The sequence below is a fragment of the Callospermophilus lateralis genome, chromosome 6 (assembly GCF_048772815.1).
Source record: "Callospermophilus lateralis isolate mCalLat2 chromosome 6, mCalLat2.hap1, whole genome shotgun sequence".
NCBI lineage: Eukaryota > Metazoa > Chordata > Mammalia > Rodentia > Sciuridae > Callospermophilus > Callospermophilus lateralis.
The window spans coordinates 66017673-66089761 of NC_135310.1; positions in this window are offsets into that span (position 1 = coordinate 66017673).

Genomic DNA, 72089 nt, shown 5'->3' on the forward strand with positions numbered 1-72089 from the left:
TTTCTTTCTTAACTAAACTTAACCATTGTTGTCAACCCCACCGAATTTAGTACTGAATGCTGTATTTTTGACACAAATTTCATTGGTGATACAAAGTTATTTTAATATTTATACAAATTTACTTGAATTTATGGAGATGTACTTGCTCAGATAGCTATTATGTAGTATATATATATATATATATATAACAATATGTTAATAAATATATCATATATCATGAGTACATATATATTCACATCTATATTTGGAAATACATAACAACATGTGAATATAGATTCTGAATTGTTCAGTTGATACAAAGTTATGTCTCTTATGGTAAAATGCTATAATTATTCTTTATGTCCAAGTAAAATATTCCATTTTGTATATATACCAAATTTTCTTTATCCATTCATTTGTTTAATGTCACCTAGTTTGGATTCATAGTTTGGCTATTATGAATTGAGCTTCTATAGACATTGATGTGGTGGTATTTGCTGATAAATGGATGGAACTGGAAATATCATGCTAAGTGAAATAAGCCAATTCTGAAAAAGCAAAGGTCAAATGTTGTTTCTGATATGTGGGTAGAGAAGTATAGAAGTTTATTGGATTAGACAAAGGCGAATGAAGGGAATGGAGAGGGATGGGGATAGGAAAGACAATAGAATGAATCAGACATAACTTTCCTAGGCACACATGTGAACATACCACCAGGGAAACTTCACATCATGTTCAACCACTAAAATGGGATCAAGATTGTAATGGGTTGCACTTCATGTATGTATAATATGTCAAAATACACCCTACTGTCATTTGTATCTGAAAGCATTAACAACAAAGAAAAAAATTAAAAGAAAAAGATAGGTCACTTGTATTTTTTCTTTCAATTATTTCCCCCAAGGACCATGTAAACAATTCAGTAGAGAACTATCTAGCCTAACATCAATTTTCTTTGCATTGCTTTATTGATTTTTCCATAAAATGAAGCCTTGTGTTCCTTCTAGAACACTCCCAAAATTACTTTCATTTAAGGGCATGGAAATATTATGGACCCCATAATATTTCACTAAGAATGTGAAATATAACACTTTTCAAGAAAAACTGCAATATGCATGATTATCAAACTATAATTATTTTAATGTTTTGCTTACATTTCTACTATATGGCTTACATTTTCTGAAAGCAACATACTTTATTAAAAGAATGGTTAATTGAATGAAGACATTGACAAATTTCTAGAGACATATGACCTAGCCAAATTTAACGAGGATGACATAGAAAATTTAAACAGCTCAGTCTCAAGCAATGAAATTGAAGATGCCACCAAAAGCCTACCAACAAAGCAATTGCATGCATTTCTTTTTGTCTACCTACTACCATATATAGAGACTTTTAAAATGAAAACAAACTGCAGCATCTTATGCATATTGCTTTGAAAATTGTTTTATATCATTTTAATTTTTATTAATATACTTATGCTATCTTCTGACACAATAAATAACTACTGCATACTTTACTATTTGAATGTGCCAACATTTATTTAAATAATAACTTATTATTAGATATCATATCTGTATCCAATTTTTTTCTTACTATTGTAAACAATTCAATGGGCATCCTTATATCTTGCCATATCTTGAAAATTTACTTATTATAAATATGAGAAACATAGTTGTTAAATCTGTAGTACATTAAATACTTTTAGTAAGTTCCTGTGTAGACAGTTTATAAACAATTTATTTAACTATCAAGTATGCACAAGAATTACTCCACCTGTCTTTAATGACAAAAGTAAATTTTTGCTATGTGGTTTTAATTCTGTATAAGAAAATAAACACTAAAAAATTAAAATTGTGATGCTGAAAAACATATCACTAGAAGGCAAAGGAAGAAAACATTTTTATGATGAATGATAGAGTATTCATTAAAAGAATATAATCTCAGAAATTAAAGAGTTAGTACATGCAAATAATTTCTCATGCAAAATTTGGATGAGAAAAGAACACTTGTATAAAAAATTTTGATTCTATAATTTAAATTTTGTTACATTTTTCTTTGAATCCTGGATTCTTTTAATAAAAGACAAACCTATATTGATAGGCATTTAAGGCTCAGCTGCATTTCTCACATACATTAACTATTTCAGTTTGACTGTTAGCTGAAGGGCACCCTTATGCTTATTGATTTATCTTTACTAGATTAAAAAGCAAGCAAGTTTTCTTAAACACTGGATTTTTAATACTGGGACTTAAAAAAATACTAAAATCAAGATAATATATATATATATATATATATATATATATATATAATATTATATATATATTCATCACCCCTAAAGTTTTTTGCAGGGCCCCGTGATGTCTTTGTTTCATCCCATTTGACAATACCCCCCGATTTCCATTCCAGATAACAACTTATCTGCTCTCACTTCAGATTATTTTGTATTTACTAGAGTTGTATGTACATGGAATTAGGTAGTCTTTTTGCTCTGACTTCTTTTACTTGGCATAATTATTTCCAGATTCAACCACATTATTTCCCGTATCAACATCTCCAATAAATTTATCCACAAACATGAACTCCACTGGCATTGAAATTATTTCTAAATATGCTCTTAAGCTTTGGTTTCAGAGGCAGTTAAATATTAGAAATCATTCTGGATTTGCATTTAAGATTTGTTTCTTCAGAACCATAGGGTTTAGGATAAATTATTCCCAGCCAACAAGTAAAGATCTTTCCAAGAACTCTGCCCAGTCATGAATTTTTCCTGTCTGGCTGATGGTAATAGACACTGTTGCAGGCTCTATGAGAGTGCCAGGCATCATTTCTTCTTGTCCTTCTAGGTGTCATTCCCCAGGGCTAGGTCATGTTCTTCCCACGAGTGCACTGATCTGACTTCTTGCGGAGGACCCTGGGTGGATATTCAGTTTTCTCAGTGCACTTGTCTCCTTTCCTGTACTCTGTCCGATGAACTCTAACAACCTTGGTCACACTAGACTCTCAATTCCATCTGCTCATTCCAGGGAGCTGGACAGGCTCTGTAGCTATTCCCTCTTGCTTGTGCCGTCATCCAGAAACTCCTTCAGGGCACTAAGCTGGGGAAATTTACCAGGCTTACTAAGAAATACCTAAGGAATCAATGAAGTTCACTGATGGTTTTCTAGTGGCTTAACCACTGTTTCAAATATATTTTTACAGTTTTTGAATATTTCAATTAGGAGGATAATTCTGATCTCTGTGACTTCATATCTACCAGGTAAAATTTACACTAATTTTTAAAAACATTTATTTATTTGGGGTTTTAAATTTCCTCCTAGGTCCTATTGTCAGCTTTTCATCACTGTGACCAAAATACCTGACAAGAACAATTTACAGGAGGAAAAATTTATTTGGGGCTCACAATTTCAGAGGTTTAGTCTTTGGTTGGCTGATTATATTTCTCTAGAGAGAAAATTATGGTGGAAGGGTATGGTAAAGGGAAGCTACTCAGTTCATGGCAGCTGGGAAGGGGAGAGAGAGAGAGGGGGAAGAAGGAGGGTGAGGTGGCAGGGACTGAAACATCTGGGCCATACCCCATGACCTACTTCCTCCAACTAGGTCCCACCTCCCAGTTGTCCATTCAACTCTCAGTGGATTGCTCTAGCAGGTAGTCATTGTCCTAATCCTTTCTTAAAAGCCCCACCTCTGTACCTTGCTATATTGGGGACCATGCTTTCAACACATGAGATTTTGATTATATTGGAGATCCAAACATAAACGACACATGCATTTTCACAGTATATGGCTATCTTTGTGTCACTCCCTGCTCCACTTCTCAAACATGTTACTGTTTCCTGTGTCACTCCTAAAATGACCCTTATCACTCATAAAATTAAATATAAACATCAATGCAGCTTTTTTTTCTATTTTAGTTTGATCCAAGGATATAATGAATGTAGAAGAATGGGCAGAGTACATAGTCTTCATCCATTCATCCATGACAGTATTAACATTACTCTCAAGCAATATTTTAATAATAATTTTGCAGTTGTAGGTTATATTCCCTGAAAACATATTGAAATTCAGCTAATCTGTGTGGCAGATGAAAGAATATAATCATCAAAAGTGTAAAAGAACTCTAACCATGTCACAGGCCTAATATTTGGCCATCTCACTTATATTTAGAGTAAAAAAGAGTTTTAGTCTAGTATGTTTAATAAAAAAATAAACTTTCACTGAGCATTTATAAAATGAATTTAGATTTTTGCACAATGTTTATATATATATTTATAGATCCATACCCTATCTCCAAACATAAGTATTACTGTACATTCACAAACCTCTGGAAATATCACTTCCCTTAAAAATTTTCAAAAGAGAATACTTAGAGTAACAAAGGTCTTGCTGGAGGTCTGCTAACTATTACATTAGAGAATATTAGAGTATTAAGCAATGAAGAAACAATTTATATGTATTAAGCTGTTCAGGGAACATTTCAGAGAAAAAAAGCAAATTCTGATACTCTATAAATTTTAATAGATAAGGAATCTAAAAATATTGCTTCCACAAAAGGAAAATTACTAAAATTATAATTATTTAATTATTACTCTATTATTCTTGGAGTTGGGTTTCAATAAACCCTATTTACATCTTTACTTTTTGCATTTATTAGTACATTATAGTTACATATAATATTGGAGTTAATTTTTACCTAATCATACAAACATGGAAAACAATTTGTTCCATTTTAGTTCCTGGGACTTCTCTTTTTCCTTCCCTCCTTCATCCCTCTGTTCCTCTTCCTTTACTCTATTAGTCTTCCTTCTATTTATTTACAGCATTTTAAAAAAAATAGTGCTTTATAGGCATGCATAAATGTGAAATACACTGTGGTGTATTCATATACACACAGAGCATAATTTGAGCAATTTCATTCTACCATTCCTCTCCTTTCTCATTCCTCCTCCCTTACCTTCAATTCCTTTCCTATACTCCACTTATCTTCCTCCTATTTTCATGGGATCTCTTCCTCTTTTTTTCCCCTGTGTTTTGGTAGAACTTTTGCATATGAGAGAAAACTTCCAGTCCTTGATTTTCTGAGTCTGGATCACTTCACTTAGCCTGATGTTCTCCAGTTCCATCCGTTTACCAGCAAATGCCATAATTTAATTCTTTTTTTGTGTGTCTGAGTTAAACTCCATTGTGTATGTATACCATATCTTCTTAATCCATTCATCTGTTGATAGGCATCTGGGCTGGTTCCCTAAATTGCTACTGTGAATCACACTGCTATAAATATTGATATGCCTGTTATCACTATAGTATGCTGATTTTAGTCCTTTAGAATAAATACTGAAGAGTGGGATAGGTGAGTTATATAGTGATTCCATTCCTAGTCTTTTGAGGAATTTCCATATTGCTTTCCAGAGTGGTTGTACTTCAAAAGTCAACTCAAAGTAAATCAAAGACTTAGAAATTAGACCAGAAACTTTGCAACTGATACAAGAAAACATAGGTATAACACTTTGACATATTGGCAGAGGCACTGTCTTCCTCAACAAGACTCCTAAAGCACAAGAAATAAAAGAAAAAAATATCATTAAGTGGGGTGGCATCAAATTAAAACACTTCTGCATAGCAAAGGAAACAAGAGTATGAAGAGAGAACATAAAGAATGGAAGATCTTTGCCAGTTGCTCCATTGATGGGAAATTAATATCTGGAATGTATAAAGAATTTAAAATCTTAGCACCAAAAAACAATTAATAAATGGGCAAAAGAACTAAATAGACACTTCTCAAATGACCAACAAATATATGAAAATATGTTTACCATTTCTAGTGATCAGGAAAATCCAAATCAAAACAACATTGAGATTTCATCTCACTCCAGTCAGAAGGGCAATCATCAAGACTACAAATAATAAAAAATATTGGCAATGATACAGGGGAACAGTATACTCATACTTGTTCCTAAGTATATCTTAATGGATACTTCTACTTTTTTGTTTTGTTTCATTTGTTTGTCCTAGGGATTGAACCCAGGGGTACAACACCTCTGAGATACTCTCCAGCCATTTTTATTTATTTTGAGACAGGGTCTCACTAAGGTGCCCAGGCTGCCAACCAATTTATGATTTCTCTGCCTCAGCTTCCCAAGTTGCTGGGAATCCAGGTGTGTACCAATACACTCAGCATTATCCCTACTTCTTCTTATGGAATTACAAAGTTGTTCAGGACTTCTTATGACTTAGCATATGATGGTAGTTAAAACCCCAAAGCCATATCTTTTAATATGTCTACATTGATAAACTCTATTTAATCAGTACCACTAAAAATTACCATTAGCATGTATGTCAGCCAGATACTTTCACAGTAATTCTGCATAACAAATCAGCCCTAAACCCCTTAATATCTTAAAATAGCAATCATAATCCACGTTCATCAATCTGAAAATTGGCTGGTGGCCAAATTATCTGGGCTGGGTTTGATTGAGCTTCATATTAAGCTTCAGGCTAAGTTTAGGACTGTTGTACTGGTCTCCATTTCTCCTTTTTAGCATTCTCTCACTAATTGGCAAAAAGAGTGCAGTCATGATGATATCAATTCAGTGGTGAACTCGTCATATCTTTATCAAAAGAAAGGGTTTTTTTTCTAGTAATAATGTGATGTGTAGTCTTCCAAGAGTTTAGGGATGTTTACATAATTTTATCTGAGAATTTTCTATGTACTTTACTTCATCTGTGACCATATCCTTGCACGTCTCCTAAGATCATAAATAAAGCAAATGTGACTTGTTTTCTTTTTTTCCTTTTTTAAAGTCAAAATCATTGATGAATTTTAATGTATTGTAAAATTTTGTCTTCTGAGAACAAGCTATCATTGTATCTCTCATGTCCATAGCCAGTTGCCTCCCAAGCTGAATCAAACACAAAGATTTTAAAACTAAAAAAAGAAATTAAACTTTATGATGTATAGGAAAATTGACCTCAGAATATCTTATTCTCAGATATATTCCAGGAATGAAAAATACAGAAAAAATATTTTCCAATTGGATGGAAAAAGCACTAATAAATACTGGTTTGAGGTTTTGGTGGCTTTTAAACATCTGACGAAATTCACCAAGTAATCTGTCTTTAGTTTTATATAGTGCTATAAATTTTCTAATGCTTATAAACAAGAACACAAATGTAATTGCATTTCTACTCCCTTATTCTTCTTTAGCCATATCATTAATAAACATCTCTTGTTATAAGTATCAAAATCAGAATTGGACTGTTATTCAGATAAGCTTCTTGTGAATCCATCGTCTACTATTAAAGTTGAAACAAATTCTTTATGAAAACTGCATTCAATATTGTGGATAATTTTAGGGTCTTATACATACATGTTTATTTTAGTGTATTTTACCCAAAATAAAGAATGAGAAATAAAAATTTCACTAACTTGCACAAAAAGAAAGTTTTCTACCCTCCAGCTTCAGAAGGTACATTTGATTATTGTTAGGGGATTTTTTTTTGGTACCCATACATGAAAGCAGACCTATTTACTTCCATAATTATGGCTGTAACTTTAAGTTAATCAAAACTTTCTTAAAATTTATAATAACCCCAGAGTCTGTAATGACATAGGAATTATGAAGAGGTCTTGGGCAGAAAACAAGGAGTCCCAGTTTTACATGGCAAGGATCTCTTCTGCTCCAGTCATCTCTTTGTCTTATTTGAATCCCCAATTCCCTACCATTGTTAGGATTTGCCTGTAAAATTGTTAAAACTCCTACAAAGGGTGACTTTTGAAAACATTTAAAAATTGTTAGGGTCTATCATTCCCTATTGATTATTTCCCTCTGTGTTTTGCCTCTTGCTGAAGGAAAACCATCTAAATTACCACACTGAAATATTTTCACTGTGACTGGAAGGACTGACTTGTTCTACATAATGTCAAATGCTTTCTATTCAATGAGTTAGCAACACAATAATGTAGGTAAAATATTAGAGACTTGGGGTTCCTTCTTTTTGAAATTGCTACATTTCCCAAAAGACCTCAACTTAAAATTAGGATTTTATGTGGCTACTGGGCACATTCCTATTGGATATAACAGCCACAAATGCCCACATTTGTCTGATTGTAGTAATGTCTAACCACTTAAGACTTACACACACATCCAAGCCTTCATGTCATACAACACACAGATATTTATTGAATATTTACTATGTTTCAGGCACTGGGGCTCCAGATGAAAAATTCAAATTAGAAAAAGAAATAATTCTCTAGTTTTAAAAGGACAAATGAGGAAAAGAAATAAAGGAACAGAATGAAATAGTCTAATGCATTCTGACTCACACACATATAAGTTACAAAGATTCTTCTTGCTTCAAAATAGCTGTGACCCTGGTGGCACCTGTCTCATGCCCAGTGCCCAGCACACTTGACTCTCCCATGTTAAGTGCCTCCTCTCTGGCCTGTCACAGCATAAAGCACTCAGCCTGGCAACCCCTGCAGCCACGTGTTAAACTGCAGCACAGACCAAGTTGCTGAGACATGGAGTAAAGAAAGTGGACAGTTCTCAAGCACACCAGCTGAGCTGCTGTAGACTCATGTAGACTAGTGCAGTGCTCATGAGTCCTTTTCTGTGCTGCTGGCCTGAAAAGGATTGAGGCAATCAGCATGACACTGCTAAAATATCACTGCCTGAAACTGCAATCATTTCACATTCTTGGGACACATATCTTACAAAGGCACACTATTTAAATGGAAACCCTAACAATTAATTCTTCTTAAAAAAAGCAGAAGTAGGAAAACATGTAGCTAATCTTACATGTGATTTTTAAAGTTTATAGAGCTTTTTTTTTATCCCTGCTGATTAAAAAACATATAGAGATATCTGCAATGCGACCCCATAGAATAAGTGTCAATTAAAAAAGGAATATTAACACAAATCTTGACATTATCTTTAGGTAGGAGGGAAAAATTAAGCACTTCATTCAAATATTCAAAGGTGAAATGATTTCAACTCATAGGTCACTTGGAAAAGCTTGCTTAGAGACCTGAGAAAGGTGTTTAATATAACATTTGGACATCGAAGCACTTTCTCAAGAATAAATCACTAATAAGAATCCTTCCTCTCATCACATGGGATTACTTCTCACAAATCAGTGCAATGCTTTCAATACTTTATGCTTTGATTTTTCAAAAGTATTAATAATAAGTATCATTCACTTCTGACTGATATCTTGCTTAGTCTTAAAAATGAATCAAACTTAAGGTATTATTGATATATTAAAGACAAGTTAATCATGATGGTATGATTTAAAGCTGTGGACTGGAAGTAACAACCTTTCCTTAATGATTTCTGAAAAAAAAGCATCTCCTGGCTTGTGGCTGTGCTTGAGACTTTTATATAAAGTCAAGTTAAAAACTGCAATATATTTCTCCAAAGCATCTGCAGTCCAAGTGTATGTCACAGATACTCAGGAAGAATTTGAACCATTTTCAAAATGTTACAGAAAATTTACAGAATGGCAATTATTAAGATGAAACATTCTGAAGATTGCTTTTCCCCCCATCATCTGAATTTCTGAGTGGTCTGGTGTCACGCATAATTAGCCAAAAGAAAAAAAAATCAGAGAATGCAAGTTTACATCCATGCATACTGAACACATGTACTTTATCAAGAAAGTAAATAATAAAGCTTGTGGATTTCTTGAAGTCCTAAAATCAATCAAGGGAAAAGAAATGATGATTTGTGATTTGAATGTTTTATTAGCATTTCTACTTTTTACAAAAATGGCATTCTAGCATTGAGTGCTAACACTGTCTTACATAATGCATAATGTCATCGTAATTAAAATGTACTTATTAGTTATCAATTTGCATATAATGCTACAGTGGGCACTGGATAAGAACTACTCAGGCAGAGATTCTACCCTCTTGGTGTTTAAAACTAGAACTGATGAATTGATGACACTAGCTTGAATAAATAAATCTCAGTTATGCCACAATAACTGAAAAGTAGATGCTAGAATATTATTAAAATTAATTTAAAGATAAATTACAGATGGGAGGGTTTTGAAATGTTCCAGTGAGGAAAGGTATCAGCTCTCCTATGATCATTACACAAAGACATCCAGGAAAAAAAAATGAAGCTTCCAAAGAGAGTGGATTGGAGCAAAATGGCAAAGTGAAGGTCTCTGTGATGACAGTTACAGGATTTCCTAGATGATGCTGGAAAGTGGGAGTAGAAAGAAGGACATCTGATAACTATGCCTGGGTTACAAGAAGGTTGTATACAGAACTGACCCAAATAGCTAGAGTAACTTGAGAACTCAGAGTCAAAAATAGAGATCTTTCAGTGTCCCTAGGCCAAGGAGAATGCAGTTTCACTATGGGTTTTGAAACAAGAAACTGAACTAAAATAATATGAATTTTGTGTCCAATATTCAGGGCTTCCATTTGAAAGTAAAAAACACAAATTAGATTTAGCTAGGCTAGAAAAGCAGAAAACATTTGTTTACCTGGTTCATTGGTAGATTATTTATTTCTCTATTATTTGCCTCTCCTAAACATTTATTTTAGATAGTGAATGGATAAATATTGCACCCAGAATGAACAGGGTACTTTTCACAGACACAAACTGAACTATCTCACTATGATTTGCCTCCTCCTTATCAATAAGTTCAGCTTGCAGTGCACTTTTTTTGTGAACTGACATTTGTAATTTGAAAAATGAACCCTTTTCTGTTTTATACAGTTTCTTAAGAGAAAAAATAAAAAGAAGGCAAAAGAAATAAGAAAGATCAAATCACCTATTAGATACCAAGGAAAGCAAATAATTTTTCTTGGAATATTATAGAGCTATAACTCCCTTTCTGTCTCTAGTTTTCTGATAAGTACATTCATAAACATAGAACAAATGGAAAACCCAGTTGATTTGGCTCTCCCGAGTTTCAGGGCCACTTGTTATAAAGGACTTTAACTGTCTACTAGTGTCTCAAGATAAGAGAGATATCAAACCCTAAAGTAGTAATCGGTTTGGATTTATAAAACAAAACAACAAAGTAGCAACAAGAAAAAAAAAATAATTCTGATAACATAAATTTATTTGCATTCAATTTATGTGCATTTAAAATTGTTCATTTAGGAGGCTTACTACATGAGTTCATAAATAAAAATGTTAATCACAGTTGAGAAACACTCGTTACTTAAAGATACTTTTATATTTTATTAGGAAAAGTAAGGGATTGAACATAGACCCAGGTGTGCTTGTTGTTTGTTTAAATAAACGATGAAATTCAAAGCGGCGATGGCTTATGTGCCCAAGGCATATAAGCAAGGTGTGTACTGATGTGCTGGGCAGCAGTAGCAGCAAGACTACTGTGAACACTGAAGTCAGGAAATATTTGTGCTGCCTCTTCCAATTTCCCTTTTCTTTTAGTCTTTGATGGATATATAATAATTATATTTTTTAAGAATGCCAGTGGTAACGGAAGTGCTCCTCCTAATGCAGAGGCTGTAAAGCTATCAGAAGAGCTTTAAGCAAATGTTATCTGTTTTACAGAAGAAATCAATTACCCACAGATTGCTTAAACCAGTGACAGGCATGGTAAGGAATAAAATGTGTTAAGTAGAAAAGTTACAGCCATCAACATGTAAGGAATTACATGATATATGAAAGCAATCACTTGTTCAATTTACCTTCAAAACTAAAACAAGTTCTCTATATTGGAAATAAACATGAACTTCCCTCTGAAAAGGGAACAATTTCCAACTCAATGGAAAAAGTACTGTATAAATTTTAACCAGCAATAGTGCTATTAGGAGAACACAACCAGTTTTTCAGAGATAAAGTATGTGAACTATTTAACATACTTATTTCAAAGTAGGCATTAGTTTGTCTTCCTCTTCCTGCAATTCAGCATTACATAATTTTCCAGATAGGCTTGGAAGAAAAGGAGTCTGCCAGAAAATGCTCCACACATTATAGCGTACCTTATATTTACATAAAACTTCACAAGATTTTACTCAATTAAATAAATTTGTTGTATATTTAAGTTCTAAAATTTATTATGCTCTGCTGATGACACATGTTTTATCTATAATATCAAGAAAAGATATAAAAATGAACCTTCTTTTCTCTGGCTTGAAGAACAAAAATAAATGTTTTGAAGAAGCACTGATTGGTCTTATGAAGGACATTATGTTGCAAAATGCTGATCAAAGCTAGTAATTACTCAGGTGGAGTTGGCAACTTGCTTGTGAAACAAGGTCACCATTTTTAGTTTTTTCTCCTTTCAGACCTTTAGGAATTTTTGAATTGTATAATTGAAATTTTAAAACAAATTAATTCAAATCACATGTAACATAAAAAGTGATTTCTTAATATTGCAAAACAGGAATCATTTTACCAGATGTGCTGTTAGAGACATCACAACATAACCATCATGTTTCCATGAGCTTCACTGTGTGCACTGACATCCACAAAAAGAGATACCTGCCTAATGAAGAACTTATGTTTTTCTCTTTACTTCATTCTTTTTTTTTTAACTGAGAAGTGTTTAGAAGAACTTGCTCACATGATCTTTTAATAGAATCAGGAGTAATATACCAGCTGGTGCATATCATTCTTTTATGATGTTCTTAGGGAGAGTTCTATACTGATTTAATTTCTTGAGAATAAAATACGTATATTCAGATTTCATGCAAGTCAATTGTCCTTAATGGACAAGTGTTAATGATAAATTTAAAGTACTACATTTTAAGAACGTTTGTAAGTTAAAAAATTTAAGAAGAGTCATACTAGTCATTTTTTATCCACCCGAACACAGAAAACAATATTGTGAAAATTCCCAAATGAAAGGCATCACTGCTAATGCTTCTTCCTCTGCAAAATTATCAGGTTGATATAATGGTGATGTCCTACTGATTATTCACCACAGACCTTCCTGCAGGATAATGCATTCTTAAAATATGAACTTGAAGCTAAAATATTAAATATGCATTTCCTCCTTCTATAGGACATTGAAATGCCACATGCTGTTGGTGAGAATGACCCATAAGTGTTGGATGTTTCTCCCCCTCGCTCTTCTTTTCCAGAAACAGTTAGTGTGGCGTGCAGTGAACCAAATCAACAATGTGATTCAAACTGTCTCTATAGCTTCTTGGCAAAAAGAAAGGATAAACTATAAAAACTCCCCTCCTACAGCTTTCAGCTCTTGCTTCCCACACTTTAGCATCTTCTGTCACCTCTGGCGCTGTTACTGACCCATGCTAAGCTAAACTGAAGGATGATAAGTTTGCTGCCTTTGCCCTTGTCCTGAGGGGCTGCACATTATCCTATCAAGTCTCAGTAGCCATTTCTGTGGGATATTTGTCACCCCACGAAGGCCTTTGGAACAAATGAAATGGGCAGCGAATTACAAAAATGTCATTCTCTAAAGGAAATGGATGAAGGCTTTTGTTCTCTAGTAATAAATAGATGCCATAGGCTTATAACACTATTTTTATATTAAATTTGACAGGGTTACTATTTCCAGTTCATTAAGGGAACAGCTTGAAAACTATTTCCTCCTGTACTTTTAAAAATAACAGTTTCCCTCTTTTCTTCCTGGTAATAAATATAAACAATACCTGGCAAGAGATCCTGGAAATCCTGAATCATGATTAATTTCAAGTTACCTTTGCTAATGTTTGTTTTTGAAAATGTAAAAAAGTCATTTCAGGGAGGGATTTTTGAGATATATGAATGGATTATGTAAGAGGTACTTATAAATGGATTTTAAAAGTCTGATTTATACTATTCCTCCTTTCTTTATAAATCACAAATGTATTACTTCCTTTCTTCACTTTTCTCACACATTATAGTTTTACAGGGCTCAATGATAAATATGCCATGGACAAAGGTCAAACAAAGGATAATAACTCAATTCCTTAAATGAAAGCTTCAAAGTAAATCCTCTGTGTTTAGCAGCAGTATACAGGGGTCAAGATGACAATGTCCCAGACTAGAGAATAAAATGTGTGTTAATACCTTTGTGCCTCAGTACATTTGTTAAATGGGTATACTTGGATTGACATACTTAGATTTTCTTTGAAGTGAAACATGAACACGATACATAATACATGATAATAAATTAAACAGTACTACATATTTTTAATTTTGGATTGGGTTGGGTTGGGCATTTTCATGGTAGTTAACAACTTCAAATATAATAGACATATTTCTTCAGCAGGTTCACCTATTCAAAGATTTTGAAATTGAGCTACTTTTTACTTACTAATCTTATTTTTGTTTTATAAAATTTGTGAGATAAGGTAGTAAAATTAATTCATGGGAGTTTGTGATAGTTAATTTGAACTATTAGCATATTGATAGACTATTAATAGTGGTGATTACTCTGTGAAAATTATTTAGTAATGAAACAAATTATCTAACCTCAGAATTTCTGATTTTGTTTAAAATTGTAGCTATTGGCTTGACGCACCAAGTTGCAAATCTTAAGTTTAGTCACGCATTCTTATATTTTGACAAAGTTGATTAGTAAAATAGCAAAAACTGACCAAATCAATTACATTTTTCAGTGAGGTTAAAAATCCTCATTTCTAAGAGGCAAATTACTTTTTAGAAAATCAAACTCTGAATTTTCAGTGAATATATGATATAACTTATCTTTTATACATATGTATATATTATATGTGTGTGCATTATTCTTTGCTTCTCAACATGAGAACATATGCTTGTCTTTGTGAACTCCTTGATCATATGAGCATTGATAAGGGGCACTAATAAGGGCCAAGATTCTACAAAGAATATCTGAGCATTATATCCCAAATTTATCAATTTAACACATGCACTAAGGCTTAAATTTACTAATGTATATTTTAATCTGTAGTCAGATCACTGTCATTTTGACTATTGTATATTGCTGTGAGCCACCTAGTACTCATCCTTTAGTGTCTTTTTTTTTTTTCTGGTGAGTTAGGTTCTACTGTTTGCTAATAAAAACTCTATACCCTTAAACATTTAAATTCCATGGAGAAGCAACAAATCACATTAGAAGAAAACTACACAAATAATATAGATTTTGAAGAACAAACTTTTCTCAAATAATAAAGCTTAAAGAAGAAAAAACAGCTTTTGTCTTCACAAATGGAATACTGTCTATAATATTCTCCATGATTGTATCAAAAATATAAGTTAAGTACAAATGTAGAGGATAAAAAGAAATACATTAACAGAAAAATTACTAGAACATAATAGTAGGTTACTAAAAGAGTATGAATAATTTTCTTTGTTGTTGATTTTTAAAAATTAAGCAAACTTTATCCTATTTTATTACATTTTGTTCTATACTATCCATAGGAAATAAAGTGCAAACTATTGGCAATAATTTTATCATCTAACTACTTATTGTTTATAACTAGGCTTGTGTCTTTATATGACTTTTCAATTAAAGGCATTCCTCAAAGTTTCCCAGTTTTTTATTATTATTAAACATAATCATTTTTAAAAATTAATTTTTCTTTCCTTGATTTGTATGCTTTATCAACAGGTCTAAAACAGAGTATTTCTCCCAAATTCTTTCTCTAGGTTTTCTCATTGCTACTCTCTAGGAGGCAGTAAATAGATGCCCAGAGCACAGAGCACAGAGCACATCAGTGGTATTACGAGAAAGTTCACAGGAAAGAATGCTATAATTCCTATTAAGGGGGTGGGGGGAAGAGGACAATAAGGAAAAAGAAATAAGTTCCCCCACCTACTGGTGAAACTGAAGATTGTTCAGCCACATTTGAGCCAAGGGCTTCAGAGTAAGAAAATCAAATATAAAGGCAAATAGACCATCAGCAACTTGGCAATGTATGGCTCCTTTAAAAGAAGGGGACTAGAGGCTGCTGCAAAGATATGGTGGCCTAAGAGAGACACTTTCTATATTCACAGTTCATTTTAGATGACCAGCTAATGGACACTCAGAAAAAAAAAACAAAAAAACAGGATTTAGTTGAAGTGGGGAAGGGATGGAAACATTTCAGTATATTTTAAGAGTTCTTTGATAATTTATTAAACAAATGGTATTATTGTGAACTAAATTGTTACTCTGAGGCAAGAGTGCCTTTCTTTATATGTCCATATTTTTGGAAGAGAGGGCAGAAAAAGTTACAGTATGGCAACTTAGAAACACAAAATAAACCATCATGGAAATTTACCCAAAACTGCCAGGCCATGTATTTCAGGGGCAATTTTGTTGTGCTTAAACATTTAATTTGATTAAATCTAGTCAGTGATTCTTCAATATGAGAGAGGGAGAAATATGTGAAAAGCATATTAAAAAATACAGGAAAATGTCATTTAGAATGGGAATAATCTAAATTTTCTAGAATAATCAAGTGGGAATTAACAGATGAGAAGAATCATAGGTATAAGAAAACTTTCTTTAACAGAAAGGGTGTTGAAACATTTGATAGAAAAGGGTTTGAATAATTTCCTTTTATGTTGATCTTTCAAAATAGAATAAAGTCTATCCTATTTGGTCAATTCTCTTCAACCTTATTATACACACTTCTGTCCCCAATTCCTAAGTAGTCAGTTGGCTATCCCTCTTTTTTTTTTCCTCTTATATTTCCTTTTATTTTGTTTATTTATTTTTATGTGGTTCTGAGGATCAAACCCAGTGCCTCACCCATGCGAGGCAAGTACTCTACCGCTGAGCCACAACCTCAAGTCCTTGACTAACCCTCTTATTTTTGACTCTTTAGTATTTTTAGCAGCCATACATAATTTTAAATTTCTGTTGTTTTTTTCTTATCTTGAGCCTTCATATTCATTCTCCGCATTCTTTTTCTCTAAACCTCTTCTGTAGGTTGGTACCCAAAACCTAAACCAAAACAGCTCAGAATCAAGGTTATCTTTGACTCTCTTGACATGTTATACACTATTGTAAGTGAATCCTCATAAATCACTCCCATGCAATAAGCCCAGAAGCAGTAGAACATGGGAATCATACTGCTGCATCTCTTGTGATCTTTATGAACTTGGCCAGAGTGCTTACATTCTCTAAGACTTGAGTTCCTTATTCAGAAATACAGGGCTAATAATAGCACCTCCTTCAAACATCTGATATTTTGAAAGCACTTAAATTTTTTGCAAAGGTTTTTCCAAGCTATTTGTCATAGTTCCCTTCCAAGATAGAGACTTTTGGTGGGTGTATTTCTTAACAACATCTAAATAATATGAAGTGTAAAATATGCTATGCTTTGAATTTGCTGACATTTAGAACACACATTCAAAAATATTTAAAACACTATTATATTTCCAAAATATTTATATGTTTAATATGTATTCATGAAAACATCATATACACTAATTTTATCATTCATATGTATATGTTATGTGTATAAATTGCTACTAAATGTAAGTGGTTTAAAGTCATGCATATTTAAATGCTTCTAGGTGATTTTTCTCCCTATAATTTGTTTTCTAAAAAATGAGACTGGGCTAGGGCTGTAGCCTCATTGTGGAAGCCTTGCCTAGCATATGTACAACCTTCAGACACACACAAACACACACAGACACACACACACACACACTCTCTCTCTCTCTCTCTCTCCGCGCACACACACACACACTCTCTCTCTCTCTCTCTCTCTCTCTCTCTCTCTCTCTCTCTCTCGTGCGCGCACACACACACACACACACACACACACAAACACACATACAAAAGAAAAAAAATGTGACCAATAGGTGTGTATGGACACTGGGACTAGCTTTAAGGAATTCATTCAAGAGTTAGTGAAATACTCTGAACCTAGCTACTTTAAATGCCTTTTTAAAGTAGTAGCATTGATATAATTTCTGTTAAGAACATAATACCTACCACATTTACACTTTCCTGGGGACTAATCATGAAAGATGATTTTTTTATCACCATTTTAATTTTCAGATGACAACATGAAAGTGGAATCACAAACTTGTGCTGTTAACATCTAGTAAAATGAAATGTAATTTAAATCCATAATGCATAATTTTTAAAGGGAAGTAAATTACTGCTTTTATATGGCTTGGTTTGTATTGATAAAAAATTGACACAGAGGACTTTTTAAAGTTTACTTTCCAAATTCAACTTTGAACTGCCTCACAGCAATCATCACTGGATAAAAATTGCTGTGCAAAATCAGCCATAAACTATGTATTATATATACATTTAATATAAAAAGAATTCTACAAATCATAATATATTAATTAGCTACATGATAGAACAAGCTACAATTAGATTACTTATTGTACCAATTTAATTTTCACAGTGGCAGCTAATTTAAAGGAAGGATTTTCTTTTCAAGCTTGTTTTTTAGAAATTGTTGTGTAAAAAATATTAGTCTGGGTTTTAAAGCAATCTTTTTTCCTTCCCTTCCTCCCTTGCTTTTGGAGAGAAATTTGTGATAGTTTGTCTTTTAGTAGCTAGAGATAGAAATGCATATTTTTAAAATATTAATTATAAACTAGAAGATTAAAAATAGTGGAACAAAAATATGAATCTGAGTTTTCAAGACTAGCATCAGATATTTACCTCGTTATGCTATTTTCAGGATCCTTTTGGAACCCATGGGAGTTCTATGCATTAGGGTAAGAAAGAATACAGCCTACAGGTTCTGGGATGTACTCAGAACACAGAAATAGAAATGGAACCCCACTTATTACAGGTTTATATTAGTTTCTGTACTCATCTACTCATCTACTCAAAAGAAGATAATTTCCCTTTAGAACAGAGAGAGTGCAAAGACATAAAGATTATTGGTCCAGGGCTGAGGATGTGGCTCAAGCGGTGGCGCGCTCGCCTGGCATACGTGCGGCCCGGGTTCGATCCTCAGCACCACATACAAACAAAGATGTTGTGTCTGCCGAAAAGTGAAAAATAAATATTGAATAATTCTCTCTCTCTCTCTCTCTCTCTCTCTCTCTCACTATCCCTCTCACTCTTTAAAAAAAAAAAAAAAAAAGATTATTGGTCCAAATAATAAAGTGGGCCTTAACAAAACTTCAGAAAGAAAACATGGAAAAATATTTACATGGTTATTATTTTAGACTGATGTAAAAATGACCATGAAGAGACTCACTGGAAATGACTCAGTTGTGTTAATGCTGGTAGATTCTATAACCAATAACTCTGTCTGATGTCAAGCAATTCAGTGTTCACCTCATCATCAGACTGTGTCAGAACATTCAAAGCCCTAGAACTCAATAGATTTGACAACAAAATAGAAATTTGAGGAATGCTCACTTTCTCTTTGTTAGAACAATTTTCATTCAGAGGAAGAAATGGCTTTTTTAATGAACTTAGAAAAATAAAGACAGAGAACATATGACTTTTTACATGACACATAGTAATATTTTGCCTGTCTTCTATTACTCATACGAGTTACTGATCTTTCAGATTTACACATTTCTCCATTTATGTAGGGAATTAAGAATGTATAAAAGTCTTTCCCCATCTCTGTTAGATTTAACAATGTTTGGGATTCCAAGAGATAGATATCTGATTATTCCTCAAAAGCAATTTGTCAGAAGGAATTGTGTCCTCAAATATCATTGTAGCTTTTAGAATTCTCCTTCGCTCTTCTATCAGTAGATCTTTGGTTAGTTTATTGCAGCTCTTTGATTAGTTTATTGGGAAGAAGCTTGCTATTCTTACTTAGTCTACTCTGTTTCCATGTTTTCCCAACCACAGTCATTTGGGAGACAGGAATAAGGAGTGGGAAGGGAGCTCTAATTTTATTGCTAAACTAACATGAAAGTTCAAAGAAGAAATTTACAAGTCTCTCATACTAAGAACACAGAGATTAAGTATACTCATCAAGTTTTTGCTTTGTTTAGTTTGCTTGTTTATTTGTCTGGTTTTTGTTTCATTTTGGATCCCAGCTAGTCAACATTATTTTTTTTTTAGGTTGGAGGTAATTTTTTAAATCAACTCATTTAGGATATTAATTATTATGAGCATATTTTTTTAAGATTTGTTTACCCATAAGCCAGATTACAGAAAATGCAAGTAGAATAAGAATAAATGTGAATTTTTCTTATTAACAGTAAAACAACTTAATAAGAAACTCCCAAAGTGAAGGAGTTCGCCTTTCTACACCCTAAAGGATGAGCAGCTAGCTTTTCTACCCAGTAACGAGCTACTTTTGACCCTACTGAAATCATTCCAGGACCCTGCTAGTGTCTACTCATTCACAAAGACTTTCCCCACCCCCACGCCATTCCCATCCAATGGCTGGCTGCCTGATCTGCATGCAGTATTGTCCTCCAGCATGAACAATTTACAATGGGCACTTTATTTCTGCAATTTAGAGAGAGAGAGAGAGAGAGAGAGAGAGAGAGAGAGAGAGAGAGAGAGAGAAAGAGAGGAACTACTGATGCAAAATATATTTTTCCCCCTTTCTAATGGATAAGTAATAACGAGGAGATTTCTGAAAAGCTGTCCAGGGTGCCTGTCAGTGCTGGCAAAATTTCTGACCCAGAGAAATATATTCACAAGCAGCTCCTGTGATTATGAGTTACAGGCCCCTTTGGAGAAAGCTGCTCAGAGAAGCACCAGAGAAACTGTAAAACTAGTCTAAATATTTGGCACATAGAATTCACTATCCATTCATACATACAGTTTTGCACAGGAGAAAATATATAAAATTATGTTTTGAGTTAAATTTAAAACAACATATATGAAATATATGGTTACAAGAACTCTACAATGAAATGCTATTTCAGTAGATGCCAAAGGGCTGGAAATCAGTAAATGGATGTAAATTAGATCAGGCTTTGGCACCTTGCAAATCCATATTCCCATCAGCCCCAATCCTTGTGCTCCAATTTAACTTGATTCTGAAGATCCTCTTTGTGGTCTGATTTGGAACCTATTTCCTCTCTTTTGAGAGGAGAACAATAAGGGAGGAGGGAAGGAATATGTGAAGAAAGGTAACAATAATTCACTTGAATTAAGGGATCATTTTGCTTCATGTTTCCTTTCAGTCCTTCCTGCCCTTGCATAGGTCTTGGCAATGGTTGCTGTTTCATTGCCAATTTAGTGAAGGCAGTGGGCATAGTGCTAGAGTGGAGAGCAGTAGTATAATATTTCCAAATGAGAACTGTTTGTCAAACACCAGAAATCAACAGAGAAAATTAGGAAAATAAGGCTCTCTGCAATTATTATTTTTCTACAAGTAGTTAAAACAACTGTGATAACTCACACCTGGGCTTTGCTTCACAAGAGATTTCTCTTAGCAAGGATGGTTCAGCAGCAAGAGCCTCTAGCTGATTCCCTGGGGAAAACTCTGGAACTTGGGCGTAACTTTACCTGGGCAGTCTTTCAGAGTGCTGTTCACTTTGCAGAATATGAAAAACATGTCTCTGATAAGCAAGGAGATGTGCATTTAGCAAGGTATATAGGATCTCTATAAGATTATACACACTTAAATGAAAATCATTAATGCCATGTTTATATAATTTCCACATACACAATAAGTTTCTTGAATCAATTAAAGTCGCAATTTGGTGTTCTGTAGAAGAAACATCTGGTTGGGTGAATGTGGTTTCATTTATGAATCAGAAGTTTGGGCACTGTACAGACACAATCAGAGATAATTTTATGACATTATCTGAGCTTATTTGTGCTTCATTTTAAAACACAGGCAAATATCCAATTATGATTGTGGACTGATAGTGACATAGTAATAACTTTGTCCAGTGAGAAAATCATGTAAATAGTAATGGGATAAATCACATAAAAACTAATTTGTGTCATATTTACAGTCTGCTGAGTACATCTATATGTATAACGTCATTTGATTCTCATAATAATCATGTGAAATAGACAAGGAGAAATTTTCATTTTTATAGTTGAGGAAACTGAGGCCAAGAGAAATGTATAAAACTCCAACTTCAACTAAGGTCATCTGATTGCAATTCTAGGCTCATTTCCACTCATTGTGGATAGGAGTTATGCTAACCTGAAGGAAAAGTACTTTGATGACTAGTTGGACTTATTACTCTTGGTCCAGAGGTAAGAAAGTGAAAGAATAAAAAAATCTATCCTCAAAGTTTAAGCTCTTCTGTAGAAGAATTACAATATGTGTTTGTGAGAATAGATGAATACAATATGCATACATATAAATGTACACTTTGCCATTTTTGGGTGTGGCCATGCTGCACAGACTGGATCAGTATTCAGATGTGGTTGAAAACTCCCTGATAACTCTAGCTTTGGTCACTTTAGACATAGTCTACATCACAATAGTGAAGTTAGTTGCCATCATCCTCTCATTATCTTTTGAGAAAATGCATAATAGAAAGGAGAAAGAAGCAGGAACAGTATTGAGTATCACCAGTCATTTCCAATATGTCCTGGAAAAGAGATGACCTTGAATGACTATCACATCTGAAACTAGAATTTCAATTCCCAGTTTATACTGGAAAAACAGGGTAAATTATTTCAATGTATTTATTAAGATAACCTTTTCATTAGTAAAAGTTCTATAAATATATGAAGCATGCAATGTGTAATAGTACTCTGAATGTACTGTGAAATTCAGACTGAGTGGAAATTTAGTTTATTACTGGCTAATAACTTTTTTTTTTCTCTAGCAGTTCAATTCAGGAAATCAAGAAAATAAAGACTTAACATGTATGTGCCTAGCAGCATGTAAAAACAAGCAGTACTGCCCATAACAGAAGTATGGAGATGATAGCAAAGAATACAGATGCCACAAAACATGGTTAGTTTCATAGGCTTGGTTCTTAATTCCTGCCATTTTTTTATGCTTTAAGAATATAACAAAGACAAAGTGAACAGACAGAGATTAATGCAAGAAAAGTGGCTCTTTCCCAAACATTCCGCCTTTTTATCCTGCTGTCTAGAAAACGAATTGAGGTTTCAGAAACTAGCAGTGGTTTTGCATTTTTCTTCATTAGGAAGTGTATTTGTAAAACAAGCCCCAAATTTTTGCCATTCATGATTCCTGGCCATGGGGTAAGATTCTTCCGTGGCATAATCTTCAATGTATGTAAGCCAGAGGATCATTTCTTATCCTGAGCACAGGACGTGGCTAAGACGCAGCTGAAACCACCCCTCCCACTCTCTCCACTTCAACAACAGCAGCTCATTATCAGAAGCACGTTGCAAAGGGCGGTGCAGGCACAAAAATCAATCTGATTGCCTGTATAGCTCTGCAAAATCATTCCAAGGGAGAAGAAAAAAAAAAATGTCGGAGAGTAAGGAGAAAAGGGCTGGGAGGGTGGAAAAGAGCAGGAATGAGGACATAAAGCCTCGCAGGTCCATAAGGACTAAGGTTTAATGGCTGAGTGCTTGTTTTGAACTGTGACCTGAGGTTTGGCTGGGCACTAACAGTGGCATGCCTCATCAGCCACTGTCATAGCCACCCCAGGGTATACCTCCAGCAGGGAGCCAGCTCCGTATCCTGAATTCTCAACTACCAGCTACCCACTGCCTCCTCCGCACGCACTGCTGAGACCCTGCCGAGAAATCAGCATGCAACCCAAGGAAGCATCCTTTCCTCTGGAATAAAAATTAATATTACTTGTCATATTTCATGTCTGAGCTCTTTTCATGCTTTATCCTCTGGTAATGAGGGCTAAATTACCAATATTAGTAGATTTTCATGGCTAGCACAGAAAGAGCTGTTACCAGAATAAATGTTTGCCTTGCTTCTGTTGGACACAGGCTTTGCTAATGCAGCTTTGCTAATTATTTCTAAATAGGCAATAATCTGCATCCCCTAGTGCTGGATAGTGGATTGGCCACGTACCTGCTATTTCCCTTATTTACATGTTTTACAACTTTATCAACTACACTAATTACACTCTGAGCACTGTTTAAAATTTTCTGTTAATAGAGATACAATGATGCACCAGAGGATGTGTATTTATGCCATAATTGCGCCTCTGTTCCTACGATGCAGTCTCCAATTAGCTGTCTACGGTGGCACAAGCAGCTGCCTGATATTCTAAAGCAGTGAAACATCTGCACGGCGGATGATACGCTCACATGGATTTTTTTTTAAGCCTAGAAATTTACACCCAAGGGAGTGCAGACAAATAGGAGCCTGTCATGTGTAGGGATGATTAGAAATCCTCACCATGGCAACATTGGAGCAGCCATGTCACAGAGTGAGGGGACACATGTCTAGATGAAGGCGCTAAAAACATTTGCCATTTTTTTTAGCTTCAGTCTTCCAAACTTCCCTCCCTCCCCCTTTCTTTTTTTCATATTCTTCCCTTTGCATCTAAAGCCAACCAAAACAGCAGGTGAAAAGGCCAAAGTCTGCAGCCATGCAAGGCATATGACACACGGGATTCAGTGTTAGGAAAAACAGTGAGCAATCAGAAATGCTAGACCCAGGAAATGTGCAGGGCCAGGAATGAGTGAATGTGTGTGTGTGTGTGTGTGTGTGTGTGTGTGTGTGTGTGTATGTGTGTTTGCTGGAAAAATATTCTAATAATTATTACTTTTAGTGGTGGGTTGCATTAAGAGCAAGAGGCAAGATAGAAAATAAATACTAGACAGCATAAAACAGTTGAGGTACCTTAGTCAAAAGATGACACCTAATTTAAAATTTCCTTTTAACCCTCATTAACAGTTACAATTTCTGCATGAACAGTTGGCTAGCACACATTAGTGAGAGTAGCAAAGGCACACAAATGTCTTCTAGTCTGATATTGAATATATTTCTTAATGGCTGCTTCTTTGATAAGCCTGCTTATATGAGGACACTGCATGGATGTGTTTAGCCACATCTAAAAAGGAGTGTAAAACCCTATAAAGAAATATTTGGGAAATACAAAAAAACACATTATTATGTTTCCTAGGACTGTATTGATTTGTATATTTTATCAGTTATACTTTTTTAGAAATAACATTGCTCCTTGCCTAGATTTGACCACCCAGGTTTCAAAGATGAATCTTATAGTTTTATATGTTTTGCTTTACATGTTGCCTTAATTTCTAGATTAAAATACTCAAGTTTAAGTTATTAATTTAAAATTATTCTTCCAAATAATTATTTTATCATATAATCAAGACAACACTTCACAATTAATAACAAAGACATATTTAAAAGTATTTAATTAGCAGAGAGCTAAGAGGTTAAGGGAGCCACTAGTAGTGAAATAATTAGAGAGAAAATGCTTTAATATAGAGTCATTATAGGTAGGAGCAAAAATGTAACATATGTGCTAAATTATAAGAGTACCGCAAACAACGTGAATTGCATGAAGGGTCAAACCTAATCAGTTAAAATCAATTCGTGTTCTGTGTCTACAGTCCCATTGGTAATATGCTAGGCTGTTCTTACCTGTGTAACGTAGCATCACTTTGGACTGCTACCTCAGAACTTCTTAGATGTCATGGTAAAGTCCAGATTGTTCTATCATCACTGAACTTCTCTTGGGAATAAATACCAAAAGTATACATTTTTTAAAACTTTATTTCTTTCAATCCTTTGAGAAATGCTGTAGTTAAAAGAAATATTTAAGAACGTGTTGAATATGTATATATTCATATATGTCTATACACATACATACATAAAGACTGGCAATTTTTTCAAAATAGTTCCATAAAACTATATACCTATAATATACAATCTCAAAATTGGATTTGGGTGTTTTAGAAATAGGGATGTGTAATTCCTCAATACATTTAAAATCACTTCATGCAATTCTAGTAACAATTTTAAGAAAGGATCATTTTGAGTTAAAGGACTACATTAGCCTTATTTAGATTAATGGTAGATAATCCTAAATTCACTTATTCTAATTTCCCAACACCCTATACCATTTGGTACATGAAGATCAATATTTCCGTCAGCCCCCTCAGGCTCCTGGCTTTTATCAGACCATGTACTAAGGCACCTTATAGTGTTTACCAATGAAATCATATGATGTTATGCTAACAGTGAAAAATGCTTTCCCTCTATTTAACACTTCAGTAGCACGATAATTAGTTATTTATTCAGTTCCAAAAGAGAAACTGAGACTTGTCTTTTGCTTCTGTATCCTGCAAATAAATTCTGAGTGCAGTTGGATAGTGGCTACATAAACAATTCTTGTCATGACTCTGGTCTGTGGGTCTCATCGTTCCTCAGCATACCATATTTTGTACAAGCCTTATATTAGAGAAGTATGATACTGAAGATCTACCATCCACCACATCTGTCAGCATAAGGACAGAGTTTATCTGATAAACAAGTCATTTTTGGAAACTGCAGATGCTCCCACTGTGAAGTATTAAATGTGGCCCCGCTTAGATACATAGAATGGGGTTCCGGTCGACTGAACGCAGGCTGATAAGCTCTGCACAGCTCAGAATGCTGTTTGCCCACATACTAATGTTAAACAAAAGAACCGCAGACTGCAGAGAAAGGATGCGGGTCAGACCAGTAAATTGCTTAAACCCTTAGGCAGCCTTCTGAAAAGAAAAGGCATGAAAGAAGCTGATATGAGCTTTTATGCAGAATTGTTCTGTTTATTATCCCTGTTAAGGAAATGAAGGCAAGTGTCTTGTTAAACTATATATTCCCACTAAGACAAGAGGACTGACTCTCTCTAAACAAGATGCAATATGTCACTGGTCATCACTTGATAAACCACACATCTCTTCTATATTATTTCTAGATTATGAATACAATAAAAAAGAAAATAATAAAGCTGTACACATCAAAACCATAAAGGCTGTTACATTGTGTCCTACTATTACACTACCTGATTTGTCACTGGGCATTCCAGGCTAATAACAATCTGTCATGGAAGAAATCCATTTTGTATAAAAATTTCACTATCTTCCATTAAAACTTTGTTAGTTTTCAATTGTGATGACTCTATTTCAAATGAATTGCTGATACAGCTTAACAATAAAGTGAGAATAAAATATATCATTGTGGCAACATGTAAACTTACCCTGAATAGGGAAGGGATATAATTTATTAGTAAAATTCTCCAGAGGATAACATGACAGTCAGTATTGAATCTCCCCATGTAAGTTAGAGGTTGGAGCTGGGAGAAAGGAGGAGAAGATTCTTGAGTTTGCTGGACTTTCAGTACTTTCCCTCAGGTCTAACCCTCAAGAAAAAAAAAAAAAAAAACATCTTGTTTGAAAGCAGATTTTTCTTGCACTCAATCCAGTCTCCTCTCTTTTTTCTTCCCCTCCTGCAGAGACACTCCCATTTGATTCATGTACTGGGACAAAGGAAATGAGGGAAGATCCCAAGGCTTAAGGAAAATCTGATGAGAGAACCCTAACAGATAAGCAATCCATTTCTTCCAAATCACAAAGCAAGAAAAGATTTAACAATCAAAGCTCTACATACAGGTAGAAGACATAAAACTACAAGATGTAAAGATAGAATAAAGAAAAACACACACAGGCAATTGTGCCAACAATAAAAAATTAAAAATTACCCTTTGCTTAAATCCAGTATAACATGTCACTGAGTACTACTTTGACATTTCCCTGCGGCTTTTCTCAACAGGCAACAAATGAAAACAATCTTGAAACTGTTCTGCTAAAGGCTCAGTGTAGGAGGCATATCCATACTTTGTCATCAGATAATCTTACAATCACGGTCAGCCTTTAAAGCATTTACACCAACAAGAGCAACAGGTTTGTAATAGAAAATACTCAACTCGGATCCCAAATGTTTGCAAAACAAACAACGAAATTTTAAAAAATGTAAGACACAGTCACACACACTGGTGAAAGTCTTCCATATTATAATCAAATTTTAGAGAAAATAATGTTTAATAGTTTTATCCTTAATGAGAAATAAGAAGCCGATACTAAAATAGTAAGAAAGAGAGCCCCAAGCAGCAAAGGGGAGTAGAAGACAGGCAAGCCTACCCAATCAAATGGCACTGCTGACTGTGCGGAACACTAGAGAGCTCAGCTAAGAACAGATACCAAAGAAAGGAGAGGTATACAGAGGCTTAAGTAAATTGTTTCTAGATTTAAAAACAAACAACCCCCCCAAAAAACCAAAAAACAAAGATTCTGATTCTGTGACATTGCAACTCTAGTGAATGGTCCGTGGAGGGAGCTGTTGACACAAGTTCTTGGGTGGAGAAAAAAAAATGACACCATTACATCCACCAGAAAAGGAGGATAGGGAAGAAAACTTAACTAAATCACACATTTAAAATGATTTGGCAGAAAGAACATTCCTTTAAGCTACAAATCTGCTTTCTCAGGAAGTCACCTACATATATCCCTCCCAGGCACTTCTACAAACCCCCTCTGGGTGTGGATCGGAGTCCAGATCACAGCTTCTGTCTGTCCAGGTCAGAGGCAGACATTCTTACACAAATAAACCCACCTAGCCAAAAAGGAAAGTGCTGATAAAGGCTAAGAGCAAGCTAGTTAATGCAATGCTAGCAATATTGTGTGGTAAATATTTACTATGGTCAATGCATTAGACAAATAGATTGGAGGGATGCTCTCATCAGAAAGGCTACTTTCAGATCCCTCTGAAAGGACAAGATATGCAGATGTTTTTTGCATAATGTCTGATTCCAGAATACATAATGGACACATCACTTTAAATACTTTCGATTTCACACATTTTCCTGTGTAGAAGTTTTGCAGAGTAAGCCCTTCTTTTTCTTCTTTTTCCTTGGCAATTGGCATTGACAGCCTTCAGATGATGAAAGTGGAAGATTATATCTGCAGGCTCAAGATTCTATCTGCTCAAGATTTATTCCCAAAGATACTCACCCACCTAATCTGAAAGGTCCTTGCAGAGCACAGGATTCACTGCTGTAGCAAAGAGCAGGGCTGAGGCAGAGCTGGATACTGAGGTAGTGCCCTCAGCCACCTTCTGTTTCCACAGTTCTTGGGGAAAGACCTACAGGAATCACACAAGGTTCTTCTGAGCCTAAGGCAGCACTGATAGCATTTGTTTACACAAATGGGACAATTTTTTTGTTTTTGTTTTTGTTCTGTTTTTAAGATTGCAGATTTCTCCCCGTCCCATTCTTTTCTAGGGTGAATAGTTAACGAGGAACCTTATGTAACTTGGTAAACTTAAATTATGTTATGTTAATCTTTTGGGAAATAAAACTTTTTTCAACAACATATGTATATTTCATTTTAGAAAATCTCCCACAAGAATTTTATTTGAGATCAAGGAAATTTTTAAAGCACAAATATGGAAATGAGAGAAATATTCTTTTACTTTTCAAATTCTATGCGACTTACATTCATATTCAGCTATTATCACAAAGCCCTTCACCAATATGTCATAAAAATTATGTATATATTTTTGAGGAGTAAAAATTTCTCTTGACATTGAGTAAAAATAACAACCTAAATAATAATAATAATAACAACAACAAAATACTATGTTCTGACCCTAAATTTAATTGGATAGTACTAAGGAGGTACAATTAGATCAAAGAAATTATTTTCCATTGAATTTTGGTATAAATTCATGAAATAGTGTAGACTCAACTTGAATCCTTAGGGACTATCTTAATTAAAATACCTTTTGGCCTATTAATATCCCATACTCATTTCAAACATGTTGTGGGAGGAAATTTATATTGTTATAAAATATTTTAAATGAACAAACAATGGTGGAGAGAGGTTGATGAACATCAATTAATGCTTTAATTAATTAATAAGAGAAATTCTTTCCATTCTGTTTTTGACTTTTCACTATCTTTTCATTTTGAAAGGTGATTTCAGTCCTTGAGGGAAAGTTTCAAAGATTATTTTTGATGTATTTCCCAATAATGGTTTGCAAAAACACTTTCCAAAAGTTTGCTCTCAAAACCACACTACCTAAATATGACCCATGATGCAATGTGAAAGAATTACATGTTGATGTATTATTATTATTATTATTATTATTATTATTATTATTATTCTATTGAAGAATTCTTCTCAAACTGGCTCTTTCATATTAAATTGCTGAAGTGTTCATGAATTGGTAAGTGGGTGTAAACATTAATTATTGCTTTGTTAATTATGTAAACCCAGTCATATTTTAAAAAGAATGAAAAAAACATATTAAAGTAGTCAATAAAATGTAAATAGAAAAATAAAATAAAATAAAATAACAAAAGTAACTGAGGCACAGTTCGGTAATTTTCTGTTGATACAAAGATATTTTACCAAAACATTTCCAGAACAGGAATAAAATGAGAGACTTCTTTTAGATTTTAAAGTTTGTACATGGATTGCATTTATTTAATATATTCTTGAGGCACTTAGAGTCAGTAATACTTGCATATTTAGCATACCTCCCATTTGTTATTTGTGTGTCCTCTTAACCTACTCCAGTTTTCCTCATCTGTTTCCCTATCTATCAAATCTTAATACTTCATCTATAAGGTTGATGGCTTATAATGTTGATTAGTTAATATGATTAATACATTCATCCTTAATGTCAGCAATTCAAATAATGAGGATTTTGTATTGAATCAACTTGATACTTTTTAATTTAGAATTGTTGAACACAAAAATAAATTGTACTAAAAATAATCACTCCTGTGTACCTACCAACCCTGATCATTTTTTGAAGTGAAAAGTTAAAAAGTCTTTATGTAGAAAAGATACATAGAGTTTTCTGGATATTTGGGCACTAGCCTGAGTTTCTCTTCAGAAGGAAATCCTATTCCTTAATGTCTCCCTCTGCAGAATAAGAAGGGATTTACTGCCAAGCAATGACCCCCTCTGTCATACTTCGAATATTGGGCAGCCTCACTTAAAAGTCCATTACTTTGGCTTATGGGTTTATCATTCAAATGTGAAACTTTGTGAATAAAGGAGGCACAGTTGACAATCATTATGACAATGGGAACAAATCTCATTTATCTCTTGCAAATAGGAATTCCTTATCTATCTATTAGATATTACCTGATTATCAAGCAATTTGTTTTAATTATTACATGACATCAATAACTTGTGAAATATTTTCCCCTTAACCTCATGATTTCACCTGAATAATGTAGAAATTCTATTATTAAAAAGGAGTTAAAGTAACTATTAAGGAATTGCCTAAACTAAAGGATATATTTGTTATACAGAAATTATGTTATGTGATAGTAGTTTTTAAATCAGGTATCTGTAAAGTTTTGCCTTAATTTATTTAGTAATAGTAATACAATTATTCAAAGGAGTTCACTGAATTAAACTCAATAGGAAAACACCCACTTACTTTCAGACAATTTCAAAACAATGTAAAAGTCTGACATTAGTACTTATTGATTTTTGCCTTAATTTTAAAATGCAAGTCATCATAGACTATTGATGAGGTTCTTGTTTTTTATCTCTTTGGTGATACCTACATTGTCTCTAACTTACTCAGAGATCCTGAGCAAAGTGATGTGAAATTCTGTTGCCTAGGGATGATGCAACAACATACCATTCTGGTGTGAGGAGGTGAACAGAATCAACTCATGAGAGCCAGAGAAGCTTTCTTGTTGAGTACAGGATCATATTGCTATCAAATGTGACCTGGCATGATCAACAGCAGTTGATATATGTGCTATAGTTACTAAGGCTAAACTCTTGATCAATATGTCAGATTTCAAAAGCGATTGCAACAAAGTAGTCTCTGGATTATGAGGGAGCTGAATGCACAAAGGCAATGGAAGGACAAATCAGGCAGGACTGCCTGCATTTTGCATGTCAAAGAACAGAGCACATGATGCCTGATCTATAAATGATGCAGTACCAAGGAAGGCAGTAGTCTGTGGATAATTTGGTGAACTAAAAATGTTAAACATTACAAGTTAATTATTAGTAAGAAGAAAGAAAAGAGGAGCATGAGCATACATAGTTCTGTAAACCCTAGTTATTCTACCCAGGCCTGTGACTAGCTCAGACCTCACCTAAGCATCCATTAACATGATAATGCCCATTAATCCCGCCAAACACAACTCATCTGTCATCTTCAGTGGCAACCCATCTGTGTGCATGGTGAGGGGGAAATTCACAGTTTTAGCTGTTGAGGGATTAGCTTCAGAGGAAAGGCTGATTTTCCCTCATTCTTTGCTAGGAAAGCACTCATTTGTTTGCATTTATTGAAGCACCTATTTACTTTTCAGCTTTCATCATCTCACCAACATCTTAAGCAAAAGCTAAGCAGAGAATGGATAAAATGGCAATAAAAACATCTTGGAACAATCCAAATGAAGGCTAATTTAGTTTTCCCTCAAAGTTTTTGATATTATTTATTTTTATTTCTTGGCTGATTTCAGAAATGTTTTCTATCAGAGCAAAGAAAAGATATGTACTATTTTTATATTGTTAAGTGTTTTTCATTAAGGGGCTATGCTCTGCTATATTGCTTTTAACTGACATAAAAGGGTAAAAGTAGGGTATGAGTTTATTAACACATATTACTGTCTGTTGTGTAAACAAGATGGAGAAGATACCACTTGAGAGAAGAATAAAAGTGACTTAATTTATTTTCTCACTAATTATTAAAGACAAGCACAATGATATTTCACCTTGCCACACAACCTTGCCCAGTGGCTAAATAGTGTGTTATTTACAGTACATGTATTCTGAAAAGACTTACATGTGTATAATAAGTACAAATTCCCTTACAGTGAAAACCAAAAAAAAAAATATTTGAAGCACTAGCAAAAGAAATACCATCAAAATGTTTTGAGAGTAAACCAAATATTTCATTCTGTCATTTTAGTGGGAAAAAAATCAATCACAAGAGATCATGACTGGCTAGTTGACTTAACATTTCACTTTTCAACTGGTTATATTGGAATAATGAGACAATGACTTGCTATATTTGAGGCAATATTCAAACAACCACTTGAAAAAAGAAAAAAAAAGCCATCATCAAGCAACCAATTCTGATTGATTTTTTCAGCAAAATGATCTGTCACTTAACTAAACCAATTAGAAAGTTTATTTAACAATTTATATTGTTCTGCTCAGGTGCCACTGAGCATTTTTAATGCTTAAAATGTCAAGTATCGTTTATTTTCACGTTGCTCATCCAGCACATTTTAAGGTATGTTCTGTGAGATGTTAAAAGGCTTTACATGAAAGTGTTCAGTCACAAAATAAGTTTGGTGACTTATTATTTGGTGACTTAAAATGGACTCTATAAAGTTAATCAGGTTAATTCTCAATAGACCCTGATGAATTTTCTATATCTCTAAATAGGAAACAGATGAGGAAGACATTTTACATTTTAAACTGCTTATTCACCTGTAAAAAAAGGAAAAAAGAAAAACAGGACCTCATGTGGACAAAGCAGTTAGGAGTGACAGGCACAGAACAAGCACTTAATCAAAATTAGTTAATATTATTATCAGATACAGTTTTATAAACATATTTGGCAAAGTACTTGTTCCCAAATAATATTACTTGAAATTAAATTTGCAGAATTCTGGGAAGCACTATCCTATACTAAAACTCAAATATTTCCATTGTTAGAAGTATGTATCAGACAGAAGATATCTACAACTAATACACCCTCAGTATAGAGAGTTTAATAACATGAATCAAAAAACAGCACATTTTAAAGAAGACTTAAAATCAAGTAAGTACATTGAGAGAAAAGAGGATTTAACTATAAAACTTGTTACTTGAGAAATTTCCTTTTTGTATACCTGGTACCAAACATTCATTACTACTTATCCATCACACCTGGAAAATGACCATATGTTAGAAAGCTAGTAAGGCAAACACTACTATTTAGTTTTTGTTTTCTTTTGTTTTCCATTCAAGATGCTACTAATGGAAATGACATAAAAATCTGTATATGGAAGCAATTCTGAGAAAGAACATCTATGTAAATAGAGCATGAAGGAGGCATGAAAGAATCTAGCAAGCTCCATTTGGGTCTTTAGACCTAATAGCTCAGATTTGGCCCTCAAATGTGCATGCATGCACGAGGTGATACTGAATTTGAACGAAGCTGTGCAAACAGTCCAAAAGCAAAATGAGTCCAATGTTTGATGCCTAAAGAGTTGGAACTGCAATTTCCATGTGAGATAGTCATAGAAAATCTGCTCAGGCAAAGAGAAAATGTCCTGTTTCATCCTCACTGAGAACAGAATGACATTTTAAGAGAAAGAGATGTTTAGTCTTTAAGTTCATTTTTTTCCTTAGGGCACTAATAACCAGATTTCCTTTCAAATTTATTTAAATTGATTAAAAGTAAATTTTGTAAAATAAAACACATTTAATATGATCATTTACAGATACATGCATATTTGTGATCTATCAAAGTCAGTGAAAGATTTAAAAGTTGTATGTGTGCATGAAACTTCAGCTCCACCAAAGTAAACCAAGTGCATTTGCTTGAATATGCAATGATGCAGTCGCTAAAATAAATGTACTTGCTGCACTCAATTAAACATTGTATTGTACATGTGTGTTTATTCAATTGTGTGACGATACAGTGATTGAAACACACGCTTGGCGCATTTGTCTCAATCTGTAGTGCATTTATTTAAATGTACAATCAATCACAAGCTTCTGCTTTTAGTTTCTTCTTTGTAATTTTAGAGCATACCAAATATAGACCATTATGTGTATATTGTGACATGGTGAAGAACTTTAAATGCACATTAAATAAAGCAATATACAATTTAAATTTCAGAGAAACTGTGCACATAATAGGTGTAAATGGACAACTTCTGTCAATTCTAATATATGTAAGGTCAGAGTTTTATGTACTGAATTATTCCTATTGATAGAGGGCTGCATGTATGGTGCATCAATTAATATGTATTTCATAATAATTAATAAAACAATGTAAAAGGTATTTAAATGTATGTTAAAATATTTACTTAGTGACTTCATATTTGTATATAGCTTTATTGAGTACTAATTCTACTTTAGTTATTTTAAACATACTTATTATTGTATTCATCAAATTTTTCTATCTTCTGAATTTGTTGTGACTTTTATCCTTTCACTTGTCATGTCAATAAATTCTCACTCAGGGGATAGCACATCATATTTTATAATTTTAAAGACTGACTACATTTTTAAGAGGCAATTATCTATGCCTATTCTATGTAGACTACATTGAAAAAATGTCCCTCCAGAGCACCTTTTTTCCCTCCCAATGTTCTAACCTGAGACCCATTTATCTTAATTAAAATTTCTAAATTTGGCCTACTGCAAGTCATGGGTTTCATACTCTACAGGAGCATTTTTCTCTCCATTTAGGGTTAAGGCAGAAGAACAAAACAAAATAAAAGTGCCTTGCCCATCTCTAGACTTTGTCCATGCTTTTCTCTTTACCTTAAAGTGTGTTAAGCATTTTCTTCCATGATTGACATGACCAATTCTTCTCAACTTTTAGATCTTAACTCAATTCTCACCTCTTTAAAGGAACTACCCCTAAAGACATATTATTTTTTAACGTTTATTTTTTTCGTTTTAGGTGGACACAATATCTTTATTTTTATGTGGTGCTGAGGATCAAACCCAGTACCTCACACATGCCAGGCCAGAACGCTATGACTTGAGCCACATCCTGAGCCCCATCATTATTTTTTTAAAAAGTTGTATATATTCATTCAGCTAACATCTATGGATTGCTCACTATATTCCAGGTACTGAGAATATAAAAAAGACTGGAACAGGTCCATCCACTCTACCTGTGTAGTTGACAACCTAACAAGGGGACTCCTCCATATTTTGTCTCTATTATATTCCTTCAATAGCACAGGTGTGATTTGCAATTGCAATGTATCTGATTACTTATATTTTATTCTTTGTTTTTCTCTCTTACTTAGCTGCAAGTTTCTGAAGACACTTTTTCTCACCTATATTTTCTGCAAAACCCAGAACAGTGACTGGAACATAGTAGGCAGTCACAAAATAACAGGAGAATTAGTTAAGAACAAAGGCATTTAGTTTTTACAATAACCCAAAGTAACCACTACTGTGCAGTTAAAAACACAGAAGTTGAATGTCAACAATGGCATATCCAAACTATGTAGCTGCTCAGTCATAGGACGAGAGATTAATACTAAGTCCGTTTAATAATTCCAGTACACCATCTTATTTCTGGTATTCTGAATCATTTCATTATGTACTTGTGAGAAGCAGAAATACTTATGAGAGTGAAATTCAAATTCAGAAAAGTTTCTTAACTGCTCTCATTTCAGTAGGGGTTGTGGAAGATGATAGAAACACCTAACTCAGACTACAAATATTAAATAAGATGATAAAATTAAAGTTTTTAGAAAAATAAGAATATTATAACTGTTGTAGTGAATATTATTATTACTTAGGAGCAAAGACTATAATTGTCAGAAATATTTCTCTGGAAGTTCCATTACAGTCATTTTGATAAAATCTACTGTCTATTTCATATACTTCTTTTTACCTATAATAACAAATAAATCTGGGTCATACTCCAAAGGCTGTCAATCCATATGTGGTAGGTGGTTAGATAAAGTTAGATATAAAGAAAGAAGGAAGTAATTCATTCCTTTGCCAAAGAAATATTGGATTTCAACACGTAAACTGAAACTAAAACAATATGTTTCAAGTTATTAAGCAAGCATAGTCTTTCAAAGTGCTTTTAAATATAAGAGTGGTATGCTTCTGAGGACACAGAAACTGCAGGGATCAGAACAGTCCAGAATTTATTCCATACTTTCCCCTTAACTCTCTTACTATAAAATAGTATTGCTAGTTTTTAAAAAAATACTACATTGATACATGAACAGTATATCTGGCAAGGCCATTGTCATCACTGAAGATGGATTGTTATAACTGAGTTTTTTACACTTTAAAATATTATGCACTTGGAAATTATTATTACCTTCAGCAATAACAGACAACAAGCTCCTGATAAGGTAAAACAGGAAAAGGCCTGTGTTAGTTATTACTCCATTCACATATATTGGAAAGTTCAAACTTTTTTTTTCCTTATAGGACTCACAAAGAAGTTCTTTTCTTTATTCCCTTTTAGAAAACTCAGTTACTCAGAGTTTTCTCTTTGTTTGTTTATCTTTTTTTTTTTTTTTTTTTTGTAATCCTAGCTAGAGGAGGGAATTGAACAAGGTGGTGGGAAGTGCCGCAGCCCTGCTGGCTGGGCAAAATAACCAGGTGTGGGACGAACAACTTGTGTACATTGATACGGCAGGAGTGGGAGCCATTTATTGTAGGACAGGAGGGGTATTTATACATTCCACACAGCTTATCTAATTAACATAAACTAGATACAGCAGTCAACCAATAAGGAATCTCCACATTTAATGGCTCCCTGGTGTTACGTCACAAACCACTCCCTCTGGCATTTTGCCAGGCGCCATCCAGACTTGTTTACAGACTCTAACATTTCTCTGGAAAAATGCCAGACACCATCCTGACTTGTTTACAGACTCTAACAAGGAAGCTGAAGAGAAGGGAGACTGGACACTTGAAAGAACAGGCTCTTACCAAGAATGAGCTAGAGAGCTCTGGAGACTCATACCTCACCCAGCCTTCTAAAGGATTGAGTTACTCCCTGCCATTCACCAAACCCCAAACAGGGCAGAGTGTCCTCCCATTTTCCATGGTGGGTTTACTGTGCACTCTTTGAGGAATAAATATATCTGCTCCTCTACCAAGGATAACTACTTGCCCTTCAGGAGTTGGGCTGTCAAACTCAGGAGGACCCATAAAAAGTTGAGACCTGCCTTTCTTACAGATGGGCAGCCCAGGATAGAAATCACCACTCTTGGAATCTTACTTCTATCAGAACAATGAACTCTGCAGCTGACTTGAGCTGCTTTATTAATGAAAGCTAGTGGACACTTGGTCACCCTCAATCTTACCCTATCCAGATGTCTACTATCTGGGTATGATTTTTGCCGGATTGTGCCTATACCACACTCTCTTTCTATCTTTCTATCTATCTATCTATCTATCGTACATATATACTAATACACATATAATACACGTATTAATATCACTATTCTCTGCCTGGAATGCTTCTGCTCAGTCCCTGATGACCTGCATAATGATATCTCCCTAGTTTGTATGAGAGAGTCCTAATTTCCACCTATAACCCTATATGTTCCCCACAAATCCCCTTTCTCGCTCAAACGAGTCCTGGTTTTGACCATAAATTATATGATATCAAATGAGTTCTGGTTTTGATCATAAATTACATGCTCATTTTGTTGTACTATGACTATTAGGGATCTGCCTTCATATTCACTCAAAAGAGAAATATATCAATCTTCAGGTAGATAAATCAATCACTGCTTCAGACTATCCAGGAAAAGTACCAATGATTAAAAAAACAGTAATTTGACTCCTAATGCCATAGCATTTATCAGTACCTGATTTATTTTATGTCCCCTACTTATTTATTATCTGCCTTCCTAACTAGAATGTAACTTCCAGTAGGGCAGGGAATTTTTCTGTTCTGTACACGGCTATATCTTTGGCGCTCAATGGTTATCAATAAGTCCTTTTTGGCTAAATAAGTGAGTGAAAAAAATCTGAGAACTAATACAGCAGAGTTTGAGTCTTACCATGATCCCAAATTCTTCTGACATCTTTACATGTACTGTATTTCTCATTCCTACCAACAACCCCATAATTTAAATACTACTTATAAGATACATAAAATGAGGGAAAGCAAAAATAAATACATTGGTTAAACTCCCACAGCCAGAATGCACTGGGCCTAAGATGCAGGCTTTTAATGCTGCCATTGAACCTCACACCCTTCATATATTTTTTTATGCTTTGAAATACTATGTGGGGACAAAAATAGAGATACCATGTTTTGTTGTAGCAGATTTAAGGAAAATCAGGCTTAAATAAAATTAAATATTTTCAATTTCTGACAAGGTATACTTTGATTTTTTAAAAACAATAAACTGGATACTTGTCATGCTTCCAAGCCAAGAGAGTAGTTAATGAAAAAGCATATGCCTCATTTCAGTATTTCTCTAAGATGGTTAAAATAGCTAACACTAAATCAAGCAGTGCTGACTGCAGTCTCACCATCTTGCCAGTAGACAGTAGAGGGAACTGTTAGTACATTTAGTAGCAAGATGTAAACAGGCTATTGGTGAAGGGGGGAAGCGACCAACTACAGCATATATAGTGCTTGGATCTCTCACTTCTAAACATTATGCCACTTTATTACGAATTCTATCCTGCCAACACCTTCTAGTCAATTCTGAATGATATCTCTAAAAGATTGGTTTTGCATGATAAAGAATTTAGCATTTCTTTTTTTCTTGATTTCTTTACTGAAATGTCATTGTCATTCATATGAAGTTTAAGTTACCTGTCCAAGTCCCCAAGGATTTTCACCATTCCTCTCTTTTCTTTTTCTCTCCAGTCATTGCCTCCTTTGAACTCTTCACCTCCTTCTCACAATTTCAACCATCTGGAACAATTTTCTTATTTTCTTTTGACAAGTGTCATATCTTACTTAAGACTTTCCTTAAAACTCTTCTCTTCTAAAGATGTAATTTAAAGCTTCCTTGTGAGTCTTCTGGTTGTGACATCTTCCAGCTCAATGATAACCAAGGGTGGATGCCCCTGGTCTACTGTCTAGAAAATTGACTTCTGTTGCATCACTACCCTAGGTGTTTCTCCCTATTAAAAGTGCCTGATACCTCAAAAAGAATTATTTTCTGGATAAAGGTTAGGTGCTACTATAGTCCATGATGAGAACCACCAAATTTCTACTTGGGTGTAAGTAAAGGAAACAACTATTCTACCTTCAAAAATCATCAGCATGCAGAGTGATCTGAATACATAGTTTACAAATATGTCTGTCCTATGTGGCTCTTTATGCATCAGGGAAAAATATCTCATTGAGATGATTTAAATCAGAGAGAACAAAGGCCTAAAAAATATGGTCTAATGTAAATGAGAAGGGTTCCGTGGCCACATAATCTTGAAAAAAACGATATCAACGCATTTCCCACCTTGGAAATACATAATAAACATTAACAGAATACATTTTTTAAATACCTGACTAAAAAAAAAAAAACTCTACTATGATTTTATTTAGTATTTCCCAAATGTGCTCCAATCACAGAACTCTTCTTTTAAACGACATAGGACATAGTTACCTGGCAAAACTAGTACCTCTATAGAACACCACTTAGGAAATATTGGCTCAAAGTAAAAGCTAGGAAAAGGCTTATAAAATAAATCAAGTCAAACCTATTCATCTTATTGATAAGTAAACTTATAATGTGTTGAAAATCCAAGAAACATCAAATACTTTAATTTCCTCATCAACTTCATTCTAAATTTCTCTATGCCAATTCATCTTCCTTTAATGCATACCTGAGTTACTTTTTATTACCCAGAGCCCATCATTTTAAGTCATGGTCAAATATCTTAAAAATACCTCATTGATAAAGGCTAAAATACACTTTCCTTAGAATGGCCTTCTAGGATCTTTGTAAACAAAACACGTAATTTCGTTGTCATCTATCACTATTCCTTGTAAATATGCCCAATGTGTGCTAAGCAAAGGGTAGTGCTTCTTCCCAATGGTATTCAGTGCTCTTCCACCTCTGGGGATTCTGCTTATCTCTGCTTACCCAATACTAGCCATTCTCTGAGGATCATCAATCATACTTTCTCCATAATGACTTCTAAAACTCCTTTGTTTGAATTCTATATTTTGTCATATTTCCAAATTGCAACTTACCTATACTTTAACGTATTAGACTTTATAGTGCATCCAAGGACCTGAGACAGGGAAGTTCCTCAAGGGTAGAGTCGATATTTTATTCATTCCAGGATCCAGCTGCACGAAGCAGGTTCATAATAAATGTTTATAGAGCTGTGTGACTTGGTCCACAGTCATACACATACATAGTGAAGGAGAGAGGACCAAACCCTAAGACCTTCTAAGATTGGTGTTGTTGTTAATAAAACAGTAGAAGAAATGAGAATATGTGTTTTGGACCAACACTTGGCTTTCAGGTTTTCATAGGAACAATAAGCTACTATGTGCTATGCACTTATCTATTGCATTGAAATGACATTTCAAGGATAAAAAAATGATGATATGTGAAATTACTATGTAACCAAAAAGTATTATTTTTGGAATCATCTGATAAAGTGAAAGAACAGTGGAAATTATTGTTTCTATAAAGTAATATTTTTCTTTAAGTAATATTAGAATGATACAGCATAAGGCTTTGAGATAGATTGGGTTTTCCTTGAAGGAGATATTGAAACCCAATCTAATTCTATAACGACTGTTAACTCTGTAAGTCTCTGTTTTTTTCTTCTGTAAAATGTCAAATGACATTTATTGAACACTGAGCCATAACCATGTGTTAGTATTGTGCAGTTAACTGATGCTTAGCATATATAATCTAATAATTTCCACAATAAGCACATGAGGTAGATATTATTCCCATCTTACATGTGAGGAAACTGAGACTCAGAAATCTCAAATTAATTGACTAAAAGAAGAGGGGTGGAAGGGAAAGGGAGGGGGAGGGGATTAGCAAGGATGGTGGAATGTGATAGACATCATTATCCAAAGTACATATATGAAGACATGAATTGGGTGTCAACATACTTTATATACAAACAGAGATATGAAAAAATTGTGATATATATGTGTAATAAGAATTTTAATGCAAAAAACCCCAAAGTACATGTAAAGACATGAATTGGCATGAATATACTTTATATACAAAGATATGAACAATTGTGCTCTGTATGTGTAATAAGAATTGTAATGCATTCCACTGTCATGTATTTAAAAAAATAAACTCAATTACAAAAAAAGATACAGAGTTAGTTACTATGAGGTAGAGGCAGTGTTCAAACACACTTTGTCATAGGTAAAGTAAATTATTTTTCCGTCTTCCTTACCCCAGAAGTAATGGTGAGAATTAAATAAAATGATGAATGTGAAATCACCTGATACAGTGCATATTACACTAGATTTTCCCCACAAATTTCTCTTTTTTATTTCCTTCTCTGCTCATGGATTAAAGAGAATTGCACCAAATAGAGAGTGAGAAGACCTAGATTTCAGGAAGGATTTTAGTACCAAGAGGGGTTCTTTCATATGGCTATGAAAGAGCTTTAACAGTTCAAATGCCCTCATAAATATAAAATTCGTTTCTCATTAAATGGAAAATCACTGTAGTATGTACTTGCTTGCTTGGCATTCTCAGACGAGGGTTCTAAAGCAATAAGTACCATTTTCTGTTTAGGACTCAACTCCACATGCATCTATTTAAATGTATCTCTAAGAAAACAAAATAAAATTAGAAAATATATTGTCTTGACTTTTTTCCTTGCCAACACAGGTAAATAGCCTAAAGACTGAATTAAGTCTAGTCATGTGATCTCTAATTGCCTCCCAGAGAGTTGTATCTGAGTATTAATGATATTATTAAGTTGGATGTCACAAGACGCTATCCTGTCTTTAATTCTCTGTCAATGACTTCTAGAAATTTTCTGTAATCTGAACTTGAGTTATCTGATCTTTGAATTCACATTTAGAAATTCAAAGAAATGTACACAAATTGAAAGATTATTTGCTGTATTTTCTGGATAGTTATAGATCTTAGTAGCATCTTTTCTCTATTCTTCAAAACACACAAGCATATGCACACACACACACACAGCATGTGTGATCAAAGAAATGCCAAAAATATGCAGATGTAATGTAAAAAGCTCAACCAATCATCTCAATGTTTAAAAAATATCCAGATGTTTGATTTAATGTAGAGAAACCATCTGGCAATCAGCTTTGTTTTCTGCTTTCCATCCAGCTGTTGAGAACTGTGGAAGGACAGCCTAGTTCTATGCTTAAAGATAAGCAAAGAAAATGATGTCATATATGTATTGCTAGTCCTTGAGAAAATGCTTCCAATTCAAGAGGACCTAGGCACCATTAATGTTTTTGAAAGAGAGAAACTGAAATTTAATAAGGCAATTATTTTTTCTATTTTGAAACTTCCTATATTAAAATACCTGTCATGGATGACTCTTTATTTATTTATTGTAAGAATTTTATTTTTTAAAAATAATACTAAAATTTGAAGTAAAAAACTGACTTCTGTCAGCAAAATTTCCATATTAATACTTAGAATCAAATGTATAAGAAGAGCTGCCATAAAATTATTTTATTTCAACAGCTGATTATCAAAGTACACTACCAGAAGACAAGTAAAAATTTGCAGGATAAGAACACTGCATTATACCAAGAACAACTCAGAACAAAAGATGTTGAACAAATGCTATGTTCCTCTTCCAACATCAGCAAACTTAAATGTGATGACACACCCAGATCAAGGTCTAGAAGAATAGGTAGTACAACTATCTTCAGGATTTAAATTTGTTTGGATTCTACACTGTAAAAATTTAAATAGTTCTAGGCTTAATAACAGATTTTCCCAAAATCCACATCTAAAACAATGAATAATTTTTTTCTTTCCACATAGTTTATTATTCACATATCACATTATTAATTTTTTAATATTATTTTCCTTAACGATAACTATATATTAAAAGGAAATACTAGGCAACATGATAAATGGTTCTTGTTCCTTAATTTCAATGCGGCAGATGTATTTTACATATTTAGAAGTCATAAGATACATAAAAATGTCCTATAACAAAGCAGTGAACAGAGTAAAAATGAATAGATACAGCAAATACAGTGCTAATAATAAAGTAACCACAAAATCATAGTACACATACTCTAAAAAATTATTAAAGGATGCAGTGCAATGCTAATAATAAAGTAACCACAAAATCGTAGTACAAATACTCTTAAAAATTATTAAAGGATGCAATGAGATAAAGCAGGGGGAAATTGTGAACACAAAAAAATAAGATGCTCTGGAAAAAGCAAGGATAAGAAAATGGGCATGAAAATTTATAGACAGTTTGAGGGTAGGTTTTCAAAGTGGCATGTGACAGAGCCAAGCACAAATCCTCTTACTTATTAACGGGATTTGTCCCTGTACCTGTCACACATTGCTTTGAAAATATCTGCCTCTGTGAAAGGTATACTGCTTCTCTCCGTCAGTTTTACTCTTAAGAGACTAATGTATAATCTCTTTAGGTTTCATCTTTTGTATTTCTGTGCATATGACAAATTGTTTTGAACACTCTTCATCCATACACATAAGAAGGTAAGCACTAAGGGCTTATCACTACAGGTTTAAAAATCCCTGAGATACTATTTTGCTTATTGGAAATAATTGTTTTATTAAAATAATCACTAGGCCATTGAAAATGTCCCAACTTATACATTCGTACCTTGATGCCATGAGGCAACTGCTCTCAACCTTCACAGACCTGGTGCCTCCTTTTTACAACAAATATTTTGTAACTCATTTATTATACTGAAATGAAATTCATAAATATTATAAACACTTTAAGACCATCACTTGAGAAACCAATACAATGTCCCAGCTATGAAATAAAAAGAAAGTGTTCCATAATAAAATGACACATATTTTGAAATGTAAATACTCAAGCACGGCTACATAATAAAGACATGAAGAAGTCAAGTACTGATATGTGTGCAGTGAATCACTTGTAATTTGTAAATGTGTCAGCTACCAATAAAAACTAAAGCAAGATTATTGTATTCATGTAGCACAAACCACCAAGAGTTGCCATCAAAGGCCAACACTTGGTAAAATTCAAAATACAACCTTTTCTTAACTTATATGATAGTTTAATTTCTGGAAATTTAGCATACATTAAAGAATGTAACCAAAACTTATAGTTACATATAAATGGAAATTGTAGATAACAATAAAGTTTTTCAACTAAAGAAATGTCTGATGGGATATTCAAAAGTCCTGCAAGCATGGGAAAACTTATATTTCAACTTTCCTGCAGTCTGCAAATGGCTAGCTTCCCTTGGCTCCTACCAAAAGTTTGTGGTAGCTCTGGATCTATTCCAGTTCTTCCCAAACCTAACACATACAAATTTCCTAAACTCCCTCTACAGTGTGATACTGATTCTCCCATGGAAATCACTGCTATAGGATTACAGGAGTGATACTGGCAATAAGGATGCCTGAATATTTTTTATTTTACTTTGCTTTGTTTTTACTAATGTCAGATGAGGCTTGACTTTTTAAAAGTCCACAATGCAATTAACATTGGCTTTAAACATCCTGTGGCAGGAGCACTCAACAATCTTCTCATCATAACTTTTACTTAAAAGTAAATGGGCTTGGGCTGGGGTTATGATTCAGTGGCAGAGTGCTTGCCTAGCATGTGTGAAGCAGTGGGTTTGATTCTGAGCACCACATAAAAATAAATAAAATAAAGGTACTGTGTCTATCTACAATTAAAAAAAAATAAATAAATGGTCTTAACATATGATTGGAGACATCTGAGTGAAACTGAACGAAACATTGTGCACACTAATGTTGACTACTTAAATTAAAAATAGTAAGAATAGACTTTTACCTAGGAATTACATTTCACATGCATAAGCAATTAATCCAGACACAAAATATGTAATTTGTGAAGCAGAGGGGGACATCAGATGCAGAAGGAATGAGGGATAGAAAAAGAAATAATGGTGCAAGCTGTTGTTTCAATGGTGGTGTGGGGGGGTGGGCTTTGCTACATGACATGATATAGTCCTAGATTTATTATTCCATTTATCCATCCATCCTTAAAACAAACCAACCATAGACATTTACCTTAGAAATATAAAGTTGCTTATTTCTGTGCAGCACAGTTTTACAGAACCATAGATTGATGGTTTTTCAAGGTATCAGTCACACTTCCATAGCATTGGCTGATATAAATATAAAAGCTTCATTTTAAAGGATAAATAAAGCCACACTATTATCTAAACAGGGTAAAATTTAACATCCTTGTGGTTTGTGGAAATTTTTGATGTGCCTGCTGGCTTTTCAATAAAAATCAATTATGCCTTAAATGCGAGCGGTAGTCAACATACTACAGACTATAAATTCAATTTCATACTCAGAAATATGGATTAGCTGAACTTGATGCCCTTCCATTGATTTCAGAAAGCAAAAGCTGATAAGGTAAATAATAGTAAGAGGCTCTCTGACACTCCACATCAAGTTCCGGATTTCCATATTATTTTTGTAAGAACTTTGCAGTCACCACAATATCCTCCTTGTGAAATATGTATGATGAATAGATATTATATGGATTGCTGATTCATCTCTCCATACAGAATGGATATTTGGCTTTCATAAGTCAAGGAAGGAACTGCAAGGGAAAAAGAATATGCTTATTTCCCTAGGCTCAATGCAAGTTATATGTCAAACGATTGTGAATAAATCTGGTGGGTAATTAGAACACACGATTAAGCACTGAGATTCTACCTATAAATAAAAATTGTATAAACCAGGAGAACACAGAACTCCTCATTTTTTCAATGTTTATATGTGTATATGTTTGTATTTTTAAACACACACACAGATTGAATAAAAGAAAAGCTTTTTAAAAAACTGAAAAAGAAAAAAACTACTCATTTGTTCATACAAAAGAGCGCCTTTAAATTGGTAAGATCTCATGGAGAGGAATATCTTGGAAGGAGAGGAAATAAATTGGCATTATGAAATCTAAGGAATAATGATTATGAGGAAGAAATTTAGAATAGTTTTCAGCATAATGAAAAATCCCATCACATCTGCAACAATTTCTTTCTTCCCTCCTTTAATGTGAACATTTAGGTTTTATAGAACTGTTCAAGTCCACACTTGGAGCATTTTATTGCTTAGCCATTCTTTTTTTTATTTTATTTTTTCAGTAAGCCTGATGCAATCAGCTTAAATCCCAAAGAGTTCTATGGAAGATTTCATACAAAGTCCAGGTCTCACCTTTCATCAGAGGAGCTCCTGCCTTCCTAACACATGGGCGTTGCTTTGTTATATATCCATATCCTAATGGAGCAAAACTTTGGCTCTTACTTGGTCAAAGGTGTACATTCTTACAGGGAAAAAAAAAATATCTTGCAACCTTTCTAGAAGCCAGGATTTTGAGACCACAGACAAAGATTTTGGTAAAAATCTATGGCCTATTATCTCTGCTACAACAACAACAACAAAATGAGTTATACTTAAATTCCTCTAGAAAGTGTTAATTCATTTAAAGGCATTTATATGTCATTTATTTTACTGAAATATATGTATTTTTATTAAAGGATGCTAAACATAAATCAATCGGTATACACTACTATAAAATATTGAAGTGGACAGGTTCTAAAGAAAAAAATTTCCAATAGTAAAAAAAAAAAAAATTCATATATTCAGCCATATAGTATCTGTTACTCTTATCAATTTCTAGAGAAATTGTATAGAAAATGTTAATGGAGTTCTTTTAAGTTCTTCTCATAAATAAATTGTTTATACAAGAAAATCATAAAACTACAAAAAGCATGGTACAGTCTTATTTCTGACTTTTTAGGCATTTACTTGTCTGAGAAAAGTTAACAAGGATTTTTCCCTGCAACTCTTAGAAATCTACGTGCATGTATGTTCATTTGTGAATACATTTTCTTTTCATAACGGGGAATATAGGGGGAAGCACATATTCTACCAATAACTTTTCAAACTTCTTTAGTAAAAAATATCTCTAGGAATTTAATTTTTCTTATATCAATATATAATCATTCATCTGTAAAACATGAAGTTTCTGATGAATATTTACTATGTGAATGATAAAATTGTAAGTTTCAGTGTTTGAAATGAACACTATGTTGGAAACATATCTAATACAAAAATGCCACAACCAACAATTTTCATCATACGTTGTAACGTGACTATAGCATATGAGGAAAAAGGCATCACATTGTTTATAAAAAAAACAATTCTTGTAGATACACTTGGAAAACTGCAAACATTCATAAACAGTTACTCTTTGGGGATAGAGAAAAACTGCCATTAAACAGGTGTTAGAATTTAAATGACATCTCATTAGTGACTCCTTTTTGCAGCTCAGAGACAAATAAAACCTTCATTTAAAAGCATTAGTGCTATTCCTGAGGGTTTCTTGTATCATAATGTTTTGTTTTATGAAGATATTTAGTTTCTTCCAGCATTCTTGCTTATTTATACAAAATAAACCAATTGCGTTTCCAAGTTTAGCTGAGCATGAAGTCAGGGGGTGAATAAGGCCTTTCCAAACACTGTAAATACCCTCCCTCCACTTCAGCAAGTCTGGGAGGCTAGATCACAGTGTAATAGACAAAGGTGTATTTGAGTTTCCCTTCCATGCAAAGGTTTAGTCCTTGTATCTGTTGCCCTCAACTAAACAATAGTCATGTAAAAACAGATTTTTTTGTTACATCAAAACCACTAACTACTTTTCCAATTGCTCTCAAGGTAAAATGTGAGACTGTCTTTATACTTCAAAAGTTATAGTAGAGTGCACATCTATTGAAGACTTACTTGCTAATCCGAAGTTTATTTCAGTGTCATTTTATACAACCCTCATAGAGACAGTTTCAGGTCCAAAAATATGCACTCAAAAGAATATAAACTCACATAGAATGCAAATCTCAATCAAAAATCCAGAATGATAAAAATCATTCATTTCATAGTTTTGAGAAGGTACACAGAGTAAAATGTAATTAAATTGGCTGGGATCCTTATGATTGTATTCATTATTATTCTATGTTGTATTTGGGGGAGCATCTGTCAAAAACAGAGAGGAAACACCACAAAGCTCAAGTAGTTTATATATATATATATATATATATATATACATATATATATATATAAACTTATATATATATAATTTATATATATATATAAATTGGTAAGATCTCATGCAGGGTAATATCTTGGAAGGGGCCACTTAGGATTCTTCCCCTGTGCTAAGACATTCAAGCACTCAAAGGCTACTGCAGCTATGATACAAAGAGGACCAGCTACTATTTTTCCTGGTAGCAAAATGAACTACTGGGAGATGGCGGAAACTATAGGCAGATAGGTCATGTTTGGAACAAGCAGGTGACTGAGGATGTGCCTTTGGGAATTATATCTTGTTTCTGGCCCTTTCTCCACACCTCTGCTTCCTGTTTGCCAGCAGCTGAGCAGCCTCTTCTGCCACATGCTCCTACCATCATGGTATTCTGCCTCATCTCAGGCCCAAGTCAATGGAGCTAGTTGATCATGGACTCAAATCTCTGGAACCATAAGTCAAAATAAATCTTTCACCCTTCATGTGGTTTGTGTCAGTTATTTGGTTACAGTAATGAAAAGCTGACTAACACAAGAGTAAGGATGACTCTGAAGATTGTTCAGTGGGTAGCTCCAAGTAGAAGGTGCTGGTCTGGGGGAGATGGTGGAGGTGTTCGAGACACACAGATTATGCAGTATTTGCAAAGACTTTTTATAGTTAGTGTAAATGACAATGCTGATAAATTTCCAACTAAAAAATTAAGTTTTCTGTGGCTTTGTATTCCTGGTTAATCGATTATATAATAATTATAATCTCATGGCTTAATGGGAACAATTGAGAAAAAAAGTTAGTGACTTATGACTTAGGTAAAATTTGAATTTTATGTGACCATTACTAATCTAATACTCAATGACAAAAGTGGAGCTGGAGACACAGAAATCTCTGCAATAGATTTACATGTATTTATCTGCATAGAAATGACACTACAGGAGGCACTGTTATTAAAAGGGAGATAGAACTGAGATGGAAAAAAGGTAGAATGTTGGGGACATCCATGAGCTAAGGAAGAAAACTTGTATTTTATTAATAATGCACTGTGATGTGTTTTGTTGTTTATATATTTAGTGAATAAAAATAAGAAATGATGAAATTACTTACATAACATTGCTTATTAAAATAATTGCTAAATACATTCCATTTTATTTTGACAAGGTTATAACAAAGGGATCATTTCAAATTATGGTCCCATTCTCACTCAGTCACATGGCTTCAGCACAATGCAGAGTCTAGAGTAAAAGGGAAGAGCACCAAAAGGCAGTTTAAACACACTAAGTGACATTTATTCAAAAAGAACAAGTTGCAGGCTGCAAGAAAGAAAAAAGATGTTTCAGCTGAAATCAGCTTATATTACAAAATACATGACCCTGTGACCTAAACATTGGAACACTATTCTAGTTTAACTCTAGAACAGCAGAATATAAATATGTGTATGTGTGACATTTAAAAAATAGTCCCCTTCAAATATAATGAATAGGTATGCTTTCTTGTTCGTTGGCTTTATTCTAGTCCTCATCCAGGAAATGAATTAAAAATTTATGAGAAGGATGAAATCAAAGAAGAGGGAAAAAAGGTACATAATAAAATGCTTTGGACACCTATAAACACCAAGTAATTTGGTCTTTTTACTGTGGTTAAAGCTGAAAACAATAACTCATCTTAGCTCTCTTGGGCCTTCTCTTCTGTGTATCCCACCTCCTTCCCACTTCCATCTACCTCAGGTGTCCTTGACCTTTAGCATACCCATCTTCCCTCAACACCAATTCACAGGTAAACTAATCTACATTATTTGCATTTTTATGCAAATTAAACTCAACACACAACTACTAAATCTCATTTGCTCTCCTGTACAGATTAAATGAGATGATAATAATTACTGTCATATATGGACATCATCCAGTTTACCATGCCTTTCAGATGTATTATCTTACTAGATATCTAAAGTCTAAATTAGAAAGAGAATAATTCTCTCTATCCATTCTCTCTGTTCATTTCTAATTTTTTTAAAGGTTTGTTTATGTCTAACAATTAAAAATTTTTACACATATCCTGGTCGGAGGCACATGCCTATAATCCCAACTACTGGCGAAGCTGAGGCCAGAGTCTTAGCAAGAGCCTTTCTCAAAATACAAACAAATAAACAAACAACAACAACAATATATGGTTGGGGATATAAAAAAGGGTCAGTGGTAGAGCAGCCTCAGTTTCAATCCTGGTTCAAAAAAAAAAACAAATTTACTCACTTTACAAAAGAATTTGATGGATTATAAACATATGGAGATGTTTGAATATTAAGTGGAATAACAAACTCCTAAAATCTCTCGAATAGCCCAGAAAACTGCCTATTCTGGCCAAGATGTTTGTCATCAGTTATTGGCTTGAGAGGTCCTGGGCTCCATTGGCATGGAGAGGACCTACATCTAAAGGTCTGTAGAGGTTGCCAAGGCAGACCTTTCTCTATTTGGATAGAGAAAAGGTGGCTCCCCACAAAATTAAGTATCTTATGACAAGTCCTAACTGGAATTATTCTAGCTATCCTAACCTTCCTCTTCCTTAAATTTAACCTGATCTTGCCTGTTTAAAGGGGAAATTTTCATACTTTTTCTTACTTCATCCTCCATCTTGCTACCCCTTACCCCTATTGACATCTTTAATTAGCTGACCCAGTTACATTAAATGGAAGTGATGGTAAATGTAATAACTTGCCTGGCTCTAGAGTAAAAGGGCTCTGTGCACACACAAGGCTTCTCTACCATGAGCCGAGACCTTGTGATCCAGACTCAGGGCACTGGAACTCAGATGCAGGGCACAAGAACTAGTGTTAGTTGGACAGGTGTTAAGGCCCCTTCACTCTCCTTAAATTTGACAGGCAGCAGTGAGTTGTCATTCTGTCAATTCTGCTCTGACCTTGTATTTTTCCATGCTCAAATCTCCACGTTAGGCTCCTGTTCCAAGACCTAGGTCTGTTGGCACTAGCCCCTGCACTGATAATGTTTTTGACACTGGTGGGAAAGTGAGCTGCAATCTGTGGCCTCACAGCCATGAAAACTCATTCCCAAACTGTGGGCAGGACACTTGCTGCCTTTATCCTTACTTCTGGTCCACTCATCCTCACTCACAGGGACAAATGAGAAAATCACAGGTCAAGAGTATATGTAACCTGTTTAGGATTGTTCAGCTAACAAGTGTCAGAGACCAGATTTTAATGAAGATCTGATTAACTGTAAATCCATGTTCCTTTTACCATTCTCCCGAACTCACATAAAATCTGCTTTTCATAACAAATTGCAAGAGTCAGCATCATAACCCTCAAGTAAAGACAAAATAAGCATAAAAGAGAAGTTAATAAATGTAATAAGGTTGCTGAATAGATACAGATAAATTTAGGAACCCAAACTAGGCATTTATTTTTTCTTTCCCCTCCATACAGCTCTTTCTGAAACACTGAAGTGCTACTTTAGAGTATTTAGAGAGCTTTTTTTCCCACCACATTTGAAGGGAAAATGTGCACATTCATGAATAGAGCTCATTTCCACCATTATATAATTTTTGTATTTAAAATTTTTGTGATTTTTTTTTACATATGATCAAATGTATTTTTAAAACACACAGTAATATGTACATCAGTCTCATTAGGGGCTTTCATATATCTAAATTTTGCCATAGGAAATCATACCTTTAATTTTTCTCTTGAGTTTTTCTTTTCCTCTAGGGGAAAAAAGACCCACAATAATTACCAGCACATTAAAAATTCTACACACTCTTAAGTGTAACTAGTTCACTCCTTAATTAAAGCATTGCCTTGTATGTTTGCTAGATTAGATTCCCACCTGAAATAAAAATTGGCAGAGAGAGTGCATTCTCTGTTAAAGAATTTGGTTCAGAACAGTGCATTTTAGTCTGGGTCAAACTTTTTAATAATTATGTCAAAGGGAACAGAACTTTTTGTCTTTTATAAATGAAATTTAAATTCTCATTTCATTGATCTTAAATAGGTATGTCTAAAATATTGTGTAATTATGTGTTGTAACTATAACTAAAACTATAGATAAAAAGTAGGAAAAAGAAGAAATCACTAAATTAAAAAAGTATATTTGATTTACCTGAAACTAATTAATAGTTTAATATATCTATGAAGACACATTTAATCACATAAGTACGGAATTATAAATGTATTGTAATAAATAGTCATAATTCTTACTTTTAATTTTATATAGTTACTTTTCTGATGATTCATATTACATAATCATTCACAATCATTTAGAAATATTATGAGAAATTTACCCAGAACAGAACAATAACATCAGCTTTCTGAGTTGCTAAAATGCTGCCTCAACTTTATTTAAATCATAAATGCATTCCTTAAGAATGTTTGTATTCTATGTCTTTGTCATGTACTCTAGGCCACCAAAGTTCTTAAATATGAGACTGGTATGAATATCACTTGGTATTATACCACAATTCAAGTAACGATCTATTCCAAGCAGGCTTTCTGCTTTTCTCCCCCTTTCTTTCTTCCTTTTTTTTCAAGGGTGGGGGGACTGTTTTATATCGACAACCATCTGTGAGCCTGTCTTTCAGGCCATCAAACTCTCCCATCCATTACGGAGCCTTCCTCACCTCCGCTGCATGACAGCACAATAAAGATGACATACTAATTCAATGACTTGTAATTTCAGCTAAACAAAGACAAGTGCTGCAGCTTCTTCTTTTGTGTTAACAGTGCCATATCGGTGAAGCCAGCTATGCAAACATAGCACTGGGAGGGTTTTATGACAGCAGTTGAATGGGGAGACTAGCTTGGTGTTGCTTTTTATGGTTTTTGGCTCCATAATTTTTGGCTCTGTGCTGCTGGCCATGGCTATTGTGTCTGGATTCTGTGTCAGCAGCAGCTAATTGTTCCAATAATGTTTATCATAGGGATCCACCAGGGAGCTGTATATGTGGAGATAAGCTACAGGGCAATGATACACACTATCTTACTGATCTCTATACACAGTGCTTTTGCCTCATGCCAAAAAGCTTTTTAGGTTCCCAGTCTTAAAAAAAAAAAAAAATATAACAGCTTAATCATCATGCCAACAATAGTGTCTAAGGGGATGTAATCAGGTTCCTCTGATAATCTTAGCAACACATGAAAGTCATGCGCAAAAGCAGTAATTGAAGCAGTTGGTTCATTCTACCACCTGCTGTTGAAGTCACAGGTTAATCTAAATGAGGTCCCCTTCCAATGAAGCAGTTTGCAAGGCACTTTTTATATCATAAATGTGCATTGCAGAAGCTTTACAAAATAATAAAGTAACAGTTCATTAAATGAACTGTATGAAGTATCCTAGGCTGGTCCAGCTTCTCCCGCTGCTGCTAGATGGCACATCCAAGTGTAAATTCTGTCCTCATGTCTATACCCCAATGCACACTTCAGTTTGCATATGGTTGCAGACAATGGGAGTTCCTGAGACAGATGCCCAAATGTAACTAAACGTCAGGCAATCACGGGAATCAGCTGCAGGAAAGTGAAACATTTTTCTTTGTCTGCTTTTGATGCTATTTCCCCCAAGATTACTAAATAGAATGTTGACAATGTAAAAATAGCCTTAGAATCAACAATTAAGCAGCTTGCCATAGTCTGCATTAGCCCATGTGCAAGGGAAGAATTTTCTAATTAAACTTTTAACCTGATTTCCATTTAAATTTTCCTTAAATGCTTTTCATAAGATATTCATTTGACCAAGAAAAAAAATCTAAAATTATATAATATGTTGTTCTTAGGAAATTTCTTAACAAAATTGATTAAAAAATTATAAGAAGTGTCACAATAAGACCCTAGTGGAAACATTAAATTATAGGACAAATGGCATCTTCAGAATAAAACTTGTGCTTTATTTTATTTTATGAATTAATAATAACTGCCATACATTGAGGATATATTTGGCATCAGATGCTAAACTAGGAAACATTATCTTATTTAAGTCTCATAGCCATCCTCAGAAACTAGTATGGTGTCTGAAAAAGCTGAGGAAACAAGTCTCAGAGAGGGTGCATAATAATCCAAGTTTCTGGGTCAAGAACTAGTAACACTAAAAGGGAAAATCAAATCACCCTGAGTTCAAACAAACACTTTTTCCACCATGATAAACTGATAAAATTCATTTAGTGTGAAAGAAGGCTAGGAAAACATTTGTAAAGTTGAGTAAACCCCAATTCTAAATTGTTTACACACAGTAAGGCCATAATAGAAGCCAAATTTATGGATATAAACTGACATATTCCTAAATTTAGTAGCATGTGGGTGGATAGTGACGGAATAGATATGTTGTAGGACCAGGAACACTTTTTGGTATAGAACTATATTACTTTAACCTAAATCAGTGGCACAGGGTAATAATAAGTAGGCAAAAGAGCAACTGCATTAAAGCAACTGCTAAAAAATATTTGCCAAATATTTAAAGGTGCTGATAAATAAATGCCATCTATTTTTAATTAATGAATGAATTAAATAAGTAATATTATTAAATGCAACCATATAAAATATTATATTTAAAGTACTAGCTATGTGCCAGACACCATATTAACACTTCATGTGGGTTTTACCTTGCATCTTCACAGTGATCTGCTGATTTGGGGATTATTATCCCCACTTTACAGGTTAGAAAACCAAGGATCCAAAACATTAGATGTAGGAAACATTTTTGATGTAGGAAAGATGAGTCAGGATTCGAGCCTAAAACAATCTGACTTGCTTGAATGAATCAATAAACAAATTTAGAAAACTAAAATTCTCTTTGCTTCTCAATAATTCTTTACATTGCCACCAAGAATAGCAGCATTGGGTCTATAGACATTATCAAAAGAATTGCATTAAACATCATAGTAATGTTTTGGTTCAACAAGAATTCTTAAGAAACAGAATGTAGTATTAAGGAAGGCTGAAGAATATTCCTTGAATATTGTAGACATCTTTGAAAACAAACAGTATTTACATTTGTCTTGGAAATTTCACAAGGAATCCAGAAGAACAGAATAGGTGATCTTTAAAGATACATCTAGCATGATTGTTCTGTGGCAATTGAATGCAAATTGTAAACATTCTTTTTGTGACAGAGAATATATGTTAAAGTCTACTGCACTGAAATGCATTGTATCTAGCTTTCATTATGACACTAAAGTCTATCTTGTGCAACTTCCTGACATAAAAAGTGCATTTGTAAGTTTTGAGCACAAATTTCCTATTAATTCAGGTCAGATGAAAGTTCATGATAGCATTCTGTGTGGAGACAAACAAAAAAGCCCAAAAGTAAAAGGATATGTTCTCCTAAATATCTTCTTTCAGAGTTTTACTTTTGTTTTATTATCTATGATATAATATTTATAACATTTAATTTATTTCAATTAACCAGGTATTAAAGTAATTATACAGTTATTTCCAATCTATTTACATATCATTAAATTTGCTGGAATTGTTTAAATTGCCAAATGTACAGAGAAGTTTAGACATTTATAATTAATTCCTATGTAAAAACATTCTCTGTAGTTTTCTGTCACACATTATTTGATCAGTTCTACTATAATTTGTCAATGGAAAAATATGTTTGACAGAATTTATAAAATAATTGTTTGCCATTTTCAACTCTTGTCTATTTACAATAAAACACATTACCCTTTTAAAAATGCCACCAGACTCAAGGCTTCCAATTTCCAGTCCAACACATTAGGAGCCTATACTAAGTAACAACTCTAGAGTAACAAGTAGAAGCCTGACAAAACAAAAAAAATCAAAAACTTTTCTTAGATCTGTTAAAAAGTAAGGACACAAGTCAAACCTATGTCCCCAAATTTGAAGAGAAAAACAGGCAAAAACGAGAATCACAACTTATCCATAAAACACCCAACAAGCAGAAATCTGTGTGAGAGCTATTATTTGAGTAGAAAAACAAAATTATAACCAGTGGACATCTGGAACGCAATGCAGTCTTAGGGTGGGATGGGAAGCACCTTTTTTTTGTTGTTGTTGTTGTTGTTAGTTTTACTTTCAGAAATTCTATCAGTGTTTAGAGTTAATACTGAAGAAAAATCCCCTTGGGCTTCTGCCAGGATAAGGAGAAATCATTTTGAAATATGCTAGAGTATTTGTAAACATGGTCTTAAATGAGGAAAATTATCAGAGAAAAAAAGGGACATAGCATAATTTTAAAGGGGCAAATAGTCATAACAGTAACATAACAAAATAACAACCTTTAATGTGTATGTGTTTAACAACTGAGTATCAAAATATAGGAGAAATTTAAGGAGAAACAGATGAACCCATTGTTACAATTGGAGGTTTTAACATCCTTTTATCAGAAATGAATAAATCTAACAGGGTAAAAATCTGTAAGGATATAAATTCAACACCTCACCAAAGAGGGCAAGTGAACGTATTAAAAAGTCATCGGCATTTGTTACTAAGGAATTGAAAACTGAAACAATGATATACCACTACATACCTATAGAATAGCCAAAATCTAAAAGACTGACAGCAAATGCTGGCAGGTATAGAGAAACTCTATATAGGAACTCTCATACAGTGCTAGCAGAAATGAAAAATGGTACAGTACCTTGGGAAACATTTGACAGTTTCTAACAAAATTAAGCCTCTGCTCATCATATGATCTAACTATCACTCTTATTGATATTTACCTCCCCTCAAATTGAAAACGTATCCACACAAAAACCTGCAGATGAATGTTCATAGCATCTTTGAATATAATCACAACCTTAGAAATAACTAAGATGTTCTTAGGTGAGTGGAGGGGTAAATAAACTTTGGTATATCCAGCCAATGAAATGTTATTTAGCATTAAAAAGAAAGAGCTATCAAGGCATAAAAATATAAGAAGGAAATTTAGATGCTTCCTACTAAGTGAAAACAAATCTTATAAGGTTACATATCATATCATTCCAATCATATGACATTTTGGAAAAAGCGCAACTATTGAGACAATAAAAAAATTAGTAGAGTTTCTAGGGGATAAGAGGGAGCAAGAGATTAATAGACAGAGAATAGAGGATTTGGGGGCGCAGTGAAACTATTCTGTGTAATACTACAAGGGTGAACATATCTCATGTCATTTTACATTTGTCAAAATCCATGAAATGAACTACACCAAGAGTGAGCCTTAATGTAAATTATGGACTTAACTAAAACTGCCCCCCCCAAATAAAATATATTAATTATTAAAAATAAAGTTAAGAGGGTTTGAAAAAATAAATAGAAAATTTCTCTAACTGAGCTATCAAGCAGCCTAGTTAGAATGTGAATCTGATCGTATCATCCACTGTTGGAAACTTCTCAAGGATGCCCTTCTGCTCACCTGAACAAGTAGGGTACATTTGCCTTCAGTAGGACCAGAGATGGTTTTAAGTGAAACATGGATAAATATCTTCTAAAATTTTAACTGTACAGCATTTATTGTGAATTGTATTAGAAAATAAAGCTAAAATAAGGAAAAAGGTTGATTTTGAATGACCATTTGTTGATTCCAAAAATTGGGTTATCTTAATGCAATGGTATCCTGTACATTGCTGGCAGCCTTTTAGTAGGTCAATTATTTATAATATATTCTTTTTCTTCTATTTATATCCAATATAAAATTAGGAATTTTTTTTTTACTAAAAAAAAGGAGAGAGAGAGAGAGAGAGAGAGAGAGAGAGAATTTTAACCCCCTGAATGTTAAGGGAGCTAATAATTTTAATGATCTAACATGTAACCTTAATTTCAAAAAACAACATGTTTCACAGTACTTAAAATAATTAAAATGATTTATATAATCACAAAAAAGCATACCAGCAAAGTAAAATATATTAGAATAACAGAAAATAAAACTCTTATACATAGTGAAATCAACTTAAAATTTTGACTTTTCACCATCCTTTAAGAAGGATGCTCTGTCTTCAAAGAAACTATATCTAAGGTAATATTTAGTACTATATTTTATCTTTTGTAGTTTTATTGTACTTTGAATTTATTGGCCTTTCTATTAGATTCCCTGTAATACCATACATTGCTATAAGGTTGTAGCAGGGTTTTGTTTTGTTTTCTTTCTCTTACATTTCCATGGCAAGTTAGTAGATGGTAGCTATGAAGAAAAAGTTCTAAATTTTCCATTCCCTATAATGCAACTTATTCTCAGTGTTGGGAAAGATCAGGAAATGAGGGAAATGTTTCTATTCTTTCTTTATTAATGCTATTGTAAATAGGGAGAGACTCCACCAATCCAGAAATATAAAATGATTGGTAACTGAGCCCAGCAAACTGCCAACTGGTCTTGTATGGTTGGTGGTTATGGAATAATTTTCACTTAATAAATAATGACTATATTTTACTTTTTCTTCAATTCATCATCTTAGAGCCTGAGTCTCTATTCATTTATTTGTAAGAATAAAACCAGCAGAAAATAAATCTGTTTTTCCTACTTACATTAGGCTCATAACCACATATACTACTACATAATAGATAATTTAATAAAAATACAAAGAAGTGTTAAGGTCTGTAAACAAGTCAAGATGGCACCTGACATTTTGCCAGAGGGAGTGGTTTGTGAAGTAACGCCAGCGAGCCATTAAGTGTGGATTCCTTATTGGTTGACTGCTGTATCTAGTTTATGTTAATTAAGATACGCTGTGTGTAATGTGTATATACCCCTCCTGTCTTACAATAAATGGCTCGCACTCCTGCTGTATCAATGTACACAAGTTGCTCGTCACCCCCCGGTTATTTTGCTGCAACTTTTTTCCTGATAATCCTTCCTCCTCTGAACTTTCTTCTTTCTGACTAGAGTTCCTGGGCTTCCATCAACTCATGCCCTAACTGCTCTTGGTTCCACTGGGGTGCCTTCTTCCCTTAGTAATTTACTTAACACCTCTTCCATATTTTCATTACAAAGACAATACAACATTTCAAGACAAAACAAGACACAAACATACTGTATCAATCTTCTCCATTTTCTCAAAATGGCCATATTTCCTTTCTCCCTATCTAGGGATGAGCAGATTTGCTCCTGTCCTATCTATGGACAGGCAGCTTTTTTTCCTCACTTACCCCAGAGTGTCCCGGGGCTCCCGGTACGGGCCACCATCTGCCGCAACCCGGCTGGCTGGGCAAAATAATCGGGGGGTGACGAGCAACTTGTGTACATTGATACAGCAGGAGTGGGAGCTGTTTATTGTAGGACAGGAGGGGTATATATACATTACACCCAGCTTATCTTAATTAACATAAACTAGATACAGCAGTCAACCAATAAGGAATCTCCACACTTAATGGCTCACTGGTGCTACTTCACAAACCACTCCCTCTGGCAAAATGCCAGGCACCATCTTGACTAGTTTACAGACCTTAACATTGGGCTCCCACTCCTGCTGTATCAATGTACACAAGTTGCTCGCCCCCCCCTCCCCCCCCCCCCGCCCCGGGGTGGATTTTGCTGCTGCTGGACTGCGGCAAAGAAGTATAAACTTTCAATTTTAAATATTTTAAAAATTAATTTTGAATCTCAATTTTTGAGGTATCTTATCTCTTCCTAAGATGCAATTACTACTAAGCTTTCTTACTACCAATTACTATACTCTTACAGAGATTGGATATCCTCAATCTGAGAATCTGAAATACAAAATCTGAAACTTTTTGATTGCCAACATGACACCACAACTAAAAAATTCCCTGTCTCACCTCTTGTGGCAGGTGACTGTCCAAACACAGGTATATCAAACATGGTATATAATATTAACTTGAGGCTATGTGTACAGGTGAAAGTGAAACATGAATGAATTTTGTGCTTGGAGGAGGGTCTTATCCAGAGATATCTCATTATATATATATATATATATGTATATATGCCAGAATCTGAAAAAAAATCATGATATCTCATTTTTGGTCCCAACATTTTAGATATGAAATACTTAGTCATAATTATATCATCATCTATTGTGCACATATGTATTATTTATGTGGTACATAAATCTTTGAGGGAAATAATAGTTGTTATAAAAAATATTTCACTGAGGTTTTAACATTATGTTTAAAAGTTAAGCTGAATATACCAGATCTTGATTTTTCCATTATGTTAAGTTTATATAGTATACCTCTTTTGTCTCAGACCAAAAATTATTTGAAAACTCTGTCTCCATTTTGATAGTACTCTAATTATACCTTAGTTCTTTATGAGCAGAAGCTCAAGGCAATATTGCTGATGTGACAAACTTAAGTATTTGTCCCAGTTCTTCTTCCTTCCCTTTACTCTTTGCTGGTTGACTTTGCAATATCTGTCACTAGAGGTGAAATGTACTCCCCTACCTTGACTTTGGATTTGGCTATGTGACTTTATATTAGTCAAAGAATTGTAACAGGAGCAAACATTTGCCAATTCTGATTCTAGGTTGAGAGAGACATCCTTATTCTGTCATCATCATGAAAAGTGCTTCCCTTGAATAATTGCTGCTGCTCAGCCTGGGCTACAATTAATGTATTTGGATACAGAATGAATGTGACCTATGTCAAAGAACTAAGTGCAGCCAGATCCACAGCCAGAAGCAGAGACAGAAAAGAGAACTAAGCCCAGTATAGATAAGCCAACATGATCTAAAATGAGGAGAGGAAAAAAAGTGGATAAATGTAATTTTGAGCTGAATTTTGAGTATTATAATATGCTGCAGTACTATATTATGGTGGATCTACCACCTGATAAATGCATTTATTGTATAAAAAAGCTTACTGGCATCTACCTAGTAAGTATGTGTGTATTCACTGTAACTATCAGCTCTAATGCACTGAAAAAAAATGATGTATGTGTTTATTTCTATCTCAAACCTTTTTCTGATTAGGAGAACTTTCCATCACAGTTTATAATCTCAGCTAGTATGTGGTCTATTATTGCTTTCTGTTTTTAGCCCACGGAAAGGGTAAAACTACTAAATACATTATAAAACACAAGTCATTCATCAGGATACAGTTAATTGTTAATGATATTCAATGTTGATTTTTTCCCTCAGTTTACCAAAATAAGACATTTAAAAGGGCATAAGCATTTTAATACATAATTCTAATCATATGTTTTAAAGAATCTACAAATACTCACTTACCAAGGGGAAAAATGCAGATACATAATTGATTTAGAAGAAATGAGAAAAAGTTGTGGATAACCAAGCACTATGTGAATGTTGTTTATAAAAGCAAAATATTTGAGATGATTTTTGGATTTTTTTTAAATTAATTTCATTTTTTTGGATTAGTTGATGTCTTCAAAGAAAGAAATTAACAATTGAACAGAATGTGATATCTTGTGGATACACACAGGTTAACCATTTCAAAGACTTTAAAAAACAAACTGCATATATGTAATAAAAAGAATAGTGTTTTTAATCTCTTATGTTATTTAGATCACTTTCTAGAGGAAAGTAAGCATATAAATGTCAGTAGTTTTCAACTTTGTTACAATTAAATTCATTTGATAAGCTGTATAGGAAGTAGCAACTAGAAACAAAAATATACTGCTTTCTTACAGGAACTGTAGCCAAGTATGAGAATATTGTCCTCCCCTGCTAATTGCTAGCCAAATGTTTAATACCTAGTAATTACTGAGATGACCAAAATCTAGTAAGCTTTACTTCATGATCAGTACATAAATGACAGGGGAAACTGAAATAAGTAGATGTTCATTCTGCAAAATAGTTTGTATCTAATGGGGAGAGAAAGACAGGATGCATGTAAACAAATAAATAATAGAAGTTCAGAGAGTGAAAAATGTTTTAAAGAAAATATAACCAGCAATAGCTACAGAGAGTAACTGGGTATCAGTTGGATTGTCAGGGAATTTCTTTTGAGAGGGTGATGTGTGACATAAGACAACTAGGTATTAAACATGGCAGATAAATAGCACATTTAATCAATTTCTACTGTAGAAATGCATTGTGGAGGGGAAACTTATTGATTAAGACCAATTTTACTCAACAGAAGTTTGTCCAAGTTTTGGACAGGGATATAGAATTGAATGGCAGAAATAAACAAGATAATTAAAAATTATGCACAAATTACCAAAATTCTGATATATGAATAAATATGTTTGAACTTTGAATTCCATGAGGCTTGAATTTAAAATTCTTTTTTATATCATCACAGAATGGCCTTGGGCAAGTCACTTCAACTCTCTTATAGAACCTATTTCACAGACTTGGATTACATGAGACATTCTCAGCCTTCCTAAAAGTTGAAAATAATTTATTATAAAAAGTAACAAAGGGTTTATAAATATTGACATCACTGAAAAAATTTACAGAAGCACAAAATGGAGAGAAATTATAAGGTCTATTAAGTTTTCAATAAAATATAAATGATAAATGAAAGTTAGATTTTAAATTAGAATCAACTGGAAGCTTAAATCAGTAGGGGCAATAGATTCTTCTATCCCTGTAGGCATTCCTCTGTTTTAACTTTACATACACCTATCATAATTTCACCACAAGTCTGACTCTTAGAGACTCTTGTTCTACTGAACTCACCTTTAAAATTACTAGCAGATTCTCACAAACACAGGTATATACCAGACAATTTTAATTATAACTAAAAACAAAAACACAACACTTTATTTGAAAGATTTAATTTCAACACATCTTTCCTGTCAAACCAGGTGTGTTTAGATTAAGAGAAAAAAAAGCTAGCCTTATTTTTGCAATACCTTGTAACATGATAAGTTCTAGCTATTTTATATTCTGCCTCATGTATCTTTAACATAGCCTATGGCTAAGATTTAGTTGTAAAATCACTATGGTTAATGATAATATATGACTAGAAAAAAAGTTTAGAAACCACATTCATCTGTAGTTCTGGGATATGAGAAGGAGAGCATTGCTTTTAATTTTAAAATTCAGATATTTGATTTATAACTCAGGAAAAAAAAATAGATGCTATTTTAAAGATTTTCTTTAAAAATAATTTCTAACATTTTTGGAAATACCTTCAAGATATCTTTGTAAAAATTCCCCCAAATTGTTGCATATTACCTTTCTACCAGATTGAAATGAAAGTTAGAGAAATATCAACTCAACAGTGAGGAATTATTTTAAGCTTGTTGCATAATTACCGAGTTGCAATTGTGAACAAAGCAGGGCTCCAGGGGCTAGAAAGACCAGTAAGTGCTCTTAAGGAGTTGACAATCTAGGTGACAAAGCAGAAAAATGATGAAGAGATAAGCAATTCTGTTCTTGATCCCAGGTACAGTTTAGGAAAACTACCATCTTGATCCTGTATCTATTTCACTTTCTCTGAGGGAAGTGTAGTAATGAAATCAGCTGAGACACAGGTCTTTAAACTTTAAAGTGCCTCAGAACTCTCAGAGTAAACTTTAGCCAATAATCTAAATACAAACTGAAAACGTGGGTCTTGAGACTACTGTGCTTTCTGAAAAGCTCAAGTCTTCACAACTTTGCTTCTCTGGGGAATTTGTAACAGGTGAGTATTTAAAATAGTCATTCCTTCTCTAGCACTTAGAACCAGTGAAGGATGGGATCCAAATTGGAATGAGTTGTACTCCATTTATATGTCAAAATGCATCCTACTGTCATATATATCTAAAAATAACACATAAAATCTTCTACACAAAATAAAAAATCCACATAAACTGAAAATCCCTGTATAATATAAGAAAGTGGTATTAGCATGGCAGGTCAAAAGTGCTGTTTGTATTTTAGGAAGGTTCTTGGGGCCTGATCATAGTGTCCCCGTTTTTCTAGTTAGATACTATATTTATCCTTGATCATTGAGACTTTTTGGTAAATATTTCTACTGACGTCCATAATAAATCAAGCAATAAAAACATATTATTTCCCTCATTTCCTATGTCTGGACAAAGATAGAAAGAAGTAGCTGCCAGCTACTTCCAGATTTCCAGATTCTGGATCTACAGAAACCCTTGGCTTAACCTGCAGAGGCCATAGCAAGCATCTTTAACTTAATTTCCTGCTCACCACTGCCACATCTTCATTTTGAATTAAATGATTACTTGATGGCTAATGCCATATACATTAAAATATAAAAAAAAATTTGTACAAGTTAAATTTTTTTTTAGAAAACACTTAAACCAATTTTATTGAGGTATAATTAATTTAAAGAAGAAATAATGTATTTTAAGTGAATTATTTGACGAGTTTTGCCAAATTCATATACCTGATCAACTATCTTTATATATCAAGAAATTGAATATCTCCATTTTCAATAATTTATCTTATTTTTTTGGGAAAAATTACTAGGAGTTAGAGTGAAGGTGACAGGTCTACCTTTTTTAAAGCTTCCAAGGTGTATTCCAAATTGCCTTCCAAAATGTTACAATTATCTCTGCTCATATTTGCATATGAGAAAGATATTTTTAAAAAGAAGTAATTGTAATCTTGGCAGTTATGTCATCCAGTAAATTCTGAATTTTGATAAAAATGAATGAAAGTTTTAAAAATAATTTTTAGTGTTATCATATCTCACAATAGAGCAGAATCCTTAAGAGCAAATTGAAAACTGTTAAGAATATAAAGTATTGATATGTTCTTAAGACAATGGTAACTTAATACAAGAATTTTAAATAGAAAAGATATAATGGAGATAGCACTTACGTATACAAATCTTTCTCTCAAAGCAATGGTACTCCAGAAATAAGTAATATCAGCATCACCTGGAAAGTTGCTAGAAATGCCCATTCTTGGCTCCTACCTCAGATCTCCTATATCAGAAATGTTGGGGCTGGGGATGTGGCTCAAGCGGTAGCGCGCTCGCCTGGCATGCGTGCGGCCCGGGTTCGATCCTCAGCACCATATACAAAGATGTTGTGTCCGCTAAATACTAAAAAATAAACATTAAAATTCTCTCTCTCTCTCACTCTCTCTCACTTTTTCTTAAAAAAAAAATGTTGGACTTTGGGTCCTTTAATCTGTGTTGAAATAATTCTCTCTTTGACTCTGACACGTTTCAGTTTGAAAATGATACTCTTACCAGAATGTTTTACATAGACAAAAAATATTAAAACTCAGAACACTTGTGGGGTGATATCTAACATTCAACAGTCACCATATACTTTTTCAGCTTTTCCTTTTAACCCCTTATATCTACTTTTCTTTTCATATTATGTGGTCAAGATAATTTCTTATAATTCTTTGTACAATTAAAAACTTGTGATAGCTATGTGAAAAAATTCAGAACCTTGAATTATGACAGGTATATGACATCAGGTCTCAGGCATTAGGATGCTTGACTTCAAAGAATTTATAATTTGGTTAACCCATTATGTCACATCATATAATGTATAGAACACCTAAAAACTCAATTGAGCAATTTTTAGGTATCCTATAAAATTCTTTAAGTTTTTATAAGTGTCCTACATATAGGATGATGAGACACTAATGGGCATAATATAACTAAATATACATGCTCAGTTGATAACAATGAAATGAGTGATGCATATAATATTATATAGTTACTAGAGGAGATAGAAACCCCTAGGAGTTTTGGTGAACACATTGGACTGCTTACACAAGAAGCAATATGTGGTATACATTAAATGTTGCATTGTTTTGTACAAAGGAAGAGGATAAAGAGGAGCATTCCAGGTGAGAAGACAGACAAGTCAAATAAACTGTTACAGGAAGTATGTGGCTCTTTGACTAAATTGGGCATTGGATATAGAAGTACACTTTAGATATGCCGTAAAGGAAGGCTGAGTTGAAAGGCTATTGGCGAGTCACATTAATTTCTTGAATATTATGTGAACACAGTTCTTAAAACTCTTCTTGGAGGATAGTTTGGCTATGCAAATAAGATCACAGAACTATATTATAAAAAAGCAAGTCAATTAAGCAATATGCATTAAGTTACATTATAGTATTGTATACTTCATAATATAACTGACTGAGAAATATAACTTGAGCTATAGGAATATTCTTGAAAATCTTCAAAATTTATCTGTTTTCAAAACCATAAAACTTGAAAAATTCATGTTCCTTTTAAAGATAATTATAGCTAATATGTAGACATATCATTTTATAAAAACTGAATTTTGACTATGTTTTCTTGTGCAACTTACAATCCACACATTTAATAATGAACTAGTTTAATGAACTAGAATCCACACATTTAATAATGAACTAGTTTTTGACAATGCTTGTAGCACACTAGGATTAGCACATAAAAATGTGATTTAATAATCTATACAAATTAATCTATACATATTTATCTTATACAATACTAAGACTCTGTTTCCCTTTAAAGAAATTGAAATAAGATTAGAAGTATGTATGGGAAGGTCAAGGAGAGTTTAACAAAATACCAGAAAAGTCTGTTTGCCTGACTATCGAGGGATAATATTTTTATATTCCAGAACCTGATAAATATTTTTAACTCGGAGTCAAATCAATGTCATTGGTATATTGATTGAGATCTGTAGTTTACAGTGGGTTGGAAAAATAACTTGCTAGTGTCAAAAGTGCTGTGTTCAGAGTTATCTTTTACAAACTCTTCACTTATCTAATGAGTATGAAATTTGTATCTGAAGGCAAGAGATGATATAAAAGTAGATAACTTAAAACAGAAGGTTGCACTTTTAGAATACTGAGTTGATTAAATTGATATATTAGATTTATGATTAAGTGAAGACAGTGCCATGAATCATAAGCATTGACAGAGTGTTTCACATTTTGTGAGGATTATTTGGCTACTGATGGACTAATTTAATATTAAGTTCACTTAACTAAGGGGCTCAAAACATCTATGCAATTTTAATCTATAATAGTAATTTCTTTAAAAAATAAGTTAGACATGAACCATTACAACCACTATCTTGTAAATTGGAGAATAAATAAAACACAGTGTGGAGCTTGGACTGTGCATAGTACAGGTTTGTCTGCAAAGTGTTCAATTGAATGGTTGACAGTGTTGACTGATGCTTTATTGAATCGATCATTGTAAAAACACAATTTTGTCTTTAGATGATCATTTGTGAGCCTCCCCAAATCAAACCCACTTTGCTTTTAATAGAGCTTTGAACTAATAGAGTTTCTAAAGGTTTCTTTGAAAACCTCCCTATTACTTATCTCTATAAATAATAACAGTATTTATAACAGCTCTCTGTGAGCTGTTACCTCATTTTCCTGTCTAATAATATGACATATGACATATTTATTTGAAAAGAAAAGTGACCAAGAATTAAACCATTGTAAACTACCAGTGCTTGTATTTTGCAATATATGGCCTTCTATAACAATTTTCTAATATCTTCTTTCCATGCAGTACTTTTCAGAACACAGAGTAGACAAAACTCTAAAATAGTTCTCAGATATCTTTTTGTAACTTCCACTAAAAGCAATTTCCATTTCACTAAGTTATCTCAGAGTTATACATTAAAGCTTCAATAAAGAAGAAAACAGTAGTTAAGACTATAGATTTACAGACATAACTTTAAAAATTAGAACTAAGTCACTATATTCAAAGAAAATATAACAACAACATTTATAGCAATCATATATAACACTGTTACCAACCCTTCTTGGTCTCAAGCACAAATAATTAAATAAAATAGGAACAAAATATGAAAACCTTCTCTCTGTGATAGATGTTCTTCCATTTTGTGAATTTGTAGATTTAAGATTGACTTTAACAATAGTTTTAAAGTAAATTCTAAATTTTCAATTCTTTATTGATCACATCAATTAGTACGAACTTTTACTTAAGTAGCAGTTATATTTGTTTCTATAACTTGTACCTCTTACACATATTGCAACTGTGACTGCACAAGTGGTATTACAACTTTGCTGTTGTTGACAAATGATTTTACCTGTGATTCTAAGAAATCTTGAGCATGTGTGTGTCAGTCAATTCATGAAGTCATATTCATAAAACCACAATGGATCCACCAAATGCTAACTGAAAAAAAAAGTTGAACTTTTAATGATCTCTCTCAAATAACATTAAGAGGAATTGAATCCACATTTCATACTTATGAAGAGGATCTACAACAAGCAAACAAACCTGAAAGCTTATTCTTTTGTAGGCTTTCCTCCTGCCCTGTTCTGTACTACAGTTTTTACCTTCCCTCTGTCCTTCATTACTTAGCCTGTTTTAGTTTTACCTAATTTCTGACCCTCTTTTTCAGATTCCTACTGATCTGACTCTTTTTTATCCACTCTCCTAATATTGTATCATGCAAGATCTGGAAACCAAGGTTGCAAAAACTCTCTTTCAGGGAATAAAGAGAGGGTGGATTGGAGAAAGATGACGAATCTTCACCATTTATTTATTTTCCTTTGCTTATATTCAGTCACTCACTTCCCTCCTCAGGTTGCAGAGTGCAGCAGCAATTTAAAGGACACATAGTTAGGTTAGTACAGCACGCACAGGAGGATACGATACAATTGCACTCTTGATTTTTACTTATCATCGTTATATTTTTACTAATTTAGCAAATCAGGCACATCATTATTTTAGAAAGTATATAATAAACAAATGTGTTCAATAAAATCTTGAAATCATATGCTCTCCTAACCTACATTTGCCTCCTTCCATTTTGCCTTTCAAATAAGAACTAATATTGAATTTCTATAGTCTTAATTTATATGAAAAATCTATATGCCAGTCATATAAATTCATATAGCAATTATAATTACTTGAATGAAAATAATAAATATGTATAAAGAATAAATAAGTGCATGAAGGAAAAATATAGCAGTAGAAACTACTTTAAAATCAAATTCTAGGTAATATTTTAAGGAAAAAAATAGAGTGGATTAAAATTATAGTTGATAGTGAAAATTGATGGCCCTGAAATAAAGTAGAGAAAATGAATATTTATAAAGTAATTACAAATAATTAATTTTATTTAAAAGACATCATTAGAAAGTTCTTATAGCATTATAATAGTCTCATAAGTAGCATAGGTGAATGGATTACTGCCTCCAAAGTAAACTTTCACTCCATAACATGTATCTCTGACACCACAAATTATGAAGTACCATGGTTTCTTCTGAAGGCTTACCAACTTCTGTGTTTATCCTTCTCCTTCTAAGGTAAATGTTCTCAAGGAAAATAATCAACCATAATCCTGTTTTTTTTTTTTCCAGAGAGTAGCCAATTCATTAGTATATCCAATTTCACATCAAATCTGTACTATAGTAGGGGAAATAAAATGCTACTTTTTACAGGCTATATACTGGACTATTACTCTGCAGTGGTCTTTATATTTAACTTAAGTATTTAAATATGAAGAAATAATTTAATAAAATTTGAACACACATGTTAAGAAAAAGCCAAAGAGAATATGTAAATTATGGATCTATTCTACTTTATGATGTTATATACACAATAAACTATCAACACAATTTTGCTAAATGAATAAGTAAATGAAAAATTAAATATTGAAAATTCATTTCCAAGTAGATATGGTTTAGTTATCCAAATCCATCATATATTCTCAAGGCATTTATTCTTAATGAATTCTATATTCTTCAACTACAGATAATAATTTTTTACTTTAATATTCTTAACTTTGATATTATTTGAGAATTTTATAGCCAACCCTAATTCCTAATTTTTGTAGGAGAACAAGATACATAGGACACATACTGTTTAATGATTTCCATCTTTCTTATCTGGAAAGAAATAAATGGTGCTATATCTCCATTAGAGATTTCTATTATCATCTTTATCTGTACTTTAAGGACAATTCATTAAGAGCAATGATTCCCAACCAATGGCTTGTAGGTCTGAGGGTTAAGGCATATGAAGAATCCAAGAATGTACATGGAAACAAGGTTACATATCTTGGATGAAGTGATTATTCCAGATCTACAAACACATGGATCATTTAAGTATCTTATGATTCATGGAATCACTTGATTAAATGCCTGTGTGTGTGTGTGTGTGTGTGTGTGTATTAATGAGTTAGAATACTATCTGGCATAAACAAAACATCAATAAACCTTACCTAATATCATTTTTCATTATCATTTAAAACATCTCATAATGTTGAAAAGGAAATGCAAATCATTAAATGTGCGGATAATATGTGAATTTTTGAAGAACTTTTATGAGAAACTTCCATTTTAAGAACAAAATAAAATTTAATTTTATCCTATCTACTAGTAAAAAATATATATTCACAATAGAAAAACATGCAACATAAGCTATTTCTATAAGCCAAATATTAAAAGTATAATATATTACAAGTTTAATATATTCATTTCTGTTCTGATAATTTTCTATGTGGCTTATTGATATTCTACTTGCAATAGCTAGAAAAGGCTGAATTTTTAGTCGATTTCCAATTGAGAAATTTAGGAGAAAGTAATATAACTGCAATATAAGTGTCCAGAAGCTTCAACTGATCTGAAAAAAAAATTACTACAAATTTCTAATTTAAGTTAATCTTATTTAGTAGCAGAAGGCTGATGTTTTAGAGGAGCTATGTTTGTGTCATAAACTCTAATATCACCTTCACTTCCAACACTTTTTCAAGAAAAGTTCAATGTGTGATTCCAATATTTTCTGCTATAGAAAAAAATGCCCAGCTAAAAATGATATACTTTGAAATGACATTTTGATTCATTTTAATATTTGAACAGTTTAAAATTAAGAGGAATACAAAAATTACAGTAATTTGAAAATCATCCTGCAAAGCTGAAGCTCCCCATATTCTTCTCCCTACTTCTATTTCAATTCCTGTCTAAAAATGAATCACATTTATCAATTAGATTTTTCTCTATTTCACATTTCAGTAATATTACTTTCTATATATCTAAAAATAATCTTTTGATAGGTATTACATAAGTTAAAGGTTTTTATCTATAGATACTTCATAAATATTAAATGCCATCCCATTGTTATTTTCCCTCTTAACTAGTGAGCTATTTTTAATCAGAAGGAAAGGTTTTGTTTGATCTATCATCTGTTTTTTTCTCAATTTACTCTGGGATTATATTTCTGTAGGAAAACTTGGACCTATGTGTAGTCAAATCTTTTGAATCTGTTGAGAATTGCTTTCTGCCCTAGTACGTGGTTGTTATCTTTCACAAATGTTTCATAAGGAGTTAAAAATAATGAATACCAATTATTTGTTGACAACAGGATGAATCCAAGTTATTATGTATTTTGTGAGTTATATATAGATGATTTGGTTGTTCTTGACACGGGTTTATTTTTGTTAATCCTGATACCTCCAATTGAATTATTTCATCACAGAGATTAGCAACCATGTCTACATAACATCTACTATAAAAGTATCTTGATGTTTCAGCCCTGCCATTTTTGGTATTCCCAATATGCCTTGCATAGCAGTTTTAGCTGAAGCAAATATATCATGGAAGAATTCAGCTAACCATATTCTCCATTCTAGTCAGAGATCTCCATTCTTTGTGCCTTTTTAATCATGTTTCTCCATACATTTGATCAG